The 68001-nt window shown below is 52.9% G+C and overlaps 5 protein-coding genes and 2 long non-coding RNA genes across 13 annotated transcripts in view; 5 read left to right on the top strand and 2 right to left on the bottom strand.

Annotated features, from left to right (window-relative positions):
- The first annotated feature begins 16494 nt into the window (after positions 1 to 16494).
- ATP4A (ATPase H+/K+ transporting subunit alpha) lies at positions 16495 to 29438 on the top strand. 2 transcript variants are annotated; one of them, XM_086351815.1, is made up of 22 exons: positions 16495 to 16540; positions 16633 to 16773; positions 16869 to 16928; positions 17310 to 17513; positions 18824 to 18937; positions 19142 to 19394; positions 19688 to 19956; positions 20616 to 20814; positions 21187 to 21296; positions 21400 to 21534; positions 22004 to 22196; positions 23217 to 23392; positions 23875 to 24011; positions 24099 to 24249; positions 24345 to 24513; positions 24605 to 24759; positions 25958 to 26081; positions 26515 to 26660; positions 28002 to 28135; positions 28546 to 28647; positions 28739 to 28830; positions 29025 to 29438. In XM_086351815.1, the coding sequence occupies exons 1-22, from the start codon at positions 16529 to 16531 to the stop codon at positions 29051 to 29053; spliced, it is 3105 nt and encodes a 1034-aa protein (XP_086207941.1). In that variant the 5' UTR covers positions 16495 to 16528; the 3' UTR covers positions 29054 to 29438. The 2 variants fall into 2 exon arrangements, with proteins under 2 accessions (XP_086207941.1, XP_086207942.1); XM_086351816.1 differs by lacking the exon at positions 28002 to 28135.
- Positions 29439 to 31976: 2538 nt separating this feature from the next.
- Positions 31977 to 34272, bottom strand: TMEM147 (transmembrane protein 147). 4 transcript variants are annotated; one of them, XM_086352165.1, is made up of 7 exons: positions 33677 to 33868; positions 33529 to 33598; positions 32918 to 32977; positions 32695 to 32831; positions 32470 to 32554; positions 32258 to 32379; positions 31977 to 32175 (listed from the first exon to the last, which is right to left on the bottom strand). In XM_086352165.1, exons 1-7 carry the CDS (start codon positions 33751 to 33753, stop codon positions 32052 to 32054), a joined length of 675 nt encoding a protein of 224 aa, XP_086208291.1. In that variant the 5' UTR covers positions 33754 to 33868; the 3' UTR covers positions 31977 to 32051. The 4 variants fall into 4 exon arrangements, with proteins under 4 accessions (XP_086208291.1, XP_086208290.1, XP_086208292.1 ...); XM_086352164.1 differs by lacking the exon at positions 32695 to 32831 and having other exon boundaries at positions 32918 to 32985; positions 33530 to 33598; positions 33677 to 34272; XM_086352166.1 differs by lacking the exon at positions 32918 to 32977.
- Positions 34086 to 42982, bottom strand: GAPDHS (glyceraldehyde-3-phosphate dehydrogenase, spermatogenic). The gene is given in 10 exon segments (XM_086352259.1): positions 34086 to 34311; positions 34402 to 34499; positions 35514 to 35676; positions 35838 to 36359; positions 36732 to 36897; positions 36900 to 37021; positions 39177 to 39283; positions 39468 to 39564; positions 40587 to 40749; positions 42859 to 42982. Coding segments are annotated over 10 exon segments (1578 nt in total). The 5' UTR covers positions 42926 to 42982; the 3' UTR covers positions 34086 to 34238.
- Positions 35122 to 40286, top strand: LOC147353661 (uncharacterized). Its single transcript, XR_015145888.1, has 3 exons — positions 35122 to 35255; positions 39152 to 39578; positions 40153 to 40286. It is a non-coding gene; the product is annotated as an uncharacterized LOC147353661 (long non-coding RNA).
- Positions 36258 to 38305, top strand: LOC147353662 (uncharacterized). The gene is made up of 2 exons (XR_015145887.1): positions 36258 to 36392; positions 38029 to 38305. It is a non-coding gene; the product is annotated as an uncharacterized LOC147353662 (long non-coding RNA).
- A 4512-nt stretch (positions 42983 to 47494) lies between the features above and the next one.
- SBSN (suprabasin) lies at positions 47495 to 52545 on the top strand. Its single transcript, XM_086352006.1, has 4 exons — positions 47495 to 49451; positions 51252 to 51317; positions 51435 to 51479; positions 52339 to 52545. The coding sequence occupies exons 1-4, from the start codon at positions 47805 to 47807 to the stop codon at positions 52360 to 52362; spliced, it is 1782 nt and encodes a 593-aa protein (XP_086208132.1). The 5' UTR covers positions 47495 to 47804; the 3' UTR covers positions 52363 to 52545.
- Positions 52546 to 60212: 7667 nt separating this feature from the next.
- Positions 60213 to 68001, top strand: part of DMKN (dermokine) — a 12911-nt gene continuing 5122 nt past the window's right edge. For 2 of the 3 annotated variants that reach the window (XM_086352060.1, XM_086352059.1), the window contains exons 1-11: positions 60213 to 60792; positions 61061 to 61252; positions 61364 to 61417; positions 61689 to 61733; positions 62107 to 62382; positions 63059 to 63094; positions 63232 to 63294; positions 63487 to 63525; positions 65495 to 65545; positions 65698 to 65745; positions 66019 to 66066. In XM_086352060.1, coding sequence (XP_086208186.1) covers positions 60391 to 60792; positions 61061 to 61252; positions 61364 to 61417; positions 61689 to 61733; positions 62107 to 62382; positions 63059 to 63094; positions 63232 to 63294; positions 63487 to 63525; positions 65495 to 65545; positions 65698 to 65745; positions 66019 to 66066 — 1254 coding nt within the window. In that variant the 5' untranslated portion in view covers positions 60213 to 60390. Of the gene's footprint in view, positions 60793 to 61060; positions 61253 to 61363; positions 61418 to 61688; positions 61734 to 62106; positions 62383 to 63058; positions 63095 to 63231; positions 63295 to 63486; positions 63526 to 65494; positions 65546 to 65697; positions 65746 to 66018; positions 66067 to 67652; positions 67798 to 68001 lie in introns of those variants that run through there. The other variant, XM_086352061.1, reaches the window with a different exon arrangement.

Raw genomic sequence — 68001 nt, 5'->3', positions numbered from 1 at the left:
GAAGTTTACCCCACCAAGGCTGAAAAAGCAAAAAGGAAGTGGCCTGATTCTTGCCGAGAGACATTATTCCTAGGTTTGGGTTCCCTCTGAGTATGGAATCAGATAATGGGCCTGCATTTGTGGCTGAATTACTCCAACTGCTCTGCAAAGCAGTCAATGTTAAATGGAAACTACATACAATGTGTAGGTCACAAAGCTCAAGAATGGCTGAGAGAATGAACTGGACCCTCAGGGTGACTTTGGCAAAATGGGTGCAGGAAACTGGTGCTCCCTCCCGGATGGACGTGATGCCGTTAGTGTTAATGAGGATCAGAATGACCCCCCGGGCATGGGTATTCCCTCTATGAATAATGTTCAGGAGGCCTCCCCCACTTATTAGGGAAGTAAAGGGAAATTTATTACAAAGAGGAGGGAGGGAGGTGTTGCAGCAACTGGAACAGTTGGAAAAGGTGATCCATGACGTCACCTCTTATGTTCAAAAAAAATTCCATTTTCTCTAGACACTATTGTACACCATACTCACCAGGAGATTTAGTATGGGTAAAGGATTGGAAGTAACTGGTGCTGTCCACCCCCTACTCCCCTGAAAGGGCCATATACAATTGTACTAACCACTCCCACTGCAGTTAAAGTTGCAGGTATTACTCCCTAGATTCACCACACACCAGCAGCAGAGGAAAAGGGAAGGGACCTTGGACTGCCCATCCTAACCTGGAGGAACCATTAAAGACCCGACTTATCTTCCATCAGCAACCACAGATTCAGTTTGGAGCCGCTGCAAATAATTCTGCTGTTCCTGATCAGCATGATAACCCTACCGGGACTGCAAATTCAGGATAGTGTGTTCCTGTCTTGGGCCCACTCGGATACAAACTTCCAAAATACTTCTAACTGTTAGGTGTGTGGCCATACCTTTGTCAGTGCTGCACGGACCTCCTTGGTGGGTGTCTCCGCTATGCAGAGGGGACTTTAGCTCCCTCTGCTCATTTTTGAGACAGCAACAAGAGGCATTTGCTTCCTTGGTAACTCACAACCTGTCGTTTCTTCCTTGGTGTAACCTGGACTTTAACCAAATTGGTCAAGGCCATGGGGTGACACTTGAGGTAAATACAAGCCTTACAAAAGGGACCAAAGCCTATACCTTTTACTTAAAAAGTAAAAAGAATGAGAACTCAATAGCCAGTGAGAAGGGCCAATCCATTGGGTGATTTGAACAGTTTTAACAGATATGGGATGAATATTTTTGGATTACCCCAGAAAAAGGCCAACCTATTGTCCCTGCCCCTATCTGTTGGGGACACAGGGAACAAGAAGTTGGGTTTGGTGACCATCCCATAGATCCAAAAGAATTAAAATATGTGGGATACTTGTCCTCTGAGCAGTGTGAACAAATATTAGAGGTCACTTATGGCCCAGATTTACCAGCTCGTGGGCCTGGCTCAGATTGGAAGTATAACCCTGGAATCTGATGGGTGGCCCCTAATGGCACCCAATGGCCGTGTGGATCGAATTTATGGCCTTGGCTTCCAGTCGGTTGGGTTGGCTACTGAACATTAGGATTTGCCCTTGCTCATGGAAGTATTAAGCCATCCTTACAACAAGCCCTGGTAAATTTGCCTTATTTACATGCACGGTGAGCAAGGTCTGTGATGATTAAAATAAAAGCTCTAACTAACTTCACGAAACGGCCCTCCTGGACAATGCAAAGGCAATCCAAGACAACGAGAATGGCAATGATTCAAAATCGGATGGCTTTAGACTGACTTACAGCCACCCAAGGAGGGACCTGTGCTATAATTAAAATTGAATGTTGTATATATATCCTTGATTTATCTGGCAATATATCAGCTACTCTAGATGACATGAAAAACCAGGTAAAAGCTGTGTCTAATGATAATCCTCCTTTTTAGACGTCGGTATTTTCTTGGATCAAAGGTGATTGGTGGAAAATCTTTTTGTAACTATTTTGTTAATCATGTTATTAATTTTGGGGCTTTGTATTCTCCAGTGTATAACTCGATGTGTAACACAGTCCCCGTGTGCAGTTTTACCCATGACTGATGCCCATCATTAAAGATAAGATGAGCATCAAGAGGGGGGAATATTGGGGCCAATGTGAGGAAAACAAGAGAGATTCCATCTTGAAATCTGTCATCCGTTTTAAAGACAGGATGTAAACTGGGCCTGAACCCTGCCCAAGAGTGAGGAAACCATTGCTAGTGAAAACCACTTCTCCTGGAGACTTCCCTCCCTACAGATGGCAAACGGAGATTATAGTTGAGGTCAGGCTGCCCCTGGTAGATTAACCATGGAGCCATCCTCCCTTGATGTATAATCTTTGTTTCCCCCCTCTAACCTTAATTGTTTGTTCTCCTAGCACCTACTTGTTGTAAAACTCAATCATGTACAACAAGGAGGTTGCTAACATGTAACCAGTCATGTAGTGGGGGGTATAAACCTGGGCCTCTCAGAAACATCAGGGGCCTTGTTGGGAAATGATTCCCCTTGGACCCGCTGGCATAATAAACTGTACTCCACTGTCTTGAGTGTCCTCCGAAGTATGTTTCGTAACTCTGGATTCCACAACACCATGAATCCCGGTTACTCAGCATTTGCTGACCCTTCTCAGTCCCTCTGTACATCCCATCCCCTCTCCTGGAGTCCATGGCTGAGACCGGGCCCCAGAGTTCAAGTGAAACGGAGCAGGACCCCATTGTCCTTGCCCCCCACCGTGTCCTCTGCCTGCCTTTTGTCCGTGGAAAGCTTTAGTCAAAGAATAAGCTTAATCAGAGAAGTGAGAAATGCAGATACAAAGGAAAACAGCCAAAGGACACTAAATAATAGTGATGTAGTCATTAAGCATAGTCAAGGACATTTGGTTCCTTCTCAAGGGCTATAGAGAATATTCTGAGCCACATCCTATGAGTTGTCTTATAGATACCAAAACACCAGGTGGAAAAGTTAACTATATGATGACCAGACTGTACCCAGGACATGAGCTGCCACAATTCTGAGAACTGGCCTCAGAGAAATGGGAACAAATGGACCCTGGAACTGAAGATGAACTACCTAAAACAACCAAGACCAAGATGCTGCTGCTCAGACCACTGGTGACCAATCTGAAGATGACTGTCGGAGCTGACTGTGCTGTTTCTACATGTAGCAGCTCCCCACCCCCACCCTGTCTCTAAAAGCTCTTGTCCCCTCCTTGTCGAGGGGTGGGGTGGGGTGGGGGAGTCGGCCTTTGGACAGATGTATGCCATCCTCCCCACCAAGAAGCCAGCATCTGAAGTGAAGCAAACTTTCCTTTCCACCAGCCTGGCCTGTTTATTGGCTTTTGAGTGGCCAGCAGCCAGACCCCACACATATTCTTTCGGTGACACAGGGTCACTGGGATGCAGTCAGTCTACAAGACAGCCTTCCCCATTCCTGTGAAGAACTATGTACTGCTGTCCATGTTTTCAGTTTTCTGCTTCTTCCCACTAGGGGATACCTGCAAATGTTCTGCTTGGTGGGTGGAGACCAGCTATAGCCCTGCCTCTGCAGAACACCCCCACGTGTTCCCTGTCCAGAGGAGTTGACCCCTGCCCAGCTCCCCCTCTTCTCTAGTTACTAACCTCAGCCCCCTCTCCACCCAACCCTCCCGGCTACCCTGGGGCTTGTCCCCACCCTGTTCACCACCTTGCTTCTTCCCACAGATCCCTGTGGCCCCCCTCTACCTAGTCCCGCCCAGACCTCACTCCATGGCTTCCAGCTCACTCCATGGCTTCCTCCTCCCATCCACCTAACTCCCTCTCCCCTCATCCTAATCACGGCTTTCAGGTTCTCTCCAGGGGCCCCTTCCTCCATTTTGCTCCTTTTCAGAAAAACATCAGCCTGTCTTCACCTCTGCAGGTGTGGAAAGCAAACAGTTTGGACACCGAAAAATTTTTTAGAGCAAAGAAAAATTCTAAGCTGCCCTTGGGCTTCAGCAATGTGACCATCATTCTTGGCCTGTTGGTGCTCCTGTCCATCTTTATGCCCCAAGACAGCTCAGAAGACCTAGCAGAACCGGGAGCCAGAGATCTCTTTGGCATGCCCTGTGCCTCTCATGGTACCAGGGACTGTAAGGCCTTTTTGCTCCCTGGGAATCTTTTTTTTTAAATAATTAATTATTGTTTGGTGCACTGGGTTTCATTGCTGCACATGGATTTTCTCTAGTTGCAGTGCACAGGCTTCTCATGCTTCGTAGCATGGGCTCTAGGGTGCTGACTCAGTAGCTGTGGCCCACGGGCTGTGTTGCTCCTCAGCATGTGGCACCTTCCTGCACCAGGGATTGAACTTGTATCCTCTGGATTGGTAGGTAGATTCTTAACCACTGGACCACCAGGGAAGACCCCCCTGCGGATCTCTGAACTTGGTTTGGATATTAGCGCCCTGCTCCTGCCCCATGGAAGAAGTCGCTCTCCCAGCACTTCTAGGAGCAGCCCATATGATGCCTCTGAGCAACTGTGTATGTGCGTTTGTGTGGCTGGGATATGCCCTTACACAGCCCTGTGTACTAACAGCTCCTGGAAGTATCCTGGAGGTTTCATTCAACAGATTATTGCATACTTCCTGTGTGCCTGGGCTAGGGTATAAGAGTCAGTGTTGAATGGGACAGATTAGGCCGTGGCTTCACAGAATATATGTTATCTTGAGGGAGGCTAGAACAGAAATAAGAAAATGTAAATTAACAAGATTACCTCAGATCATCATAAATAATTTAAAAGAGGCTGGAAAATGGGAGGGAGACAGGTATAGTAATGTGTTCAGGCAAAGCCTGTCTTTTGGGGGTGGGTTGTGAGTTTGTTGAAGTGTAGTTGATTCACAATGTAGTTTTTGCTGTACAGCAGAGTGATTCAGTTATACATATATATATTATTTTTCATATTCTTTCTTATTATGGTTTATTATAAGATATTGAATATGGTTTCCTGTGCTATACAGTAGGACCTTGTTTTTTATCCATGGTATATATATCCAATAGTTTGCAATCTGCTAACCCCAAAACTCCCATTTCATTCCCCCCCAAGCCCCTCCTCCTTGGAAACTGTAAGTCTGTTCTCTACGTCTGTGAGTCTATTTCTGTTTTGCGGATAAGTTCATTTGCGTCATATTTTTTATTGCACATATAAGTGATACTGTATATGTGTCTTTCTGTCTGACTCTACTTCATATGATAATCTCTAGGTCCAACTACATAGTTGCAGATGGCATTCTCCCATTCTTTTTTATGGCCGAGTAGTATTCCATTGTCTATATGCACCACATCTTCTTTATCCAGGCACCTGTAGATGGAAATTTAGGTTGTTTCCATGTCTTGTCTATTGTAAATAGTGCTGCAAGAACATCACTTTGCCAACAAAGGTCTGTCTAGTCAAAGCTATGGTTTTTCCAGTAGTCATGTATGGATGTGAGAGTTGGACCATCAAGAAGGCTGAGCATGAAGAATTGATGCTTTTGAACTGTGGTGTTGGAAAAGACTCTTGAGAGTCCCTTGGGTAGTAAGGAGATCCAACCAGTCCCTCCTAAAGGAAATCATGCTGAAGCTGAAGCTACATACTTTGGTCACCTGATGCAAAGAGCCAACTCAGTGGAAAAGATACTGATGCTAGGAAAGATTGAGGGCTGGTGGAGAAGGGGATGACAGAGGATGGTTGGATGGCATCACTGACTTAATGGACACGAGTTCGAGCAATTCCTGGGAGATAGTGAAGGACAGGAAAGCCTAGTCTGCTGGAGTCCATGGGGTTGCAAAGAATCAGCCACTACTGAGAGACTGAACAACAATGAACATAGGGATGCGTGTATCTAGGAAAAGCCTCTCTTAGGAGGCAATATTTGAGCTGTGGCCTGTCTGAAGCATGAGAAGGTGAGGGCTATAGAATTACCAGGAGAAGAGAGAATCAATTAGATAGAATACCAAGTATAATATCCCTGAGGTAAGAAAGTGTAGGAAAAGGGAAAGAGCCAGTAAGCCTGGAGGAGAGCCTTGGGAATATGTAACGAAGTCAGTGTGAGGGCTCCCCTGGTGGCTCACCAGTAAAGAATCTGCTTGCCAGTGCAGGAGACACGAGTTTGATCCCTGGACAGGGAAGATCCGACGTGCCGTGGAGCAGCTAAACCTGAGAACAGCAACTGCTGAGCCTGCACGCTTGCAGCTACTGAAGCCCATGAGCCTAGAGCCTGTGCTCCACAGCAAGAGAAACCACTGCGGTGAGAAGCCCTTGCACTGCAACTGGAGAGTAGCCCCCACTCGCCACCACTAGAGAAAGCTAGTGCAGCAATGTAGACCCAGCACAGCCAAAAATAAATACACAAAACTATTTTTTTAATTAAAAAAAGAAGTCAGCGTGGCATCATGAGCAGGGAACAGATCACCCAGAGTCACAGAGTCGTGGTAGTCGTGTCCATGGTGTGGAGTTTGGATCCGAAGTGAAGGGAAGCCATCGGACATATTAAATAGGAAAGCATGAGATCTGATTTCTATCTTTAAAGCCAAAATTCCACTCCTGGAAGATGTAGAAGGTCATGGAAGACTATTTTACTTCTGTAACAATGATAGAGGAATAAACTAAAAATTCATAGCTTAAAGTCATCAAAGATCTATGGTATAAAGAGCAAAATCTCAAAAAAAAAAAAAAAGGTAAAATCTCAAGAAACTAAATTCCAGTGAATGAAGGGTCCATCTTAAGTAACCTTGCTAAATTTTGGCACAGGTGGCTAAAGGGGTGGGCCTGTGACAGAGGGACTGTTCTGGGGGAAGAGAAACTTACCAAGCCTTTAAAGGCCAAATGGGCTGGTGTGGCAGAATAAAAGCTGGAGTGCAGAGTGAAATGCACAGCTGAAAAATACAGGTTCTGAAATTAAGAAGTAGTTTGCTGGGCTTCACAACATCCTGGATGCAGTAGAAAAGATCAATAAATTCAAAACCAACTTATTTATTTTGTGAGGGTAAGATTTTATTTTATTGTTTTAATTTTTGGCTGCACCGGATCTTCACTGAGGGACGTGGGCTTCTCTGGCTGCAACTCGCAAGCTTAGTTGCCCCAAGGCATGTGGGATCTTAGTTTCCCAACCAGGGATTGAACCTGCATCCCCTACACTGGAAGGTGGATCTTAACCACTGGACCACCAGGGAAGCCCTTGGAAACCAGTTTAATAGAAATCACCCAAAGTGAAACACAGAGAAGAAAAGGAAGGAAAAAGCATCACTCTGTCTGAATGCTACCAGACACTATCTAATTATGTAACATGGTTGTAATTGGAGTCCTATACGTAGAGGAGCTCTGGTACACAGCAGATTCAATATGCGATGAGATAATGGCTGATAATTTTCTCTAAATCATGAGAAAACATTAACCCATTGATTCTCAAAGCTCAGAAAGGTCTTTAAAGTAGCTTATCCATCAGGATTCTCCAGAGAAACAGAACACACTAGTGGGAAAGCAGCACTAGTGGAAAAGAACTCACCTGCCAATGCAGGAGACGTAAGAGAGGCAGGTTCGATCCCTGGGTTGGGAAGATCCCCTGGAGGAGGGCACGGCAACCCACTCCAGTATCTTTACCTGGAGAGTCCCGTGGACAGAGGAGCCTGGCAGACTACAGTCGGATAGGACCAAAGCAGCTTAGCATGCACACATGAGATATTGATAAAAAGAGAGATGGGCGTGGGGATTGAGATTTATTTTAAGAGATTGGCTTATGTGATTGTGAAGAAAAGTGAAAGTGTTAGTCGCTCAGTTGTGTCTGACTTTTTGCAATCCCATGGACTGTAGCCCGCTAAGCTCCTCTGTCCATGGGATTCCCCAGGCAAAAATACTGGAATGGATAACCATTCCATTCTCCAGGAAATCTTCCTGACCCAGGGATCGAACCTGGGTCTCCTATACTGCAGGAGGATTCTTTACCATCTGAGCCACCAGGGAAGCCCTTATGTGATTGTGGGCACTGGCAAATCTGAAATTTGTAGGGCAGGCTGGCAGCCTGGAAATTCAAATAAGAATCAATGTTGCCATTGTTAGTCCAAAATTTACAGGGCAGGCCAACAGGTTGAAACTCAGGTAGGATTTCTATGATACAGTCTTGAGGCAGAATTTCTAATTTTCCAGGAAACCTTCGTTGTCCCTCTTAAGGCTTTAACTGATTGGAAGAGACTCACCCACGTTATGAATGGTAATCTATTTTACTTAAAGTCAGCTGATTGTAAATGTAAACCACATCTGTAAGCCACTGTCACAGTAACATCAAACAACTGGGCACTATAGCTTAGCCAAGTCGATACATAAAATTAGCCATCACAGTGACCACAGAGAAAAGACACCTGAACTTTCTCCTTTTTTATGGCTGTGCCTTGTCGCTAGTTGGATCTTAGTTCCCTGACCAGGGATGGAACCCGTGCCCCTTGCAGTGGAAGCACAGAGTCCTAACCACTGAATCACCAGAGAATTCCGAAAAGACACCTGAACTTCAAGGAACAGAAAAACCTAAAACTGTTCTCTTTATTTTTCCAGTATTATTTGAGGTGTAGCTGACAAAAGGTATTTAAAGTGTACAACGTGATTATTTGATATACATATATATCATGAAAGGATTTCCCCCATCCATCATGTCACATATCAATATTTATTTACTTTTGTGTGTGTGACAACACTTTTGTTTGGCCCTCTTAACAAATTTAACACATTTCAGTTATACAGCATAGTGTTAGCAACCAAGGACTATCTTCTAATCAGAGATAATTGAAACCAGGAGACAGTAGTATGACATTTTCAAAGTACTGAAAGAAAAAAAAAAAAGGTGTTCCCCTGCTTCCACTCCCGATTGGCTGGAAAGCCAAGAAGGTGTACAGAGCCTAGGAATCCGTATCAGCCAGCTGCTGGTCCAGCCCCGTTATCGTTTTTTTTGTCCTCCTCTCATGATTGGCTGACGTGTGCAAGGGGCATGTCCTGGACATCCACCATCCTGATGCCACGGCCCCCAGCCCCCATGTTTCTCTTTACCTATTGGCTGACAGTCGGTATGGACAGGTTTGCTTACCTGATGACGCTGGTCCAGTCCCACTTGTTGATTTTCCTCTTCTGATTGGTTAGAAGTTGGAAAAAGATGTCCAGGCTCCTTGCCCCTCCCCCTCCTTTCAGAATTAGACGATTAGGTCAAGAGAACTGTATGCCTCATTCTGGGCTTCTGAACCCCATTCTGAGATTTGCATACTTCTCTATCCGAGATTACCTTTTCTAACTCTAATTTTCTCAAGCTTCCCTGCCAGGCAAAAGGAAGGGGAGTCGGCATGCCCTAGTCACAAAACGCAGTCTTTGGTTTCTCACGGTTTCTATCAAACATCTGTGAGTTTTGCCTTCGACTCCTCCAGCCATGCCTTTATTCAGCAAACAGTGAGCCACCTGCTGTGTGCCAGGCTCTGTGCTGGGCACTGGGGGCTCTTACAAACACAAGACACTGCTGAACATACCCTCCTTCAAAAGGCTCCTTTTCCCTTTGCTTCCTGAGCACCGCCTCCATCCCACCCTCGCCCCTGGTTCTCACACCTCTCAGACTGTGTGTTCATCTTTAATAGCGTGGCTCCCAGAGGCTGCGTCCTGGCCCTGCCCTCCCCTCTGCACCTTGCTGTTCCCCAACCCTTGCCAGAGGTTGTCCCATCTCCTGTAGCCTCACTTTAAGTTTCCCCATGGGAACTTCCCTGGTAGTCTGGTGCTAAGACTCTGCTTTCAGTGCAGAGGGCCTGGGTTCAATCCCTGGGTCAGGGGATTAGTTCCCCATGCCACAATGAAAATAGAAGATCCCTCATGCCACAACTAAGACCTGGGGCAGCCAAATAAATAAATATATTTTTAAAAAGTTTCTACACTGACAACACCCTCATCTCAGTCCCCAGTTCCAGACTCTCCTGTAAGCTCCAAGACTTGGTTGTTCTGAAGCCGCCTGGTCATCTCCCCTGTATGTCCCTGGCTCCTACAATGTCTGAGCACTTCCTCAAGTCTGCCTCTCCTCCCAGGCCTCATCTCCGGGGCGGCCTCATCACCCTCAGGCCAGAGCCCTGGGCCTCACCTGGACACTGCCTTCTCCAGTCCCTATCCCCACAGGGGACCTCCTGAGCACCCCTCCTCCTGGCTTCCCCCTTGTCCTTTCCCCCAGGCTCCTTCCTCAGCCTTCTCCCTTGGCTTCTAATCTTAGTCTCCTCTGATTCACTCTATGTAGCAGCCAGGGGCAGCTTCCTAAAACTCAGTGCTGATGGAGCCCCTCTCTTGATCAAACCTCAGATGCCTCCAAAATCCTAGCCCCTCAGGGACTTCCCTGGTGGTCCTGTGGTTAAGAATCCACCTTCCAATGCAGGGGACTTAGGTTTGATCCCTGGTGGGAAAGCTAGGATCCCACATGCCTCGCAGCAGCTAACCTGTGAGCTGCGACTACTGAGCTCACATGCTCCAGAGCCCACGCGCTACAACTAGAGAATATGTGCACCACAACCAAAGACCGAACACCACAAACACAATAAACATGACACAACGAAGATCCAACACAGCCAAGAATAAATAAATACTGAAAAAGAGAGAAAGATCCAGTGGAGGGAGAGAGGGAGCCATGCAGGATCTGGGAGAAAATCATTCCAGGACATGCATGGTACATGCTAAGTTGCTCAGTCATGTCCAACTCTTTGCAACCCCATGGACTGCACCCCGGTAGACACCTCTGTCCATGGGATTCTCCAGGCAAGAATACTGGAGTGGGTTGCCATGCCTTCCTCCAATTCCAGGATGAGGAAACAGCAAATACAAAGGCCAGGAGGCAGGACTCTGCTCATTGTGCTTGAGGTACCGTGTGGCTGCGGTCAGGAGAGTGGTGTGGGGAGTGGGGCGGAGGAGAAGAGATGAGCACAGGGAGGCAACAGGACAGCTCACCAGGACCTCAGGCCCCAGCGTGAGGACTTTGCTTTCAGCTGGAGTGAGGTAGAGCCCCGGGAGGGCTCTGAGCCAGGAGGGCCCTGCTCTGACTCAGGGGTTCACCGGCTCCCTCTGGCTGCATGTATGGGGACAGGGATGGGAGCAGGGGGATGAAAGCAGGGAGACAGAGGCTGAGAACCCAGGCAGGAAGGGATAGAGGTTGAACCCGAGAGGGAGCAGAGATGGGAGAGATGGCTGGATTCGAGGATATCTGACCTTCACACATCTGTACAAAGGTGGGAGGGGAGCAGAACCCAGGAGACCAGGCTGGTGGCTCAGCTGGGCTGGGGTGACCTTGTCCTTCCCTCGCTGACCTACTGCATACTCCTCTGCCAGCTGCAAGAAGAAGGGGAAGCCAGGCCCCTGCCTGCTGGGCCCCTAACATCCAGCTGGAGGCGGAGGTGCAGGTGGGGGAAGGGTGACCTGCCCAGGAAGCAAAGGGCATTGCTGAGTCCACTATCTTATCGGAGACCAAACACAGAAAACCAAGGTCACAATGAACTTTTTCACTCCACAAACACTCTCTGAGGCCAGCCGGGGTGACTCTGGGCTGGGTGGTGCAGGCATACAGTGGTGACCGAGACATCTGGGACTCTATCCTCTGGAGGAGGAGGGGAGAGGAAATGTCACCAGACAGGGACAGCCCAGGGTGGTCAGGCTTGTGAAGAAGGAATTAAGCATCAGATTGGTCTTGGGCTAGTATAGGGAAACCTAGAGGTCTGTGGGAGCCCAGGGTGGATACCTGATCCAGCCTGGCGGGAGGTCCCAGAAGACTTCCTGGAGGAAGGGGCATCTGTGCTGGAGCAGGATAGATGAGGGGTAGTTGAATGTGGGTAGGATGAAAGGTGAGTGTCTCGGGCAGAGAAAACTGTATGTTTCAAGGTCTTGAAATGATATTTTTTTCTTTTGGCTTGCAGGACCTTAGTTCTCTGACCAGGGATCGAATCTGCTGTGAAAGTGTGGAGTCCTAACCACTGGACTGCCAGGGAATTCCCTTGAAATAACAAATTTGATAAGCAGACATCTTAAAACATGAAGCAGAAGTGGCACATGGGACGAAGAAGGGACAGCCAGAGGTCTGCTCCCAGCAGGTCTTGTAGGATGCAGAGTCCCTAAGAGTGTGTGCGGTCACAGTTCTAGGAGACTCTTGTTCAAATTCCCCTGAAAGTGAAAGCTGCACAGTCATGTCCACTCTTTGCAACCCCGTGGACTGTTGCCCACCAGGCTCCTCTGTTCATGACGTTCTCCAGGCAAGAATATGTAGTGGCTGCCATGCCCTCCTCCAGCATACCTTCCCAACCCAGGGATCTAACTCAGGTCTCCTGCTTTGCAGACGGTTTCTTTACCATCAGAACCACCATGGAAGCCCATAAAAACCCATTCAAATGTCTGCCATTCATTTAGCAGTCTGTCTTCTCTGATAGATAGCAAAAAATGTTCAATTCTGAACGTCAATCATTCTCAAAAAGTCTCTATTGCCCCGTGTGCCCCAGGTTCAGGGAAATCTTGCTCCCTGTGCTAGATGGATTGTCACGCTTTGTGACATTCTTGAGAGAAGTCTTTGCCCCTGAGTGGTGCTGGGAGTTGCCTGTCCCCTCCCCACATGGCACAATCTGCCTGGGCGCTGCTCCAGGTGCCAACGTTGGTACACTTCCCACTTTATCCAGATCCTGCCTGGGGCACCCGCCTGTCCACCCTGGAGATAGGGTTAGGATTGCTTGAACACACAAGGAAAGAATAAACGCACAGATGCAGAACTTGAGTACCAGCTGAAGACTGTATAAGCAGGGAGCTTGTGGGGAAAAAAAATTTAACGCGGCACTGACTAGTCAGAATGCACAAAGCCATGGGGCTGGAGCAAGGTCAGGCTGGGATGGGTGTGGGAGGTCTGGGGGCTCAGAGAGTGGCTGTTTCCATTACTTGAGTCACTGGTCCAGCTGAGTGCCAGCCCGCGACTGCCACAGTGTTTTAAAGAGAAAATAAAAAGACCATAGAACAGCCCTCTGGTCATTCCCTAAGCCTCTGATATCCCCCACATGTCTGACTTGTTCCAGGCTGCTTGAAAACTCCAAAAATAAAGCCCGCCCTAACATGATACTCAGAGAACACAAACGCAGCTGCGGTGCTCCTGCCAACCACGAGGAACCATCGGCCGACCCAAACCAAGGGAAATTCTGCAGAATAACAGAGTTGCTCTTCCAAAATGTGAAGGTCACGAAAGGCAGGGAAAGACTGGGGGAATGTCACAGACTGAAGGAGAGTGGGGAGCCAGGACTGCTAAATGCAAAGCCTGATTCTGGATTGGGTCCTAGACCAAGAAAGAGACATCAGCAGGAAAACTGAGGAAATTCAAATAAATTCTCTAAATCGGTTAATAATGTTATATCCATATTAGTTTCTGAATATGACTGGGGACTGTGGTTACGTAAGAAAGTGCCCTTGTTCATAGAAGACGCATGCCCAAGTATTTATAGATAAACAAGCATCCTGTTTCCAACTTACTCTCAAATGAGTCAGTGATTCAGCCAAAACTTAAAAAAAAAACCTATCATCTATCTTGTTGTTCAGTTGCTCAGTCGTGTCCGACTCTTTGCGATCCCATGGCCTGAAGCATGCCAGGCTTCCCTGTCCTTCACCATCTCCAGGAGCTTGTTCAAACTCATGTCCATTGAGTCAGTGATGCTATCCAACCATCTCGTCCTCTGTTGTCCCCTTCTCCTCCTGCCTTCAATCTATCCCAGCATCAAGGTCTTTTCTAATGAGTTAGTTCTTCGCATGAGGTGGCTATCTATTTATTAATATCTATGGTTTGGAAAGACCAAAGCAAAAGGAGAAAAGGGCAGCAGAGGATGAAATGGTTAGATAGCATCACCGACTCAGTGGACATGAATTTGAGCAAACTCTGGGAGATGGTGAAGGACAGGGAAGCCTGTTGTGCTGGAGTCCATGGGGTTGTGGAGAGTCAGACATAACTTAGCAACTGAACAGCAATAACAAATCTATCTATCTATCTATCTATCTATCTATATCATCTGTCTAGTGCAGATATGGTCAAGTCATTAAATTTAGGGGAAATGTAAGAAATTCATTTTACTATCCCTGTGACTTGTTAAGTCTAAAATATTTAAAATCATTGAAAATGAACATAATACAACTAAGAAATGAGAAATACAAATGAGGTAGGGACCAGAGAAAGGCAGTCCCTGAGTTTTGATGGGGGTCTGCACTGTATCTCGGCTCAGCCCTCTGCTGCCAGTGATGGCGCCTTGTCTCTTCACCTGTGACTTAGGTTGTGGGCTTCCCTAATCTATACAGACGAGCCTGCCTACCTGCTCCCAGCCCTGCACACAGCGAGGGGACACCAGAGGAGTTCCCAATGACGAGACTTCCTGAGAGCCTGGCTGGTGCTCCAGGTTTGTTAGTGAATGTTCCCAACCACTCAAAGAGAGAAATCCTGTTCAATATCCAACAGTGTCTATTGAGCATCTACATGGTGTCTGAGATCACCTTTCTGGGTGCTGTGCATACAGCAGCAAACACGGCCAAGTCCCAGTCTTCCTTCCACTGGGACACTAATGACACCAAACAAATAAGATACAAGGTCAGGTTGGGTTAAATGTGTGAGTAAACAGGGTAAGGAGGTGGAGTCTGGTGGGGATGCCGTGTTAACATGTGAGGACTCTCTGAAGAGGAGACATATGATTTGAGACCTGGAGGGGAAAAAAAGCCAACTGATACCTGAGGAAAAGGAGGGCTTCTCTGGTGGCTCAGATGGTAAAGAATCTGCCTGCAATGCAGGAGACCCAGGTTTGATCCCTGGGTCGGGAAGATCCCCTGGAGAAGGAACAGCTACTCACTCCAGCATTCTTGCCTGGAGAATCCCATGGACAGAGAAGCCTGGTGGGCTACAGTCCATGCAATTGCAAAGAGTCAGACATGACTGACTGACTGACTGATTGAAAGAGAGTACCAGGGAGAAGGAACTGCAAGTGCAAAGGCCCGGGGGCAGAAATGACCTTGGCCTGTACAAAGCACAGCAAGGCCAGTGTCAACGGCTCAGCAGTAGAGACTGAACTGGGAGAGGTGATCTGGGGCTAGGTATTACAGGAATGATTTCAGAGTTTAGTCTGAGTGTGAAGGGAAGCCCATGGCAGGTTGTAAGCAGGGGAGTAGTAACATAAGCCATTTTACACGTGTGACTCAGAGAGAAAAGTACCCGGTTAGTGAGTGTGACTTTGGCCTTGCCTCCTCTCTTGGGGTTTCCTGCAGCCAGGTGGGGGGAGTGGCGGTGAGGGGCTCCTACTGCTCCCAGGTGACCCGCCCCAGAAGAGAAGGACATCACCAAGGCAGTTATCAGATATACCCACACATGCCCCTGGAGACACTGTGAGGCTCAAGCAGGAGAATATCAAGGACCCGCCACCCTACCAGGGCAGCCCTCATGGCTTCCCATGGAAGTCCCTGCCCAGGGAGGTTTCGATGGGGGTCTCCAAACCTCACACCTGGTACCAAGCACCAAGTTCAGAAAATCCCTTCCCCACTTTGCACTGTGGTGCCCACCTGGGCAGCTTGGGGTGGAGACAGGGCAATGATTGAGGGCTGTGATGGCTGTAGCTGGAGGGTGGCATGCCTCTGGGGTCCTCTGAGCCTCAGTTTCCCCCTCTGTATGATGGGAATAATACTATCGCTTTCACAGGAATTTCTCGCAGGGACCCATGTGCTCAATACTGGCCCATGCTTAGCACTGCTGCTGTGAAGTTGGGGTGTTTTCACTGGTGAGCGCTTATGAGAGCCAGGCTCCAGGGTCAAGCTTGGGCTGGAATCCGGTTCCTGTTACTCAGTCATTGCAACCTCAGGCAAAGTCCTTGATCTCTCTGTGGCTCAGTTTCCCCACCGGTACAATGAGGGCTAATAAGAGAACATAGCTTCATGGGGCAGTTGTGAGTAGTTAAGGAAACATTCGATATACACAGGATAAGTGCTCCCTGAATGACAGCCATTACAGCCACTGTTGTGACCCCCACACACCCAGGGGTCCAGCGCCTGCTATTCGGTTTCAAATAGGACAGACACTCTGCAGTCAAGCTGCCTGCTTCTGAGTCCTATGTCTCACATCCTGTGGGATGTGGGGACATGTGACTTCACCTCCCGTGCCTGTCTCCCCATCTGTAAAGGGGGGTGGGGGCAGGTGAGAATGGCACTCACCTCAAAGGGTAGTTGTGAGGTTAAACAAGCTAATATGTGAAAGCCCTTAGCACAGTGCTGGGCACATAATGAGCACCTTATGTTCTTACTATTCCTCTTGTTGTCAGGACGGCTTTTCCCAGTGGGCCCCTGATCTCAGGAACAGGTTGCAATGGGGTCTGGGCTGGTAGGGCAGCCTAGTAGGAAAGGCCCGAGCTGCCCGGGCCTGGAGGTCACTCCAAGGAGCCCCGTAATCAGCTGTAATCAAGCCTGTCCTGCTCCACCCTCCTACCTCCCTGGGTATATCAGGGCTGGTCCAGACCCTGGGCTCGGTCTCAACAAAGGAGGGCACTGCACTGGGCACCATGGGGAAGGCAGTGAGTGCGGTCAGGGATTGGGGAGGGGGGTGGAGGTTGGAGGCAGGGGCTCTAGTGGGATCTGATGCCTTCTCTGTCCCCCCCGCCCCCAGGAGAATTATGAGCTGCACCAGGTAGAGCTGGGTCCTGGCCCTGGTGGGGACATGGTGGCCAAGATGAGCAAGAAGAAGGCGGCCAGTGGAGGGGGCAAGAGGAAGGAAAAGCTGGAGAACATGAAGAAGGAGATGGAGATTGTGAGCAGGGGCTGGGCGGGCCTGGGCGGGGCTGGGCGAGGGCAAGGGTAGGGGCCCAGGAGACAGAGAGTGAGTGTGGTGCTCCATCCATGCAGAATGACCACCAGCTGTCAGTGCCGGAGCTGGAACAGAAATACCAAACCAGTGCGACCAAGGTGAGCTGGGGCAGACAGAGAGGTGGGTGCAGGGAAGGAGAGGGGGAGAGAGATAAAAACATTAGAAAGGGCCAAACAGGGGCTTCCCTGGCAATCCAGTGGCTAAGACTCTGTTTTCCCAATGCAGGAGGCATGGGTTTGATCCCTGGTCGAGGAACTAAGATCCCACATGCTACAAAGTGCAGACAAAAGAAGAAAAGAAAAGGCCAAACAGAAAGGGACAAGTAAGAGAGGCAGATAAAAAGAAACAGAGAGACAGAGACAGCAAGAAGAGACAGAGAGGGGGCAGGAGGCAGGTGAAAGAGACAGAGGCAGAAGAGCTCTTGTTAATGAGAGGAGAGCCCTTGGTGACCACCACGACCCCACCCCGCCCATCCCCAGGGCCTGTCTGCCAGCCTGGCTGCTGAGCTGCTGTTGAGGGATGGGCCCAATGCTCTGAGGCCGCCGAGGGGCACCCCCGAGTACGTCAAATTCGCGCGGCAGCTGGCGGGTGGTCTGCAGTGCCTCATGTGGGTGGCCGCTGCCATCTGCCTCATCGCCTTTGCCATCCAGGCCAGCGAGGGCGACCTCACCACAGACGACAATGTGAGTGACGGGTGCTGGGAGCCAGATCTGGGACACAGAGACCTGGGGGACAGAGGACATTAAGCATGCAACTCTGGATATGAGTGATGTAGGATGGAGATCTACAGACGTGGAAAAACAGCTTTAAGACGTGGGTCATGTGGGCTGAAGGACACTGGGCTAAGAGACAGACCCAAGATCACAGCGGGTGCAGGGGAGTCTGTGTCGCAGAGATGGAGGACATAGGGAGGAAGACATAGACATGCAACACTTAAGATATGGTCCTGGGAAGGGACTTCCCTGACAGTCCAGTGGTTAAGACTTCACCTTCTAATTCCGGGGGTGCAGGTTCGATTGCTGGTTGGGGAGCTAAGATCCCACATGCCTCAGGGCCAAAAATCGCAAACATAAAACAGAAGCAATATTGTAACAAATTCAATGAAGACTTTAAAATGAAAAACAAAACAAAACACAGTCCTTGGAAAACAGAGGTCATGAGGACATGAGACAGACCAAGGACAGAGGGCACAGGGGACACTGGGACTCAGACATGGGGACACAAGGGCATGAGGACACAAGACTCAGGACACGGCGCATGGAGGCACGCAAGCTATTAGCCACGGAGCACCCAAACATGAAGGATATTGAGATGCAGGACAAGAGAACACTGGATACATGACAGGGTCAGGACAAGGGACATGGGGGCCCTGGGACATGTGATATTGGACAGAGGATTGAAAGTCATAGGGCATGTGACACAGGATGGGGACTCAAGGGTACATAGATGTGTGGAGGGACCTGGAATTTGGGACCTGGGACACTGTGGGCGACACAGAACATGGAGCATGAGATCGACAGCACACGTGGAAGTGGCGACAGGAGGGCATAAGACTGTTGGGCACAGGGGACAAGGAGGAGCACACAGATTTTGAAAATACGGACTATGAGCCTTGGAACACAGAGAACATAGGACATGGAAACATGGGGCAGAGGACAGTGCAGAACACAAGACTTGGGGGGCATAGGAAAAGGGGACACGTGCCACCAAGCTGCACAGTGATGTGCGGCACGGTCCCAGGGCATGGGGCCACAGGGCCAGGGAAGTGGGTCTGTGCCCACAGCGAGCACAGGCAGTTGGATGTGGGATGTGACGCTCATGGGGACAGGGACACAGGTCACAGGACATAGTGCCTGAGGCTTCCTAGTAGAGTGGGGAAAACCACGGAGGTGACCCTGGAGGAAATCACCAGGGGGACCAGAAAGCAGGCAGTGGCCTCAGGCAGGGAGCTTCCAGCCCCTGGTCATTCCCCACCCCTCTCTGCCTCCCCTAGCTGTACCTGGCGCTGGCCCTCATTGCCGTGGTCGTGGTCACCGGCTGCTTTGGCTACTACCAGGAGTTTAAGAGCACCAACATCATTGCCAGCTTTAAGAACCTCGTCCCCCAGGTGGGTCACCAGCCCCCAGCCCCCAGCCACTGGCATTTTCTGTGGCTCCTCCCATCAGGCCCAGCCAGCCCTTCATCCCCTGGCCCCAGCTCTCCCCACAGGTCCTCACCTCTCCCTGCTTTCACCTCCCCACCTTCCCACTGCACGCGGCAACTTCCACCCCTGCTCCCTGCCCCCCTCAACTCTAGTGCTCTGGTTCCACAGCAAGCAACTGTCATCCGAGACGGGGACAAGTTCCAGATCAACGCAGATCAGCTGGTGGTGGGCGACCTGGTGGAGATGAAAGGCGGGGATCGAGTGCCGGCCGACATCCGCATCCTCCAGGCCCAGGGCTGCAAGGTGGACAACTCCTCGCTGACTGGAGAGTCTGAGCCGCAGACCCGCTCACCCGAGTGCACCCATGAGAGCCCCTTGGAGACCCGCAACATCGCCTTCTTCTCCACCATGTGCCTCGAGGGTCTGTGAGGTCCCCACCCACACGTCCAGATGACTACGCTGCCTCCGCACTGCTCTTTGCTGCCTCTACTGCCCCCTTCTGCTTCATTCTGAGACCCACTGACTCCCCCACTTGAGGTGATCGCTGCCTCTCTGGGTCACGCCGCCTCTCTAGCTCCCCCTACTGCCTCCAGTGCCTTCCATGACTGTCCCTCCTCTGGTTCACGCTGCTGCTGTGCAAGCCGCCCGCCACCCCCACCGCCCCCGCCAGTGCCGCTCACCTGATGCTGAGTTACCCTCTTGGTCCCACTGCAGGCACCGCCCAGGGCCTGGTGGTGAACACGGGCGACCGCACCATCATCGGACGAATCGCATCACTGGCCTCAGGAGTAGAAAATGAGAAGACGCCGATCGCCATCGAAATTGAACATTTTGTGGACATCATCGCAGGCCTGGCCATCCTCTTTGGTGCCACATTTTTCATAGTGGCCATGTGCATCGGCTACACCTTCCTGCGGGCCATGGTCTTCTTCATGGCCATCGTGGTAGCCTATGTACCTGAAGGGCTGCTGGCCACTGTCACGGTGAGCTGGGGACACAGAAGAACCGTGCAGTGAGCTGAGAGGCCTGTCCATCCGTCTTTCCGATCATCCAGGCTTCCCTGTATCCTCTCCCTATCTGTCATCCATCCTCCATCACCTTTTCTCCTCCTCCCCACCCCCATCTCTCCACCTATCCCATCCATTCAGCAAACACCCACTGGGGCTGCTCTGGGCTGGGTCCTGTGCCACACATCCAACACTCAGAGATGAACAGGGAAGGGCTTTGGCAGGAGGAGGCTGAGGCTGGGTGTTGAAGGCTGCTGTGGGCAGCCTTCCACAGTGAGCACCCAGTCCTGGGCCAGTCCAAGAGGAGACTTAGGGAATGTTAGTTTTCTTACTTTGATTGTGCTGATAAGAAATTACAGAATCTCAGCTAGGACAGCTTAGAGAGGGGCCTGACTACATTTATCTGGACAGATTGGGGAGGCATCCCAAGTGGAAAGCAGAGTGGACTAGAGTTTGGAGGCAAGAAAAAGCCTAGTCTTTGCAGGGGGGTGCTGTGCACGCAGTTCTGTGGCAGCTTAATGCTGCATATTGTGGCTGGGGTAAAGGATCCCCAGTGCTGAGAAAGGAGGGAGGTGGGGGTGGGGGTGGGGAGCAAGGCTTGATCCCCATGCCTACATTCCCCACCCTTCCACCAGGTGTGCCTGTCCCTGACAGCCAAGCGGCTGGCCAGCAAGAACTGTGTAGTCAAGAACCTGGAAGCAGTGGAGACACTAGGCTCCACCTCGGTGATCTGCTCTGACAAGACGGGGACCCTCACTCAGAACCGCATGACTGTGTCCCATCTGTGGTTCGACAACCACATCCACTCAGCGGACACTACAGAAGACCAGTCAGGTGTGGGGTTGGGGGTGGGGGACAGTGGCTGGGCGGAATCTGGTAGATGGTGGAGATCTAGAAGGGAGCTCTGAAGTTAATGAATGAAGTCTGGGGAAGGCTTTGCATTAATGGAGAAGGGGCTCCAGCAGTCATCAGGCAAAGGCTAGGTCCTGGGTGGCTAAGCTCCGGGTCTGTGAAGGGGTTTGATATTTACTGGGTCTCCGAAGAGACTTGATACTGGGTCTGGAGAGAAAGCTCTGCCCCGGGGTATGTGGAGGTGTGTGGGTCCCACCCAGGCCGGGATTCAGTCTTGAATCTAGGGGGCTGGGGGACTCGATTCTGGTACCGGAGAGCCCCTTCGCAGCCCCAGCCTGGATGCCTGGCCTCCAGGGCAGACATTTGACCAATCCTCGGAGACGTGGCGGGCGTTGTGCCGCGTGCTCACCCTGTGTAACCGTGCTGCCTTCAAGTCGGGCCAGGACGCAGTGCCGGTGCCCAAGGTGAGAGCAGCGGGCGTTCAGGGGAGTCGGGGGACGAAGCCTGGGGATCCCGGGAGCCTGGTGGTGCAGCCCAGCTCGCCCCTGACACCTCCCGCGTTCCCAGCGCATCGTGATCGGGGACGCGTCGGAGACAGCGCTGCTCAAGTTCTCCGAACTGACGCTGGGCAATGCCATGGGCTACCGCGAGCGCTTCCCCAAAGTCTGCGAGATCCCCTTCAACTCTACAAACAAGTTCCAGGTGCGCACCCGCCGCGGCCGGCCCCGCCCACGGTCCAGTCCCGCCCACCACAAGTCCCGCCCACCGAAGGCCCCACCCACATTCCGGGCTGGCTTGCGGCCGGCCTTCACTCTCAGGCCCCTCCCTCCACACAGCCAAAGCCCAGCGTGGGCCCGGGCACTCCGCCCGCTCTCAGCTGTCAGGCCCTCGGTGGGGAGAAGCTGTCAATCCAAATCCCGCCCCAGTCCAACTCCGACCTAAATTCTTCCCGTTCCCCACGCCCAGGCCCTTATCCAGGCCGATAGGTCCTCCCCAACCCTCAGCCTCTACCAAGGACCTGCCCAGTAAGCAAGCCCCTCACGCTCAGTCCCTCCCTGACCCACTCAAGGCTGCTCCCGCAGCGCCTGGGCGCTGTCAGCCCCTCAGTTCCCCAAGCCCCGCCTCTCCCCCTTGATCTCGCTCACAACCCCGCCTCTTCCTCGGCCCACAGCTGTCCATCCACACTCTGGAGGACCCTCGAGACCCGAGACACGTGCTTGTCATGAAGGGCGCCCCCGAGCGCGTGCTGGAGCGCTGTAGCTCCATCCTCATCAAGGGCCAGGAGCTGCCACTGGATGAGCAATGGCGGGAGGCCTTCCAGACTGCCTACCTCAGCCTGGGAGGCCTGGGCGAACGCGTCTTGGGTGAGACCCCATACCCTGCCCAACCTTCTGGGCCAGCCCCAACCCTGACCTTTCCCATCCTTGTTCGACAGTTGACCTGCCCCAATCTACACACTCAACTTTGACTTTCCCTATCTCAGTCCTGATCCCTGTCGTCAATGCCTACCTCCACCCAACCTGTCGTTACCTGGATCTTACCTCACCTGACTCAACCTGTGATCCCTTGATTTTCCCCAACTCTTGCCCCCCCCCCCCACCCCAATGCCCAGTCCTTGTTTTCTTCCTCGTCTGCCTTTCAGCATCCTCCTCCAGACCTTTCGACTTCCTCCAGTCTCTGCCTCAACTCAAGGTTTTCCCCAATCCTTGTTCTGACCTCTGACCCCCTCCCAAGTGTTGTCTTGCTTCCTTAAACTTCCATAACCCTTGCCTCGATCTTCCACTTTGCTTGGTGTGTGACCTCTGGCAAGAAGTGTCCCTTCTCCAAACCTGTTTCCTCATTTGGAATATGAGGATGCTAGTAACTCCCAGAGTGGTTGTGGGGATAAATTCCAACACAGTCGTCTTTCAGTGTCCATAGGGGACGGCTTCCAAGACACCCACCACATTCCCCCCACACCCTTATTACCCTACAGATACCAAAATCTGCAGGCGTTCAAATCCCTCATGTAAAATGGTGTAGTATTTGCATATAACCTGTGCACTTCCTTTTGTATACTTAAAATCATCTCCAGATTACTTGGCGTGCCTAATGCACTAGGTAAGATGTACCTATGCAGGTAGTTGTCATTGTGTGGCAAACTCAGGTGTTTCTGGAATTTTCTGGAGATTTTTTGGGAATATGTTTGATCTGCAGTTGGTTAAATCTGTGGATGTGGAAGTTGTGGATACAGAGGGCTAAGTGTAATGAGAATGAAGGATTCAGCACAGGGTCAGGCATTCACGGATTCTTGGTGCAAGATGTGGTTATTTTACTCATCATTTGGTTTTGCTATGGAAGGGTTCACCCAGGACTCCTGTTTGACTTCCTTGTTTTTTGGTCAGGCTTCTGCCAGCTCTACCTGAGTGAGAAGGACTACCCACATGGCTACGCCTTCGATGTAGAGGCCATGAACTTTCCAACCAGTGGCCTGTGCTTTGCGGGACTCGTATCCATGATAGACCCACCCCGGGCCACCGTTCCTGATGCTGTGCTCAAGTGCCGCACAGCAGGCATCCGGGTATGCCCCTGGGGAGAGTATCAGGCAGGGGTGAGAACAGAGGATGACAGTATTTGAGGATGAGCCACCCTGTGACAGAAACTCACCTGAAAACAGCTTGAACCACAAAGGAACACATTGGTTCAAGAACTGAAAAGTTCTGGGGAATGAAGGTTTGGGTATAGCTGGATCCAGGAGTTCAGTGTCTTTAGGAATTTGCCTTTCTCCACGTCTCAGCTCTACTTTTCTCTCTGCTGGCTTTATTCTCAAGCAGTCCTCCATTTTGGTGGACAAAGATGACCACCACCCAGCAGCTCCAACTAAATAACATCCCACCTGTTTAGCCATCACACCAAAAAAAGAATGCATCTTTGGCGTTATTCCACATTCGGTTACATGTTCATCCTTAAACTGATCACTGTGGCTGAGGAATGTCCACTGGGGCAGACAGGGACAGGTGGGTTAATCTGAAGGAGTCAGGGGTCTGCTGGTTCCTCCTTCAGGTGATCATGGTGACAGGTGACCACCCCATCACAGCCAAGGCCATTGCAGCCAGCGTGGGCATCATTTCAGAAGGCAGTGAGACAGTGGAGGACATCGCTGCCCGCCTCCGTGTGCCCGTGGACCAGGTTAACCGGAAGTAAGTCCCCTTATGTCCTCCTTGTAGTTCTTCCCACACCCCACATGGACTGAGGCCCCAGTGATGTCCTCCCACGTCCCTTTCTAGGGATGCCCGTGCCTGTGTGATTAATGGCATGCAGCTAAAGGACATGGACCCATCAGATCTGGTCGAGGCACTGCGGACCCACCCTGAGATGGTGTTTGCTCGTACCAGTCCCCAGCAGAAGCTGGTGATTGTGGAGAGCTGCCAGCGACTGGTGCGACCCTGATGATGCTGGCGGGCAGATGGGCTGGGCTGGCCCTGGGCTGCCCTGTCACTGACCACCCTCTCACCTGTACTCACTGCCTGCAGGGCGCCATCGTGGCCGTGACAGGTGATGGTGTGAATGACTCCCCAGCCCTGAAGAAGGCAGACATCGGCGTGGCCATGGGCATTGCTGGCTCGGATGCTGCCAAAAATGCAGCGGATATGATCCTGCTTGATGACAACTTCGCCTCCATTGTGACAGGCGTGGAGCAGGGTCCGGGCCAGATCTGAGATGGGGGCCAGCAGTGTGGGTGGGGGAGGAAATGTGCTAGGGGAACACTGAGGTGCCTGCTGTCCCCCCACAGGCCGACTGATCTTTGACAATCTGAAGAAGTCCATCGCCTATACGCTGACCAAGAACATCCCTGAGCTGACACCGTATCTCATTTATATCACTGTCAGTGTGCCCCTGCCTCTCGGATGCATCACTATCCTCTTCATAGAGCTCTGTACTGACATCGTGAGTCTACGGCCCCAGTGCCCCCGCCCATATAGTGCCCAGAGACATATGCCCACAGGCAGGCATGATAGACAGAAACCATCACGGACAGTCTTAGACTCAGAGTGATACAGATGTGTGCACAACAGACAGCCAGATTTGGACACACAGGCAGGCTGGAAGCTAGCCACGGACAGAATTACAGACATGGACACACAGGTGGACACTCAGGTAGGCACAGTTAGACTCGAGGATATGCAGGGACTCAGATATGGACACTCAGACAAACAGATTTTAACAGACACAGCTATCTGGCTAAGCTTGGATTGCAGACATTCTCCAACAGACATGGACAGATAAACAGAGTCAGATAGGCCTCAATGCAGACAGACAGAAAAGAGCCTCAGATACAGCCAACGAATACAGCCAGATGCATGGTCATGTCACAGATTTAGTCAACAGCACTTACACAATGTCTGCTCTGGGCCAGGTATATGTTAATTACTTCATTTTGTCCTCATAACTACTCTGTGAGATGAGTTTTATTTCATCACCCCCATTTTACCGATGAGCTAATTGCAGCTTAGACAACTTGACTGGCTTGCCCCAGGTCACAGAGCTAATTCAAGCCCAGGCAGGCTGGTGCCCAGAACCTCTGTCCTCGGTCAGTACACTCTGCCGCCACAAACAGACGGGTAGGGGACAGGGCGGAGACCACAGGTACCCAGAGAGACAGAAGAGATGCAGAGATAGTGACAAAGAGAGATAAAGAGACAGGAACACAGAGATGCAACAGTAGAGACATAATCACAGCATGAGACAAGAGACAGGAACAACAACAATAAGAAAGAAACAAAGAAAGTAAGGGGCAGAGAGAGACAGAACATGCAACAGGGAAAGCTGTCAAGACCAGAGGAGCCCAGAGGAGAAACAGAGAGGAAGAGTAAGGGAGAAAGACAGAGGCCGAGAGAACACACAATAGCAGAGATAAACACAGACGTTCCCATGGAGATGGACACCGGCACAGATGTGGACACACACGTGGAAAGGGCCAGCTGGCCTCAGGCTGTCCAGGCAGGTGTGACTGTGTGACCATTGTGGGTCTCACCTCCTTACCTCAGTTCTGTCCCCGTCCACTGCAGAGGGGGAGGGGGGCCAAAGAGTCAGGGACAGGGGCCCGGGCCAACTGCCAACCCTGGTTCCTTCCACTCCTGGCCAGTTCCCGTCGGTGTCCCTGGCATACGAGAAGGCTGAGAGTGACATCATGCACTTGCGCCCACGGAACCCAAAGCGGGACCGACTGGTCAACGAGCCCCTGGCTGCCTACTCCTACTTCCAGATCGGTGCGCGCCTGTGGGCGCGGGGTGGGGCGGTGCAGGGCTGTCCTGCAGGACTGCTCGCCCACCGTGGGGTCTCTCCCTGGGACTTTGCCTTGTTCTGGATCTTGGTGTCTGCCTTTGATCCTGGGTGTCTGTTGTTCTCTGAGTCTGTCTGCACACGATGGCCTCTGTGGGCCCCTGGGTCCCTCCTCTGTCTCTGGCCTCTTTCTCCTTGACCCTGCCTCTGGGTCATTGCCTCTTGTCTTTTTTGGGTCCTCTGGGTGTGTGTCTGTCCCTGCCTCTCCCTGTGTCCTGTCTCGTGTCACTGTCGATCTCTCTTGGAGTCTTTTCTCTGTCTGTCCACTGTTTGTGTTCCTGTCTGTCTCCATGCTACTATTTCTGTGTGTTCCTGACTCTCTCTGTCTGTCCATCTCTGTCTCCCTGTCTTCACACCCAGGTGCCATCCAGTCATTTGCTGGCTTCACTGACTACTTCACAGCCATGGCCCAGGAGGGCTGGTTCCCTTTGCTGTGTGTGGGACTGCGGCCGCAGTGGGAGGACCACCACCTACAAGATCTGCAGGACAGCTATGGCCAGGAGTGGGTGAGCCCCTGCCCCCATCCCTTGAGTTTCCAGCGCCACCTTCCTTGAGTGTGGCCCACACTCACTCCTCCATGCATGACTGAGCTGAGCCAGAGCCTCCTGGACACCTAAGCTCTCTGCCAGTTCTGTGGTAAGGGGTCTTTCCCACCACAGTCTCGAGCTCCAAAGTCTCGTTTCTGATGACCCTAGCTATAGATGGGTCCTCTCTCCACCTTGACAGCAAGACATCATCTCAGGTGTGGAATCAGGATCCTGCCCCGCTCCCCAGTATCCTGTTATTTTCCCTGCAGCAGCATGACTTACACGGAGTATTTGCATGTGTGTCTGACTCAGGTGAAAGCTGGTGCACAGAGAGGCTAGATCTGGCTGGCAGGTGTGTTTAGTTTGCCCTGTGGAGTGACAGATCGGGACATTCCCCTTGAACATTTACTGTTGTGTTAAGAAAATAGATCTTGGAACCAGACTGCTTGGGTTCATTGTCTGCCACTGCTCCTCACAGCTGTGTGATACTGGGTGAAGTCATTTGCCTCTCTGTGCCTCAGTTTTCCCACCTCTAAAGTGGATAGCATACTCATGTCTTGTCTTGGTGACTTTCACCTTATTGATTTTTACAGTGTGGTCCCTAGACCAGCAGCTTCGGCAACACCTGGGAACTTGTTTGAAAATCTGAGTTTTCCCCTCAGACCTCTGGGGTCAGAAACTCTAGGGGTGGGACCTGCATTTTAACCAATTCTTCTGGGGATTCTGATGTATGTCAAAGTTTGAATACCACCAATCTACCTCATAGGATTATTGGGAGGATTTAATGAGAGAATACATGCAAAACACTTGGTACCTGGAGCATAGTGTTCCTTACACAATTAATGGTATGTATAGAAATAGTTATACTGCAGACACAGATTGAACAGTGGCTGCCCCCTCTAAATGTGGTTTGTGCCGCATTCCTCAAAGGCCCATCTGGCTCATGTTTGCCATCTTCTCGGGTCCTGGAGTCACCGAACTTTGTATACCCTGCCTCAGGATTCGAATTCCCTTTGCCCAGGTGCTCCCTTTAGGGTGCCCAGGAAATCCTGCATCCCTCCTTTCATTATGAAGGCAATTGACCTGACCTACTGATTGGCCAGGCACTGACATCTAAGCTCACTGGACTAGGTTTCTAGGCCCTGCACTCTGGGGTCCTGCAAACCTGGCAGACCGTGCAACTCCCTTTGTCCCCACCTCGGCGTCTGACACAAGGGATAGAGTATTGAGGGGCTCGTGGCCCCAGGCCCTGTGTGCCCAGCTGGCTGCAGAGGCTCTCCGCCTGGGCTCAGGCTGCTTTTGTTCCCTCTGGGTCCACAGACGTTTGGGCAGCGCCTGTACCAGCAGTACACCTGCTACACTGTGTTCTTCATCAGCATCGAGATGTGCCAGATTGCCGACGTGCTCATCCGCAAGACACGCCGCCTCTCTGCCTTCCAGCAGGGCTTCTTCAGGTGTCCCCAGCCGGCCGCAGCCCCACCCCTACCCTGCCCTCCGAGCCCCAGCAGGTCTTGACCAGGGCTTACTGCAGCCAGCAGACCCCAACACTGGATGTGCCAGGGCCAGGTGCTAATGTTCCTGATCAATAGCTGGCCAAGAGCTCCTACCCCGTGCATCTCAATTGGCCCCTCCATGTTTCATCAGCTAAAGGGGTGATACTGACCACTCCTGGTGTAGGGCCAGCGTCCATTGGGGGAGAGGTGTGAGCTACGCCAGGGTTCGGTGTTTAGAACATCTCCCTTCAGCTTCTATCTGATGCACTCTGACCCAGCACCCTGATGTCCATCCAGTCCCCATCTCCTCCTGGCCTGTCTTTGTCCCGAGTCCACCCGTCTGAGTCTGTCCCACCCCACCCCACCCGCAGGAACAGGATCCTGGTGATTGCCATCGTGTTCCAGGTCTGCATTGGCTGCTTCCTGTGCTACTGCCCTGGCATGCCCAACATCTTCAACTTCATGCCCATTCGGTGAGGGGCTGTGAGCTGTGGGCATCAGGTGGGCCTGTGGGACACAGACCTGGGGGTAGCCTTGACCTTGCCATCTCACCTGTGCCTTCAGGTACCAGTGGTGGCTGGTCCCCATGCCCTTTGGCCTCCTCATTTTTGTCTATGATGAGATCCGGAAACTTGGAGTTCGCTGTTGCCCAGGAAGTGAGTGTGGAGCCTGGAAGCCGGGGGATGGAAGGCTGAAACTTTCTTAGAGCTGCTGCCTTGATGTTTGATTTCCAGTACTTGACCTCTAAGCCCTTGACCTGCCGTATGAAACCACCACTGAGCCCCTGGCTCCCACATACTCACCCGAAACCCCCAGCACTGAGTCTCCTTTCTCTCTCTCTCTCCCCTAGGCTGGTGGGACCAGGAACTCTATTATTAGAAGGACCACTGCCTTCAAGTCATCCTTGCACCTGCTGCAACAGGGGTGGAGGTGGGGGACACTGGGGACCCTCTGAACAGCCGCCAAAACATCTGCACAGTTGAGTTCCAGCCCCATCTGTGTCTGTTCTTGTAGCCTGCAACAACTCAACCTCGGAGAGGCCTTCCCCACTCCCCTTCCCCACTCACCCTCCCTAGGCCCAGTTCTCTGAGCTGGCCTCAGGGAAGCCCCCACCTGAAGGGTAGGGGGCGCTTTGAAGGGGAGTGGGAGTTCACAGCTCCTATGAGGTGGGTCTCTCCTTAGGACTCCAGGCCAACAAGAGTCTTCTTTAAAAACACTTGTGTCTGCATGAGAGTAATAAACCAGCTGACACTGACTGCTTTTATTCGGTGCTGGGCATTGTCATCTTGTTTTTTTTTTTTTTATGAGTCCCTTTGTTGCCTACAACTCAGGGGCTGTTTGTTCCAGGATATTATCTCCAGTTTCTAGAACACAGCCTGGCACATAGTAGGTACTCAGTAAACGTTGCCTGGGAGAAGGAATTCCCAGTTCTTTGCCGAGAGTGACAGCATTTCTGGGCAAGCTGGTGTGACTGTGGGCACGCTCCAGAGTAGTGCCTTTTAACTGTACCACTAGCTAACCACCACCTCTGGGTTCTCCTTTCTCAGTACCCCTTTCCATCTCTGGAGGCTCCTCAACAGGTGTCAGAATCGTTTCTGCCTGAAGCAGCCCCTCCCAGTTCACAGGAGTTTCCTGATCGCACTTACACCTTTGCAGCTGCAATGGGCACCCTATGGCTGGTTAGTCCCAACCGACTCCTGGAGGCTAAAAGTCACAGGTCCCCTTCTCACACCCCTATCACCTGAAAAGTGAATCCTCCAACTGCTGGAAACTCCCTTGTCCACAGTCTGCCCCCCTACTTTTGCCACTCCTTTCCCCAGTCCTCTCCTGCCTCTCTTCCCTGTTCTTTGACAAGTCCCTCTGGCTGGACCCCAGGCTTCTCCTTCCTCATCGGCAGTCCCCACACCCCTACCGGCCTCAGCTGTCTCTGCAGTGATGCCCACATCTGCCCCCAGCCTCCCCTGGCATGTTCAAGGGGCCTACACTGGCCTCTGCATCATCCTCCAAACCTGCTCCCATCATTCTGGCTCCTTCTCCCTGGAAATGTCGTGAGCCCTCAGGGGTGCTCACAAACACCACACTTCTATTACCCTGGACTCCTTCCTTTCTCATGGGTCATCTCCCTACTCCCCACCCCCAGCCCACCTGGCAAGATAAACACACACAGCTCCCTGAACTCATTCCAACCAGTTCTTGTTTCACTGGAAAGGCCAGGTGCTCTCTCTTAACTTCAAGGACTTTGCTCCTTGAAAAGCAGGGCCTTGACACCTACTTTCTCCTCTTTGCCCCATGAAATCATCCTCTTAAGTCTCAGCTCACACACCTTCTCCTCCAGGAGACAGATAGCCACCTTTTCCCTTCCCAACCCTTATCACTGTAGTCTAGCCCACCAGGGCCACCATCCCGGCCAGGGTTCACCATCAGTCCTGATCCGTCTGGCTTGAGTGCCCCTATTCAGTCCCTGAACCCCATGAAAGCTGGGACTACTTCACAGACAGATGGCCACCAGTAGGAGGCCTGGACCAGATCCCTGCTCAGCAGATAGGTTGAATAGTCATTTCTGCAACCTTCCCTCTATGTGCTCAGGGCCAGGTGGGGCATGGGAGGGGGATACGGGAGAAAGCAATGCCCTTATATATCCATGCATGTGGGCTTGGGGAGCCCCCCATCCACTCCCTTTTCATATCAAACTCATGGTGACCTCTCACTCACCTCCCCACCCCATCCCAAGGCCCCGGGGAACCCTGTCTTGACTATGAGCAATGAGGAGGAGGTGGGCTACATGGTGGTTGCCCCATCTGAAGGCAAATGCTGCCTCTGGAAACACCAAGACTCAGAGTAGAGCTGAACAGATCTGTGTTTGGTGCTTTTCTAGGCCCTGGGTCAAGTAACATTATGGCAGGACTTGGAGAGCCTAGTGGAGGGAGGGAGGCAGGAAGGGAGGGAGGGAAGGGGCACGTGCTCTATCTCATGCCCTGGGGGATCCCACTGATAACAGCAGGGCTGGGGTGCACCTTCCCACGTGGTCAGGGTTTGCAGCTGGGTGGATCTTGCGGAAGCCATTCAACGCCTTGCTTCTCATCAATCCCCCTTAGGGAAGGGAGAGAAAGCGGCAGAAAGCTGGCCTCACTAGACCAGGGAAGGACTGGGATGAGCAGGGTGGTATTCAGGGTAACAGCCACATTGGTGGGCTCTGCTCCTGGGCTGCAGCTGTCTCTGTTCTCCACCCTAAGAAGACTCAGGCCAGGGTTTAATCTGAGGGCCAGAGAAACGAGTCAGCGCACTGAGAACCTCAGAATCACAAAACAGATGCTCAAAGACAAAACCAAGGGTCCAGTGGACTGCTCCAGTGTGAGGAGCCCTAGATGGTTGTAAGCAGAGAAAGGCAAACTGTAAGACGGGGGTTTCAGATAGATTCCCTTAGTTCCCATACAAAAGGTGGATGGGGGGATGGTTTGGGACCAGGAGCTGAGGAGGTGACGAGCCAGGGAAGGGCCACGTGGGAGAGGGCCAGGTTATGGCAGTGAGGAGAAGCCCTCAAGAACCACCTCTTGGATTCTAGCTCCCCTCTGTCACCTGTTCCCTGAGGGCCCAGGCTATGCCACTGCTCAAAGACTGTCTACAAGCCCTCAGCCAACTCAGGGAAACAATGAGCAGAGGAGCTGGTCCAGGAACATAGGACAAATCAATGCTGCCTAGTCTCCCGGCTTGTCTACCTGGCTCCGAAACCAAAACGAGGGCCGCTGGGACCCAGGTGAGCACAGTATTAGTAGACAGTTCCAGAGAGAAATGGAGGCAGAAACAACTTTCCAAATACTGTTTACTTCACTGAACCTGGGGATGGGGAGAAGGTATGTGAGAGTCTGGGATGCCAAGCCTAGGAGTGCACGTTGACAACGGCGACATACAGGGCCAAGGTGCTGAGGGCCAGCAGCCCCGTCACCAGCGCTCGGGCCAGCAGTGCTGTCCAGCTGCCCAGGGAACAGAGGTGGACGAAGGTCCTGTGAGGAAACAGCACAGTGAGGGAGGGAGAAGAGAAAACCTGGCCCATCTGGACCCGGCCTCCTACCCCACCCCGCTCACTCCATGACAAAGGCCTTGTAGACGCTAAGGAACATCAGGAGGAGGACTGCTGGCCGGTAAGTGTGGTACAGGTCGTAGCGAGTTATCATCCACACCTGGGCAGAGGCGACGATGTAATGGACCTGGAGGGAAGCGGGCAGTCAGGGCTGGGCCTCAAGAGGAGTAGAGCCACCAGCAAAGGAGATGTGCGTGGGGTAAGCAGGACTGCGTACCAGGCTGATGTTGGAGTCGATGCTCATCTGGATGTATTTCCAGTCAAACTCAATGCCCCGAGCGCCAACCCAAAGGGGGATGCAGCTGAGGAAGGCAAAGGGAGGGATTCTCTAGTGCCCAGACACCCTCAGCACCCAGAATCTGAGTGAGCCCCCGCCCTCCAGCACCCCCTGGAACCCAGGTGTCCCTTCTCAGGAGTCTGGGCTCCAGGCTGCTGCACACACCGGGACATAATGAGCTCGGCGGTGGCCCAGCCCAGGGCAGCAACCATGATCTTGTATTCCCCCTTGCCGGCGTTCCGGGACATGACAAGGTTTAGGCCTATCAGGTCTGCCACGTCCACGCTGGCCTTCATGAACTCCTGTGGGTCAGGTTGAGGCTTGAGTAAGCACAGGTGCCAGGGGCCCCCACTCCTGTACTCCCTCCCCCTCCCTTGCCCCCACTCACCCCAATGAAGTCATAGATGCCGCCTTCCCAGGTGGGAAAGAAAGTGGCCAAGAACAGCATCTGAGACCAGAACACAGAGAGGTCACCTCAAGGTGAGGGAAAGCAACCACGTGGATTGGGTGGGAAGTTAGTACGCGGAGGGGAGTACATTGGGGTTCTGGTGGCGGGGGTGGGGGGGGGGGTCCATGTGGAAGAAGGATCACCAGAGAGCAGCAAGAAGGCAGAAGCTGGGGTGACTGAGGGCAGGGACTTGGAAGTCTGGGTTTTGTGGTGATCAGAAGGGATCGAGGTCAGGTCTGAGGCGCCGCGGCTGGTTACCCACCAGGGCAGTGGTAGCAGTGTTGGTGGGAGTTGGGGTTAGTCAGCGGCTCTTAGTAGTTAGTATCCAAAACCCTCTTGGCCATGTAATCGAATGTTCTCAGTTTTACTAAAAGTGCTATACAAAAGTTGCTCGGGGACCTCTCCTCGGGTTCCAGCCTTTCCAAGCCCGGCTTCCCCAGGCATTCTGGAGCAACCAGTTGGGGTGCCGGAGTGGCCCCACCTCGGGGGTCCGGGCGGGGGCAGAGACGCGGGTCCTCCGAACCCTAGCGCGGCACCGCTGGCGCCCTCACCTTGCACAGCTGCACGAACAGGTAGGTGACCCCGGCCTGGACGCACTTCCAGAAGGCGTTGTACTCCGACCTGCGAGAGTGGGCGTTGAGGGGTCGGCTCGACCCGCGGCACCCCCTTCCCACCGCCCCGCGGCCTCCCCGCACTCACAGGCCGCTGCACTTGTAGGTGATGAAGTAGGGGAAGTAGGCCAGGGCGAAGCAGTTCCCGAAGTGGAAGAGCGTCATGACGCCGGCCGCCCGGCCCGCCGGAGCGCGCCTCTCTGCCTCGGCGGCCTGGCGCCAGAGCCCGGGCCTGGCGCCCACCTGCCTCCGCCGCGGCCCGCGCGGCCTTCTGGGAGCCGGAGTCCGTGGCGCGGCGCGCTGACGTCATCCGGCTCCGCCGCCGCGCCCGGGGGCGACGAGCAAGGAGCCCAGTCCGGAGCTGGACCCCGCGCCGTCCCGGCCTCTCGGGAGCGGCTCTCGGGGTCCGGTCGCCCGGATCGAGCGAGCGCGTGCGGCGCGGCTCTGGATCTCGGACCCGATCCCGTCGTGACCGGCGCAGAGACATGGCGCGCAGCTGTGAGCACTCTGGGTTTTTATTTTACCACTGGCCCAGCGGCACAGGCCCCTCGCGCGGGGACCCCCACCTTTCCCCGTGGGGCCGAGGACGGGGATAGGAGAAACAGGTTCCGGCCCGGGAGCACTGGGAAGCAGAGGGGGGTCAGCCTGCTTCACTTGTCTCTGCTGAACATGTAGCGGACGAGGTCCACCACTCGGTTACTGTAGCCATATTCATTGTCGTACCTGGGGAGGGAGGGATGGAGGGGGTTCAGGGGATCCTTTCCGGCCACTCCCACTCTGCCCACCACGGTCTCTGACACCTTCCCCCTTTACCAGGAAATGAGCTTCACGAAATTGTCGTTGAGCGCGATGCCGGCCTTAGCATCGAAGATAGACGAGTGGGTATCGCTAAGGAAGTCCGTGGACACGACCTGAAGATCAGAATTTCAAAGATAAGCGTGGGTCGCAGAAGAAGGACCTTCAGGAGCTCAGTCTCTTGGGCGCACAGTATTTGATGGAGCCCCACTTTGTCCAGGTTCTGGGGACAGGGTATGAGGGAGACTCATGGGGGCATTGCATAGGGGCCTCATAGGGGCCAGGCTAAAGGATATAGACTGCAAACAGCCTTTGATGCTGCACCAATAGACATCTCTTCCTGGGAATCCTGCAAGGGGGATGAGTCGCCAGAGGCCCTTGAGGGAAGGTGGTGAGCCTGGCTCTGGACGACTAGGAGGATCTGGTCAGTTCCACCCCTCAGTAGGGTCTGAGGTGGAAGGAACTGGAGCAGGAGGGCCCTTGGGGGTTTGACCCTAGCACGGTGGAAGGCTACAGGAAGGTTTCCAGCTCTGAGGATGATGTGATCTATTTCTTTAAGAGATCCCGGCAGCTTTGGGAGGGTGGACTTGAAGGAGCTAAAGCAGGGAGACAGCACCAAAGTGGACTGATGGAGCAGAGGGAGGTGATACCCATTCCTCACAGGGAAGGCCATGGGCTGTGGCCGGCCCAAAGCAAGTGTTGAAAAATGGGAATCCTTGTCTTGTTCACTAAGCATGTGTTGAGCACCTGCTGTATGCCAGGCCCTGGAAGATGGCTGGAGCTATGAAAGTGAAAAAGGAGTCCCAAGGTCACTACTGTCTTGGAGTGTTCATGCTAGCAGAGCCAACAGTGACCATGAAATGACATTTCAGGTAAGGACAAGGGCCACAAAAAGAGGTGAGAGGTTTAAGTAGTGACTTGGAGAAGGTGAAGGCACCCTGTGTGGCTACTTGAGGGAAAAGCAGTCCAGACCAAAGGGGAGCGAGTACAGAGACCTGATTTGGTGGGGAGAGCTGACCTTCCCAGCCCTGCAGGTCCTGTCTTAATACGCTGCAAACAACTCCTTGGTGAATGGAAAACCATGCTCCCTCCCCAGAGGGCTCTTCCCAGGGTCCCTTCTCAGCTCCTACCTCATCTTCCGTGTAGGCAAGGATGCCAGCCATGGGCCCCTTGGCTGCTGCTTTGATGGCGTCCTTGATGGCTGAGTATGGGGTAGGCTGGGCCAGGCGGCAGGTCAGGTCCACCACAGACACATCTGGGGTTGGCACTCGGAATGCCATTCCTGTCAGCTTCCTGAAGAATCCCACAGCAGGGGCAGGAGTCAGAACCCAGGGGCCTCGCCACCATTCCCCCTTGTCTCTGCTTTCCCCACACTGGACACCTCCAGGGTCGGGGGCCAGTCCAGTCCTCCTGGGGTGGGCCCCCGCCCCAGTTGCAGCCTCATGCTCTCATACCCTTTGAGGTCTGGGATGACTTTGCCCACAGCCTTAGCAGCCCCCGTGGAGGCTGGGATGATGTTCTGGTGGGCGCCCCGTCCGTCTCGCCAGGCTTTCTTCGATGGCCCATCCACTGTCTTCTGGGTGGCCGTGTAGGAATGGACTGTGGTCTTGGGGAGGAAGAGGGCCAAGGTGAGGCCTTCCCGGCTCCTAGGCTTCTTCTTCCCAGGCCCAAGGTTAGTGGTCCAAGTGTGGAGGTTGGCAGGGCCACAACCACCCATCCACAGGAGGAGCACATGCAGGCAGGACCAGAGTTCAAAGGATGTCACCACTGGTGGGCTTCTCCCCTCCCAGAAAACCAGCCTCTCCCTGTTAACTCCACACATGAAGCAAGTACGGGAGGAAGAGGTACAGGTTCCCAGCTGTGTCTCCTGCCCCATCCCCTTTCCCCAGCTTACCATCAGCCCTTCCAGAATCCCAAATCGTTCATGGATGACCTTGGCGAGGGGGGCCAGGCAGTTGGTGGTGCAGGATGCATTGCTGAAACAGCCAGGAGTGCCAGGGCACCATGAGGTGAGCCGCAGAGCCGCCCCTCCCCCCTTACCTGACCTTCAGGGTTTGCACACAGACTTGGTTTGCTGAAAACGGGCTGGGGATGAGGGAGCAGTGGGGAGCGGAAGCTCCCCAAACATGTTCTGAGAACATTTCTAACTGATGGCTTTAGGGTAACATGAACAAGAGGGCTGCTAAGACCTTGGGAAGGAGAAGTGGAGTGAAGTGAAGACAGCACCAGGGGGCGAGGGGGAGTGCTGAGGGTGAGACGGATTCCTGTCTCCCCCACCCCCCACCCCCCACCCCCAGGCTTGTCCTTCAGGCACACCCTGCAGAATATTGCTGCCCATACGTTGTTACCTGACGATTTTCATGGAGCTGGGGTTATATTCCTTTTCATTCACCCCCATGACAAACATGGGTGCATCTGGAGAGGGTGCACAGATGACCACACGCTGGGCACCTGCCTCGATGTGGGCCTAGAGAAGAAGCAGAGAGTCATGAGACACTTCGAGTGCCACCCCACCCAGGCAGCCCCGGGTGTCTCCTCCCAACTTACCTTAGTTTCCTCTAAGGACAGGTACACACCGGTGGCCTCCACCACAAAGGGGCTCCCGACAGACTTCCAGGGGATTTCTTTGGGCTGCTTGCTGTGGAGGGGCGACAGCGCCATCAGTCAGTCTCTCCGCTGCCTGACCTCCCCTTCATAGTCCCTGGCCTTCACCATTTGAGAAAGGCTGACCCGAGGCCTTCCTGCCAGGCCATCTGGCAGGAATGAGTGTCTTCCTCATCTCCCTGGGCACCACGCATGGCTCTCACTCTGTGGTCGTCTGGCAGGTCCCCCTTTTCATCATCTGACCCAAGCAGCTCTTCTCTTATATCCCCCTCCCCTTTTTCTGCCTTCCAAGTTGGGGAAAGGGCCCTTCAACAGATTTCCTCTGCAGCAGTTGGGAAGCTGGCATGCGGCAGTCAGTGACTCTGGAGACCCCAGCCCCCTCCCCTAGCTTGTCATGGGCCCTGCCCTCCTGCCCAGGGGCCTGTTTTGAGGATTCTATTCATTCGTTCTTCAAGAAGCACTGAGTCAACCCAGGGGGCCAGGGCCTGTGCCCACAGGTGCCAGAGCAACAGTGGTACTGCAGACTGACAGGGCCCTCCCTGCGGGAGCGCTGCATGAGGCTTTGTGGGAGCAGGACCTTCCTGGTGCTCCCCGCACACCTCTGGCCCTTCTCCCTGCTCCGTCTGCGGTGGGTATGATCAGCATCCCCATCAGATATACGAGGAAACCAAGCTTCATGCCCTTGCCCAGGGTCATGCAACAGGAAGTGGGGGAGCAGGATAAAGTACACACATAAGCCACACTGCTTGTGCAGACATGCCAGAGGGCATCCATGATGCTGTGATGCAGAGCAGTGGGGAAGGGAGAAAAAGGACTGCAGTCACCAGAGAAGGCGGCCCCCAAGTGGGGCACACACGGGGTGGCTGTGTGGGGGCGGAGCAGCACTGGGAGGGTGCCCTAGGGGACAGGGATCATGGTGCCCGGGCCCAGGAAGGAAAGGACTCTGTGTCTGAGCAACAACTGCTCTGCTGGAATCGAATTGTTTTTGTTGTCATGACTTCAAATTGGGGTCGGACAGCCTCTCTCATTCTGACTTTCCAGTCCTCACCTCCACCCATACCTGACCACCGACGGACAGCGGGGCTGAGAGTGGACCTGCTGGGAAGAGCGCTGGGAAGGCCGTGGACCTTGCCTGCGGCTGGAGAGGGCTTGCAAGTGTGCATGTGTGAAAAATGGAAGGCAGCCATAGGGCCAGCAGTGGCTAATTTACCTTAGATAAAGTAGATTTACTGATTCCCATTTTATAAATTTTAATTTTTTTTTTTTTTGGTATTTTGAAAATGTATTTGAAGCTTAGTAAACATCTAGTTGTTACTGATTTTGACTTACTAGATTCTAAACATTATCTTTAAGGGACTTCCCTGGTGGTCCAGTGGTTAAGAATCCACTTTGCAATGCAGGGGACATGGGTTTGAGTCCTAAGGTAGGGAACTAAGATCCCACATGCAGCAGGGCAACTAAGCCCGCGTATGGCAACCACTGAGCCCATGGGCCGCAACCAAGACCTGAGGTAACCGAATAAATATTTAAAAAACCACAAATACATCTTTAGATGAAGGATGAGTGTTTGTATCAGTGAGAACTGGGTGAAGTGGGTTCTAAGAGGTGCTGGAGCAGGGTTCCAAGAGGTCGATCGCCAGTGTGTCTTTGGTGACATGGGGCTGGGGCATGGGGCACATAGTTGGTGGGGAACCCTGTCAGCAGCTGGGATTTTGTTTGTGGGGTGACGGGAAAGCCACTGGAGGATTTAAGTGGGGATGGGGGGTAACCAGTCCAGCTGTTTAAGAAGGCTTCTGTGGCTGCTGTGTAGGAACTGAATGGAAGTAGTTGGCTAGATGGTGATGCCGTTTCCTGGGCAGGGGGATAAATAGATTGAAGGGTTGAAGGATAATCAAGAGTTGAATTTTAGACAGGTTGAGCTGATACGCCTCAGAGAAAACATGCACATGTGTATTAAATAAAAGTATTTTGAGTACAGTCGGACATGTTTCTAGATTACTGCTTCCCCATTCTAGGGGTCAGGGGCTTCTCCAAGATCGCCTCTCCAAACCAGTACCTGGAAGCATATGCACATGTAGTTTGGGGGGTTACAAATTGAACCCTACATGAGAAGCTGGAATCCCCTTCTAATCACCTCTACAACCCCTGCATTAATATGTTGCAGGTTGGCATCAGACAGCTGCCCTTACCACTGGAAGACACTGATCTCATTGTTATCGACGACCAGTTGTCCATTCTTGTGTTCCACGTTCCCCTTGTATCGACCATGGGTGGAGTCATACTTAAACATATACACCTGCAGGAGACAGAAGGACTTCTAGTCCTGGGGTGGATGGGGAGTGAGCATCTCTCGGGACCAGCGCCCCCCGCCCCCCGTGAGGGGTCCACAGGGCAGCTGGGAGCCTTCCACAGAGCTCCCCCGAACCCCTTCGCCACTCCGGTCCCACTGTCTCCCACCCTGCCTTTTGTCTGCTGCTCACCATATATTCCAGGTCAATGAATGGGTCGTTCACTGCTACCACCTTAACGCCCTTCTCCATGCAGGCACGCAGCACTAGACGACCGATGCGTCCGAATCTGCCAGGGAGAAGGTTAGGGGTCTGTCCTCAGAGTCCCCAGTTAGCAGGCAGGGGCGGGGGGCGGGAGGGAGGGGTTAAAGAGGCCTGCTCGGGGACTGGGTGGGATGTCTCAGTCTGGGGAAGACAGTCCCATCCCTGTGCGGGCCAGTGTCATTTTGCTCACACGATCTCGCCCGTTTCCACCGCTTTATGTGTTTCTCTGCCCCTCTGTCCTCTCACCCCTATTCCTCACTTCATAGCTGGATGCATCCTGTAGAACTTCAGGTCAGATTATCGAGCTGAAAAATGAAAACCTCTATCCCCATCTATCAGTAAAACCAGATCCAAACGCCTCACCATGGTCCTTCAGGCCCCTGTGTGGCTTTCCACCATCCTCCGTCCTCTTCTCCCTTGCTTGTGCCACCCCCCACTAGCTGTCCTGAATTCCTGCCTGTCCTTAGAACACTGAGCTGCCCCCTACACCCCTTAGCCATTGCTTGCTGCCCCATTGTCACTCAGAGCATGGTCGGACTCCAGTGTCACTTCCCAGAGGCCTTCCTTGAGTCCCTGGCTAACATAGCCCTCTTCAGTTTTACTCTTCCCCCAGGTTCCACACTGTTCACCACTGAGCTGCCGTGTTCCGTATTCATTGACTTTCTACCCAAATGTGAGCTCTCTGAAGGTGGAGCCCTCTTGACTTTATCCCTGTGTTTCTCCAGGATGGGCAGGATGAAAGCATTGGTAAGATGTGAGGAAATGCCCCCTTTAGTAATAGAGTGTCGTTGTTTAGTCGCTATGTCATGTCCGACTCTGTGGCCCCATGGACTGTAGCCCACCAGGCTCCTCTGTCCATGTCCATGGGATTTCCCAGGCAAGAATACTGGAATAGGTTGCCATTTCCTTCTCCACGGGATCTTCCCAACCCAGGGATCAAACCCAGGTCTCCTGTATTGCAGGCAGATGAGCCACCAGGGAAGCCCAACGGGGTAGAGCTTTAGGGGTAGGCCCTAAAGCTTTGGGAACCGCTCAGGGGTGACTCACCCATTGATGCCAACTATCAGCTCCCGAACCTTCTTAGGTGCAGGAGGGGGCGGTGGAGGTGGTGGGACTTCCTCCTTGATTGGCTCCGGCTGGGGCTGGGGCTGGGCCGGGGGCTCAGGCTCTGCTTCAACCCTGGGCTCTGGTGGGGGCGGTGCTCTGGTTACTGTTGGGAGCAGGGGAGAGGGACAATGAGCTAATGAGCTGTACCATCACTGCGACAGAACAAGCCATCTTTGCCACTCAGGATCTGCTGCTGGCTTCTGTCGAGCCCAGTGTTCCCCAAACTACCCAATCCACAGAGAGGATAGGGGGTGGGCTTGCTTTAAAATAACAGTGCCAGGGCCTCTTCCCTGGGGATTCTAACTCAGTGGATGTGTATTTTTAACAACTGCTTGGGGTGATGGTCTGTGTGCCTCGTGTTCCTCCTCTGTAAAATGGAGATGATAATGGTACTTCTCTCAGAGGATCGCTGTAAGGATTAAATGAGGTGACACAGTAGTGCTTACAAGAGAGTCTAGGAAACATGCCACACACAATATTTTGAAGATTGTTTCCCAAACTTATCTGATAACTGATCTAGTCCAGTGGTCCCCAAACTGTTTTGGTAAGGATCATGGGAAGACCTCTTCCTAGGGAAATCTGACTCAGCGGGTCTGCACTGAGCCCCAGGAATCCTGTTTCCAAGGTGATTCTTATCCTCGGAAACATAAGTCCATCATAACATATGAAGCGAATGGGAACCCCTATCAGCTTCTGCTTCTCCAAACATGCATGTCCACATCCATACTGTGTTTAAAACATGCTTGAAGCTGTGTTGTCTGAGCTACAGTTTGAGGGTTTGATGTGGGGAGGAGGGACCTGGTGGAGACAGCAGTCAAGGGGGCCTGGCTGGCAGAGGGTTCCAAGCTGGAGGTCAGGCCTGGATGTCAGCCCTGGCTCAGCCACCTGCCAGCTGAGTTGTCTTGAGCAAGGTAATGAAACTAGCCTGTTTCCTGGTGTCACACCTGACCCTTCGCCTGGGGGCTACTGTGAGGACTCAGCGAGATCTCAAGGCACAATCGGTGCTGGTTTTAATAGAGGGGAGAACGTCTGACACTAAGTGTATTCGTGAGGGAAGGGAAGGGAAGGGATTGGAGAGAGCCTGGAGGATGAAGGTTGGAGTTGTGTTTGGCACCAGAATCAAAGGGACTTTGGAGGGGGTGGGATTAGGAGCTGGGGGTCAGCTGACCTCTCTTCTAATCTCTCCAGTCTGCCAAAGAGCTTGTGACCTGAGGCTGGGCTGTGTGTGTTTCCAGTACCGCTACAAGTTCATAAAACTATTGGTCAGTGTTTATTGGTGACCTTAAGAATGTTGGTATTCCTGGGGGTTCTGTTTCTGCTCTCGTGAAAAGGGGGCATTTCTTCATATGGTGAAGAGTAGGGATCTGAGCCTACTCTGTGACCTTTCAGGAGAAACCCTAGCTGGTCCTTTTGCAACTTGCCCCAGGCTTGCCTTCCTCCCTCTGCTCCTGGATCGGGTACATGGGCTGGGAAGGAAGAGCCTGGGGCAGCTTCGGTGATGAAGCTTCACCCCGTAGGTGAAACACGGTACTGGGCGCGCTATCAATTATTTACAATGACGCTCCCATTTCCTGGTGCCACCAAGGCTAGGTGCTGTGCTGAGCTCTTCACGTGCATCAGCTCACTGAATCCTGTGAGGTATGCGCTGTACACCCACTTTGCCGAGGGGAAACCCACGACTGAGATCACTGAGTGAGTGATAAGCAGGGAGGGGGGTTCAAGGCCTACAGGCGCGTTCCAGGGTCTCCAGGACTCTGGAGCCCCGCCCAAGCCCCACCCACCGCGGCCCTGCCCACCCCTCAGGTGCGGAGGCTGCGGGCGGCCTAGCCTTCAGTCGGTAAGGGGGCGGGGCGGGAAGGGGGTGAAGATCCCGGGTGCCCCCTCGTAGACCCGGCTCCTGCCTTCACCCAGGACGGTTTCTACCCTTCCATGGCGCTATTGGCGCAAAGCCCAGCCTGGAGGCGGGGGTCCCCTTTCCCTCCACCACCGTCATAGAACGCACTTTGCCCGCAAAGTAGGTGGTGAGGAGGGTGGGGCTGTGGGGAGCTAGGGCAGCGGCTCCGGATGGAAGAGCCCCGACCGGCAAGTGGTCCCTCACTCCGCACCCCCTGTCCGGCTCCTGGTGGACGCTACCAGGGCGCCTCCCGCCGGCAGGGGCTCGGACCCACCGCCCTTTCTTCCCTCCCGGGGGTCGCTCCGCCGCCTCCCTCACCAGGGCACGGCTGTCGCAGCAGCTGGACAACGGTGACATTGGTGAGGACGATGTCGCGTTTCGACATGGCCTTCTAAGGTTTCATGGCCCAGCCAGCCGCCCTGGCACTCGCCGCGGTGTTACTGCTTGACGGGGCTCAGGGCTGGAGGGACCGGAACTTCTTTCCGTGACGTCCTGTGACGTCACAGAGGAGCCGGTGCGAAGGCCCAGTCCCAGTTGAGGCACGTGGCTGCGGCCATGTACCACCCTTCCAAGACCATCCCTGGCGTCTCGAATGGAATCCAACATTTTGCACTGATCTTCAAAGCCCTTTCTCTGTTCTTTCTTCTCCTTGGGCACACAGGCTGTATGCTCTTCTGGACCCTCCTCTGGATAGTTATCCTCGCTATTTCTTTTTGCCTGGAAGTCCTGTATTTATTCATTCGTTCTGGTACTCATTCAAGTTCTTCCCTTGGCAGCCTCTTGGTTTCCCTTAGGTGCTACGCTCTAAGAGAGTTCCTCCTAACTCCACATCTAAAGTTCTCTCCTTTCTCAGTCACTACCTGCCATGACCATTAATTACTCCTGTCATCCAGGAATCTTTGTTTGACTTCCCATCCCGGGTTACATATGAAAATGTGCCAATCTGCTCTAGGGTTATTCTCTATAATTTTCTTTTCCTCCCGGCATATGTCTCTCTCTAAAGATCATTTTATTTATCCTTTTTTTTTCTTGCAAATTGTCTCTGCCCATTAGAGGGCTTGTCTGCCTTTGTAACTTTTATATCCCATTGACTAGAAGAATGGTACTTAAAAGGTGCTTGCTCAAAAAATAATTCCAGGATGAATGAATAAATGTAACCTCCTGAGGTTTCTTCTGATGCCCAATCTTGAGTCCTGTCCTGTCACACATGCTCTTCTTTTCCTGATGGCTTTTCATGTATTTAGTTTCCCATGATGCAGTTACTCCTTTACTTGTTCACTGTCTCCCTGTTGGGCCCATTGTTTTCTGTTTTGTTCATCACTGGTCCTCCAGCTCCTGTGCCTGACACAAAGCAGGCTTTCATTAAACATTCTGGGAAGAACACATGGACTGATGGCTCCCTTCCCCCAAAGCATGGGGTGTGGGGGCTTGCTTGCTCATCTGTGACTCACAGGCAGGCACCTTCACCTGTAGGGCCAGTTGACACACAGTTGTGACCACGATTTCGGGGGGATTTGGGCCAGGAGGGAGTCATCGTCCCAGAGAGAGGTGTGGAAGCAAGAAAGGGCAGAATGACATAACCTCTTCCTTCCCCTAACCTCCATAAGGACTCAGTTTGCTAAGCATCTGCCATGAGACAGAGCAAGGGTGAGGCCCTCCTGCTTGGATGAGAAAGGTGAAACTGAAAATAAGTTGAGTGAACAGTTGGGGAGATGTCAACAAACCCAGACCAAAAAAGAGAACAGAGGTGGGGGGTACCAAATTTAACATGTATAGTCAAGGTGGAGGAAGTGTGCACAAATAAAACCAGGACTGAAAAGGGACCGATTTTGTATGCCTTTACAATAATATGAAAAACTAGATGCAGTTAAAATGTTCTTAGAAAATACGAGGAATCAAAACTGGTACAAAAAGAAATGACGGGACTTCTGTGGTCTGGGAAGATCCTACAAGCCTCGGGACAATTAAGCCCATGCAATGCAACTACTGTGCACAGTAACTTGAAGCCTACGAGCCCTGGATATTGAGCTCCACAACAAGAGAAGCCACCGCAATGAGAAGCCTGCACACTGCAACTTGAGAAAACACATGCCCAGCAACACAGACCCAGTGCCACCAAAAAAAAAAAAAGGAAATGGCAAATCTGCGGAGGCCAATAACAAGAGAAGAAACAAGGAGTTAAGATCTGTCCTCCCAAAGGGTGACTCAGATCCCAATGATTTTATGGGCAAGATGTGCTGAGGCCCTGGGAACAAATATTCGCCATTCTACAGGCCCTAGTGCAGAGCCTAAGTGAAGCTGGGAAGCCTAGTGGCAGCTCCTGTGCTGAGGCACTCCGGGTAGGGCCTGGGCTCTGAGGCCCCATGGAGTGGCAGGCACACTGTGTGTACCCACATTGCACACTTCATGGGAGTGCTGTGGGGGTGCTGTGACAGCTCAGCTCCTGAAACCTCCACGACTCACTCTAGGAAACAGCAGAGAAAGGACAACTCCAGGTTAATCTCGTACATGGAGATAGATGCCAAAGTCCTGAGTTAAATAGTGCAAGTGAGAATGAATGATTTTTCCAGTAATCATGTATGGATGTGAGAGTTGGACCATAAAGAAGGTTGAGCATGAAGAATTGATGCTTTTGAACTGTGATGTTGGAGAAGACTCTTGAGAGTCCCTTGGGACGTAAGGAGATCAAACCAGTCAGTCCTAAAGGAAATCAACCCTGAATATTGATTGAAAAGACTGATGCTGAAGCTGAAGCTCCAATACTTTGGCCACCTGATGCAAAGAGTCGACTCATTGGAAAATACCCTGATGCTGGAGAAGATTGAGGGCAGGTGGAGAAGGGGGCGGCAGAGGACGAGATGGTTGGATGGCATCACCAACTCAATGGACATGAGTTTGAGCAAAGATAGTGAAGAACAGGGAAGCCTGATGTGTTGCAGTCCATGGGGTTGCAAAGAGTGGGACATGACTGAGTGACTGAACAACAACAATGAGAACTATACACTGAAGAGAAGGATGGAGACTGACAGAAGGTGGTAGGATGGGGGGTGGGGGAGAGAAACGGAGTACATTTCTGAAGGAGAAACCCCACCTCTCAATCTTGGGGCAGATTAAGATTCTGAAGCTCACCCTTCCCCACCTAGCAACCTCCCGGCCTGGGGAACTCCCTCATTCTGGTGCGGGACAAGGGCAGGAAAGCCACACCTGAAGTTGCCCAGAGATTTGACTTTATCCTTGGACTGTGAAACCAACTTGGTAAGCTCAAGCTTGGAGAGGTGGCACAATTAATCATGGTCTATGGGCAGAACCTAGAGAAGAGAAGGCAGAAACTCCTGGCTTTCTGGATCTGGATCCCTGGATCTGAGATGGAGCCCTGAGTCCTCCAGGGGAAGTGGATCTTGTCACCCTTGTTGAGCAAAGCCTGAAAACACGTGCAGATTCTCGCCACACCTGGGCACCCACACGCATAACTCCGCCGCCCCCACCTGCTCACACCCAGCACATTCCTTCGTGCCTGGCCTGCCCACCTGCAAACCCACCTTCACCCCCTCTCCCAGGCTCTCCCCTTGGCACCAAAACCCAAATATCTTTCACCCCGACACCCAACTGTACCCACCCACTGGCCATCATCCTTCTAGTCCCTCCAAACCAGCTCTACAGACCCACCAAGGACAGACCTACCACCGCCCCCTGCCCTTTGCTCGATGTCCCACTCCACACTGAGGCCAAACTCTCAGCTGTTTCTGTCTCCAGCTCTTGCCATTATGTCAACACTTGGGACTTCAGGTCGGGACTTAGGAGGCCTCAGGGGGAGGAGGGAGGAAGGGATGAGCTCCTGGCCCCCAGCCCAGGTTCTGGCTGACTGGCTCCTGCTGCCCTGGGTCTTCGGCTCCTCCCTGTGGCTGCCTCAACCGGCTTTTCAGGAGACACTACGTCCTGTCCCAGCTAGTGGCAATCAGTCCTCTGCCCTTGCCCAAGGGCTGGGAGGTAGGGCAAGAATGTTTCTGGTTCCAAAATCTTCCACCCTCACCAAGGGACCTGATGCTGCTCTGGGGACACATACAAACTTCCCTCCATCACGCTCTGAGACCCAGGCTCAGGCCTGGACTCTCTTCTAAGCCATCCATTGTTCAACCTACAAATGTTTACTGAATGTTCTCGAAGCTCAGGATATAGCATGACCAACACAGACAAAGGTCCTCTGGAAGTCTACAAACTGATAGGGATGTGTGTGTGTGTGTGCACGTGCTCAGTCATATTTGACTCTTTGTGATCCCATGGACTGTTGCCCCCCAGGCTTCTCTGTCTGTGGGGATCCTGCAGGCAAGAATCCAGTGAGTGGGTTGCCATGCCCTCCTCCAGGGGATCTTCCCAGCCCAGGGATCGAACTGAGATCTCCTGCATTGGTAGGTGGGTTCTTTACCACTGCGCCACCTGGGAAGCGTACAATCTGATAGGTGAGACAGACAATAAAAAATAATTTCAGATTGTGGTAAGAGCTTATAAAAAGTAAAGGATGACATTACAGAGTATAACTGGGGGAGGGCCAGGGAAGGGTGTTTTGAGAAGGTGACATCTGAGGCAAGAAGAGAGTGAGGAGGAACCTAACCTGTGAAAATCTGAGTTCTTCATTCTGGGCAGAGAGAAGAGCAAGTGCCAAGGGCATGAGGCAGGAATGAGCTCGGTGTGTTTGAGGACCAGAGAGAAGACCTGTGTGGCTGGAGCATAGTAAGTGTTGGGGTTGGGGGTCAACAACAACAATCAGAGCAAGGTCTAATGATTGCTTCCACTCCCTGGGGGGTGCTTCTGGCCCCTGCTCACCATCTTTTCAGACCCTTGTTTCTGGGGAAGCTGGATCCTTAGATCCCCTGAGAGGAGTGAAGATGCTAAAGAACCAGCCAGGGTCCTAGGGATGAAGGGTGACTGAAGATGGGGTTGGGAGAGATGAAGCCTGGATAGTGACTGAGGAATGAAAAAAGCAGGTGATTGAAAGGGCAGACATATGGGCTCAGGGGTGGAGGGTGAGAGCTGGGCAAGGAGCAAAGATGCCGTGTGAGTCTTCTCCATTCATGACTCACCCTCTCTTCCTCCTCTTCTCATTGCTCAACCCCAGATCTCCCTGGGAAATACCTCCCTGATCGGGGACTAAGCACCTCACAGGGTAATTGAGTCATGAGGGGTGGAGAAGAGCAAAGGAGGCAGAGGATAAATAGCAGCTTTGCCTCCCTGGCTCTTCTCTGCATCCTCCCCGCTTGACCAACAATATGCATCTTGCCAGTTTGCTCAGCTCCTGCTCCCTCCTGCTGCTACTGGGGGCTCTGCCTGGATGGGCGGCCAACAATGATCCCATTGAGAAGGTCATTGAAGGGATCAACCGAGGGCTGAGCAGTGCAGAGAGAGAAGTGGGCAAGGCCCTGGAAGGCATCAACAATGGAATCACTCAAGCTGGAAGGGAAGTGGAGAAAGTTTTTAATGGACTCAGCAGCATGGGGAACCAGGCCGGCAAGGAGCTGGAGAAGGGTGTCCAGGGGCTCAACCGTGGCTTGGACAAGGTAGCCCATGGAATCAACAATGGCGTCGGACATACAGGAAAGGAAGCAGAGAAGCTTGCCCATGGGGTCAACCACGCTGCCGGACAGGTTGGGAAGGAGGCAGACACAGTGATTCAGGGGGTCCCTCATGGGGTCAACCAGGCGGGAAGTGATGCAGGGAGGTTTGGCCAGGGGGCCCACCATGCCACTGGGCAGGCTGGGAAAGAGGCAGAGAAGTTTGGTCAGGGGGCCCACCATGCCGCTGGGCAGTTTGGGAACGAGGCAGAGAAGTTTGGTCAGGGGGCCCACCATGCCGCTGGGCAGTTTGGGAACGAGGCAGAGAAGTTTGGGCAGGGGGTCCATCATGCCGCTGGGCAGTTTGGGAATGAGGCAGAGAAGTTTGGGCAGGGGGTCCACCATGCTGCCGGGCAGGCTGGGAAAGAGGGAGAAAAAATAGTCCAGGGGGTCCACCATGGAGTGAATCAGGCTGGGAAGGAGGCAGAGAAGTTTGGGCAGGGGGTCCACCATGGTGCTGGGCAGTTTGGGAATGAGGCAGAGAAGTTTGGTCAAGGAGTCCACCATGCTGCCGGGCAGACTGGGAAAGAGGGAGAAAAAATAGTCCAGGGGGTCCACCATGGAGTGAATCAGGCTGGGAAGGAGGCAGAGAAGTTTGGCAAGGATGTTCATTATGCTGCCGGGCAGGCTGGGAAAGAGGGAGAAAAAATAGTCCAGGGGGTCCAACATGGAGTGAATCAGGCTGGGAAGGAGGCAGAGAAGTTTGGGCAGGGGGTCCACCATGCTGCCGGGCAGGCTGGGAAAGAGGGAGAAAAAATAGTCCAGGGGGTCCAACATGGAGTGAATCAGGCTGGGAAGGAGGCAGAGAAGTTTGGGCAGGGGGTCCACCATGGTGCTGGGCAGTTTGGGAATGAGGCAGAGAAGTTTGGTCAAGGAGTCCACCATGCTGCCGGGCAGGCTGGGAAAGAGGGAGAAAAAATAGTCCAGGGGGTCCAACATGGAGTGAATCAGGCTGGGAAGGAGGCAGAGAAGTTTGGGCAGGGGGTCCACCATGCCACTGGGCAGTTTGGGAAGGAGGCAGAGAAGTTTGGGCAGGGGGCCCACCACGCTGCTGAACAGGCCGGAAAGCAGGCGGGTAAAGTGGCTCAAGGGGTCCATGATGGGGTCAACCAGGCCGGCAAGGAGGCAGAGAAATTGGGCCATGGGGTCAACCACGCTGCTGGCCAGGCTGGAAAGGAAGCGGAGAAACTTGGCCAAGGTGTCCACCATGCTGCAGGCCAGGCCGGGAAGCAGGAGGACAGGTTGCAGCAGAATGTTCATAATGGGGTCAACCAAGCCGGCAAGGAGGCCAACCAGCTGCTGAATGTAGGTGAACAGGGGTGGGGAAGTGGGGAGAAGGGTGTTGGGGGAGGGAGAGGTTTAACCCTTGGGACATTTTGGGGAGCCCACGTCACCATCATTTGGTGAAAGAAGCTTGGGCAGCTAAGCTTGGGAGAAGCTTGGGCTTCCCACTCTCCATCTCCCTTACAAAGGAGCTGGTGGCCAACAGGTCAGACTGATTAAGCCATCTTATCTGCAAAGCCCTGTATGGACAGGACCCCAGCACCACCTCCAGGGAGCTGTCTTCCCAGTTAAGGCAATCGGTAGGGAGGAGCACTGCCTCCCCTGGGGAACAGGAAGCAGTTACTGAGGCCAAGATCTATTATGGAGCAAAGAGAATGAGTGTTGAGAAAACCCAGAACGTCAGCGTGAACTTTAGGACTAGCTCTGGGAGATAAGCCCACTCTGTTTAATTTTCATAGCAAGCCTCTGAGGTAGTCAGGGTAAGGATGCTGACTCCCTGATTCTCAGATAAGGAACCGGAAGCTCAGTGAGGTTTGAGGGACTTGCCAAGGTCACATGGCTAGCACACAGCTTTGGTGAATTGCAAGTTAGGCTTTTTTCTCTTCTTCCACACTGCCCTGTCAGAGGAGGCCTTCCAGAGGATCTTTCTTCCTTTCTTCCTTCCTTTGTTTGTTTCTTTCTCTCTCCGTGCCATGCAGCATGGGCTTCCCTGGTGGCTCAGATGGTAAAGAATTTGCCTGCAAGATCAAAGACCTGAGTTCGATCCCTGGGTTGGGAAGATTCCCTGGAGGAGGGCATGGCAACCCACTCCAGTATTCTTGCCTGGAGAATCCCCACAGACAGAGGAGCCTGGTGGGCTACAGTCCATGGGGTTGCAAAGAGTTGAACATGACAGAGCAACTAAGCATAGAGAGCATAGCCATGTGGAATATGGGATCTTAGTTCCCAACCGGGGATCCATGTCCCACCTCCTGCACTGGAAGTTCAGAGTCTTAACCACTGGATCACCAGGGAGACTTCCTGGGGGATTTCTGATCCCCACTTACATAGAGGGGAGAGATACTGGGAGGCAAGCTGCACCACACACGGCATTACGGGCACCAAGGAGGAGCAAGAGAAGGCTGACTCCTGCCTGCCCCAGTTCCCCACTCCCCACTCTCCATGCAGAGTCTTGGGACACCAGCTTGCAGACTGGCCCAGGCCTTGAAAGCTGCCAGCCACGGAGCCAGGGATGGGTGGGTGCGGAGAGAAGAACTATGTTGAAAGTGTGCAGGGTAAGGGAGAGGGCTGTGAGTCAGGTGCGAGGATTCACTGAATAGAGCCCAAGAGTGGGTGGTTTGTTTGGGGACTCAAGGCTAGCAGCATCAGTGCAGAGGCAGAGGCGCGGCTGAGAGTCTGGGGAGGGTTCAGGATGGGGATCAGCCCGAACTAGTGATCAGGATGGAGTGTGTGTAGAGGAGTGTATTAGATGTCAGGGCGGACGTTAAACTATGGTCTTGGTATTTGTGTGGCTCCTCTGGGCTCCCTTTCTAGTGAGGCCCCTTCTCAGTGACTAAGAACGTCTCATTAACCAGAACAAAAGGGAATTGAGGGAAGACTGACCAGCAAGGGCAGGCATGGTTCCTGGCTTCTCCTCTCATGGAATTCCCACAGCCACGTGGGCTTTGGGTTTTCTTCCTGGACAGTGCGGGTCGGCGAGTGAGCTTATGCCTCCCACCCCAGTCCCAGTCACCCTACGGAAAACGGGCCACTGGGAAAAAAGAAGTTGGGAGACCCTCAAGGTCTGGGGGGTTGTAACAACAGTCTGGGCTTCGTCCACAGGACGGTCATCCAGGCGGATCCACCACCCAGCACGGAGGGGCCGCAACCACAACCTTAACATCTGGAGTAAGTCTCGAGCACACAGCATGGACTCGGAGGGTGGTGGTGCGGGGAGCGGAGGCTTTCCTCGGGTGGTAGGTGGGACAGATGCTGGGGACTGAGCCTCTTGTCCTTGAATTTCAGGCTTCGGTCAACAAGCCCTTCATGGCCTTGTCAGTCCTGTGGAAGGTGAGTGCCTAGGTGGTTTCTGGAGATGTTCTCACACCCTCTTCCATCACCTGTTCATTGAGAGCTGTGCTTCGGACAGACACTCAGGCTCTGCAGATGCCAGCCAACCCGTTTCCCAGCTCTGGTCTGCCTTGCCTCCCTGCTCTCTGCCCTTCACATCCTGCGCTCACCTTTTGGGCTCTTTCTATTCCCATCCAAGCAGAAGAGACCTCCAGGGGTCCCTATGCATCTAGGAGCCAGGGAGGAAGGGGCTGCTGAAACCTTCCCACGTGTGCCTGTCACCACGCCCCTCGGCATCTCCTATCACACCCGCTCTCTTCACTGTGACTCCCTTGGCTGTTTCGTTCCTGCTGTCTTGTGGCAACATCCTGGGTGGCGGGAACCCCAGCTCTGTCCCTGGTGGACAGCAAGTCCCTCCCCACCCCCACCCCCCACCAGGCTAAAGGCTCCTCTGGGATCCTGGGCCTCCCTCTAGACCCAAAGAGAAGTCCTGGGTCTCGTCTGTGCTTAGTATATTCAGCGGCCTGAAACTGGATCCAATGGGTGAGGGTGTAGAACAGCCCTAAGACTACGCCAGAAACTCAGAGACACACCCGTGTTTATTCCCGGGCTCTGGAGGTGGTGGAGGATCCTCTCAGGCAAAGCAGACAAGGCTTCTCAGTCTCTACCGAGGCTCCTGGCACCTGTGTCTGGGTGGACCGGCTCCCTGTTCTTCCTGAGTCTAGGTGCCGCCTTCCTTAAGATAGTCCCTGGAACAGAAGCAACTCCTGGCCGGAGTAGCTAGTCTCCCTCTCATCTCTTTAGGGGGTGTGAGGGTGCAGAACTCTGTATCCACTCCCCCTCTCCTTCTCTCCTCCAGAGCGTCACCAGCATCATTCCCTAAGCTGATGAACTGGCCTGGTTGAAGACACTGACATTCCTATTGTCATATCCGCTGAAGTGACCTGAAGGAGCTGGGGCACGCAGGGCGGGGTTGGGGGGGCGTGGGGAAGGGAAGGGGGAGGATTTCTAGAGTCCCTTAGGGGTCAATACTGAGACTTGTGAATAAATACAATACACTATACAACATCATGGCCCATTGTTCTCCCTAAGCGGGGGATCCATGGGAGGAGGCTTGTCTTTCCTCCTCTTGCTGCTGGAGGAACCGGGAGTCTGATGCACAGGATGGGTGGAGCTGGAGATTTTGGGCTGATCTGATGGAGGAGTGTGGTTACAGGGACAGGTTATACTTCACTAGTGCAAAGTTCGTTCTTGGCACCGAGAGGAAATCCATGCAGGGAAAGCCCCGCCGGGCCAGTAGTGCGGGGAGGAGCACCCGGGGGAAAATGGCAGGAACCTTGGTGGAGCCCAGAAAGTTAGCATCCTCCTTCAGGGGTGTGGACCCAAAGGAATACCAATAGTAACCCGTGTGTATCGTGTAATTAAGGCATGCTAGGCTCCCCGGGCGTTACATGCATGACCTCGCTGAATCGCCTCAATTGACCAGTTAGGTAAGAGGTACTGCTATTGCCCCATTTTATAAAAAATCACATGGAGGTTCAGGCAAGTTAAGAAATACAACCAAAGTCACACAGCAAGTGGAGAGAGAAACAGCCACAAAGGATATTCTGAAAACCCAGAGGTCTTTTGCTGTTTATTTATTTATTTTTAACATTTAAAAAATATTTTTGGTTGTGCTGGGTCTTTGTTGCTGCGAGCAGGCTCTCTCTCGTCGTGGAGAGTGGAGGCTACTCGCTCATCATGGTGGGCGGGCTTCTCATCGCGGTGGCTTCTCTTGTTGCGGAGCACAGGCTCTAGGGTGTGCCAGCTTCCAGAGGTGCGGTTCATGGGTTCAGTAGTTGTGGCTCCCGGGCTCTAGGGCACCTTCTCAGTAGTTGTGGTGCTTGGCTGCTCTGCGGCTTGTGGGACCTTCTCGAGGACCAGGGATCGAACCTGTATCCCCTGCATTGGCAGGCAGATTCTTATCCACTGTACCACCAGGGAAGTCCTCTTTTGTTGTTTAGTATCAGTAGGGAGGGGACTCAGTGAATAAGGAGAGAGGAAGGAGGCACACGTGCGAGGTCTTCTCTTCGGTGGGACCACAAAGGGCTCAGGGGGAAGGACAGGAGGGAGGCCTCTTTATGAGAGGAATGGTGACACACGAGGCCCCGTTTTCAGATCTGTGGATGGCTCAAAGCCCAGAGCAACGATGCTAGCAACTACTATATACTGAGCATGCAGTAGCTTCCGGGTACCATATGAAAGATACTCTACAGCCCTTTAAGCTTCCTACAACCCAAAGGATGTGATCTACACTGTGTGGAGGAGGAAGGTGAGGCTCCAAGGGGCCAGGCCACTTGCCTGGGGTAACCTGTGAGAAAGTAGCAGGCCTGTCTATTTCCAGAACCTGACCTTGCCCAGTTACCTATAAAGTCTGTAGACTACTCACCTAGCATGGGTGGAGTGCTGGGAGATCAGGTGCCTGTGGGCCATGTCCTTCCCCTCCAGGGGCCACCACTTCCTCTCAAATAAAGGAGGGCGGGGATCTGCAAGAGAGGACTACAAACATGGCTGCCAGCTCCAAAATTCTATCAACTGTGGGACCAGAAATAGAGACAGTGTTTTTGCCCTTGGGGAATTTAAAGGCTTCCTGGGAAGGCTTCCCCAGTGGCTCAGCAGGTAAAGAATCTGCCTGCAAAGCAGGAGACACGGGAGATGTGGGTTCGATCCCTGGGTCGGGAAGATCTCCTGGAGGAGGAAATGGCAACCCACTCCAGTACTCTTGCCTGGAGAATCCCATGGATGGAGGAGCCTGGCGGGCTGCAGTCCATGGGGTCGCAAAGAGCTGGACACCACTGAGTGACTAAGCACAAACAGAATTTGAAAACAAACACGAAGTGATGTATCAATAAAGATTAAATTTAGGACACACCAGGGAAGGGAGGGGCCTGATATGCACAGTAAAGGCAATGTTCTGGGCACTTCATATTCTCTGTGTTTTTCCTTGTTTGTAGAACACCACGATTTTATTTTATTATTTATTTATTTTTTGCCTCACTGCCTCCGCAACCCCAGATAGAACCCAGGCCCCCAGCAGTGGAAGCTCAGAGTCCCAACCACCGGACCACTAGGGAAGTCCCTACTTAAACAATATCTGCTCCTTTTTCCTGGCAGTATCTTATCGCAAAAATGAAAGAATTTTACAGTGGACACCTGCATACTCACCACTTGGATTCCACCATGAACATATGCCTGTGCTTGCTTTATCACATTTCCACTCAACACACGCCAAACCGTCTAGCCATGTACTGATACTTTTTCTTTTATTGCTATACAGTAGGTCCTTGCTGGTTATACATTTTAAATATAGCAGTGTGTACATGTCCATCCCAAACTCCCTAACCGTCCCCTCCCCTGATCCTTCTGCTTGGGTATACTGATACATTTTCAATGCTTTTCAAAGTAAATCCCAGAGCTTTGTTTCTGGCATTTCAATAAACAGAAGCATTCATTCCTATTGGGTTGGCCAAAAAGTTCGTTTGGTTTTAAGTAACAATAAAACACATATTTTCCATTTTCACAAGAACTTTATTGAACAACTGTTCACTAACCAAATGAACTTTTTGCCCAACTCAATGCCGCGTGTTTCCTACACATGTGGGAACAGAGAGTCTACTCTGTGTTGAACGTCCTTTCATTTGGTCTGGAAGAATCCCTTCCGAGTGGGGAATCATTCTTTCAGAAAGTAAAAGCTTTCATTGATTCTATTTGCCTCCATTTTCTTGCTAGGTTGGCTTGAATGGGGTTCCTGAAGGTGCCAAAGAGATATAGGATAATGCTGGGGGTCAGTCCTGGGAGGCTTCTGGAAGAGGAGGGTTGAGCCAGATCTGAAGGTTACAAGAGGCATGGCTCAGTCCTTCCTCGATGCCTGGCGAGCTCTGCTTCCTCTGCTAGGGACGTTTGCCCTGCCTATCTGTCCTTTCCTGACTCCCCGGTTTGAACAAAGGGCTATCTCTGCTCCCATAGTGCACTGATTCTGGTCTTCAAGGTGTTGTGACAAACTGTAATTATATACTTGTGTGTGTGTGTGCATGCTCAGTCACTTCAGTCGTGTCCAACGCTTTGTGACCAAATGGACTGTAGCCCGCCCGGTTCCTCTGTCCATGGGATTCTCCGGGCAAGAATACTGGAGTGGGTTGCCATGCCCTCCTTCAGGGGATCTTCCCAACCCAGGGATCGAACCCATGTTTTCTGCATTGCAGGCAGATTCTTTACCCACTGAGCCACCTGGGAAGCCTGCAATTATCTCCTTACCTGTTTCATATCCATTTCTCCTAGACTAAGAGTTTCTGGAAGAGGGGTTGAGGCCGGGCACAGGTGTCTGGCAACTAGTAGAGAGGAGGCTACCAGCTGGAGCAGACCTGGGATGTATAAGCAGGAAGCCCGAAGCTGGGCCAGACAGGCAGTCAGGCGAGGGAGTCAGAAAGAGAGGAGGCCAGTTGCCGAGGCTGTGGAAGAACAGGGAGAGGAGGCTGGGTGGGACCGTCACCACCAGCACTTATTGGGTGTTCACTTTAGACTAAGCACTTACAGACATGATTCAGTCACCCTCATAACCTCCCCTGAGGCGGGTCCCATGATCACCCCCTTAGAGATGATGAAGCCAAGGCTCAGAGAAGGGACAGAGTTGATGGAGGCCACCCAGCTAGTAGGCAGTGATGGCTGGCTCCTCAACCCGAGCACTTTCCTGCTGGGCATCTCTGCTCGAGGGGCAGCGGCGGGCTTCCTTGTGACCCTGGGTTGGGGGAGGGCTACTTCCAAATAAGTTCCCATATCAAGTTGTTTCTTGTCGGGGGTAGGGGAGTGGGAAGCACATTGCTTACGGATCTTAGTTCCCAGACCAGGGATTGAACCTGTCACCCCCGCAGTGGAAGTGGGGAGTCCTAACCACTGGACTGCTAGGGAATTCCCCAAATAAGTCCTCTTTAAAAATAAATTTCTGCCTTTGGCCCATTCAGGGGGTACTTGCGTGCCTGTGTATGTGTCTCAAAATTAAACAACTGCCAGGAAAGTATTCCAACCACAGTGATGTGTCTGACACTAGCAAGAACATATTTCGAGTGTTCTTATGTGCCAGGCACCGTGCTAAGCTCTTTGCTTTGTGTGTTACCTTGTGTCATCCTTGTATCTACACCTCTTGCAGTAAGTAATCAAGTCAGGATTTGAGCATGGGCTCTAGGAAAGGATGAGGTGAGCCAGCAGCTGCCAGTCTGAGGCCCAGGACCCCGGAGAGGGGAGCAGAGATGCCACCAAGCCCTGAGCCCCATGCCTGATCCATCCTTGATTTCGGCCTCCCCTGAAGCTTCCTCCCTGGCCTCTGTACACCTCAGGCCCACCCCCACCCCCGGCTGTTGTCAGTTAAACATCTGAATCAGGTCACAACCTTCTTTGGTTCCCGGCCCTTGGCTGGTTCTACCTCATTAGCACAACCCTCCTTGATTCCCAGCCCTTGGCTGGTTCTACCTCATTAGCAGTCAAAGTCCTCACCACAGTCCCCAAAGTTCCACAATCTGGCCTAGTTGTGTCTGACTTCAACTGCTCGCATTTCCCCTCTGCACAAGCCACAGTGGTCTTCAAACAGAATAAGCAGGCTCCCGTCTCAGGGCCTTTGCCCTGTTTCTCTGCTTGGAATCTCCGGGCTCCAGATATTCTCATGGCTCACTCTCACTTCTTTTCAGTCTTGGGTCATAGATCACATCTTACAGAGCCCTTTCCTGACCACGCTATTTAAAACACTATGAGGGGGTTCCCTGGTGGTCCAATGGTTAGGACTCTGCGCTTTCACTGCTGTGACCTGGGTTCAATCCCTGGTTGGGGAACTAAGATCCTGCCAGCCAGGAGGCACAGCCAAGAAAACAAAAAACCCAAAACTAAAGCAAACCCCAAACTCTGTCTTGTCTATTTCCTTACCCCCTTGTATCTTTCTTTTTAAGACTCTTCATTACCTGATATGTTCATTGTCCAATCTCCCCTTAGTGAATGTGAGCTCCCCAAGGAGGGAGATTTTCATGATCTTGTTCCATGTTGTACTCCATGCCTAGAATAGGCATGACACAGAGTAAGCACTCAATAAACACTTGTTGAATGAATGAAGTAGTGAATTAGAGAGAAAAGCTGAAATCAGAGGGTCTGGGCATATCAGATTTGTGCATAAAAGAAGAGAAGAGGCACAGAGCTGTAGGAGAAAAGGCTGTTTGGAGTCAGACAGATTTAGGTGATTCTGACAGCTCCATTTTGCCATGATCTTGTATATGATTTTGTATGTGTGTTAAACAGCTCACAACCTCAGTTACCTCATCTGTAAAATGGGAATAATATCTATCTCTCGAGATTATAGTGAGGACTAAATGAGATCATTCATGTGAAAGCACTTAGTCTTCTGTTTATTAAATACACAACAGGTATTTAATAAACATGCCTTCAGACTGATTTGAAGTGACCCCTCAGGTCCACAGATGTCTGAGGGCAGTATTTTTCCAGAAGGTATAAATGGTGGCATGGGAGAATTTAGATGGCTTGTGAACATGGCTTTGAATAAGTCTGAATCAAAAAGTGAGAAACTTAACTGTTTTCTTAAAATGTTTAAGAAACTTTTGATTAGGTGAAGAAGGAGATTCCATTTCTGTGCTTGTGTGCTCAGAACACCTCTCTCAGATGTGCTAATCTTTATTTTTTAAAACAAAAATGATACAGGAACTGCCGCCAGCTATAATGTGATACAATTGCTTGCTTCTCACTTTGCTTTTTTGTACTTTTTGTTTATGGGCCAGTGATCCTGGCTTTCTACTTAGTGATATAAAGTATTCTCTTAAAATATACTTAAGAAGGTAAGCTGGCTCCAAGAAGGAGAGAGAAAGAAGAAAGAAGGAACAGGGCAGCTCTATGCCATGGTGAGGATGTCCCATGAGGGAAGTGTGGGAAGGAGTCTTGGAGTTGCCGAGCATGTGTGCCACCTCCTTCCCTGAGGTCCTGTGTGGGTGGGGAGCAGCGAGTCCCGGGGGGTGTGGGGTGTCCATCACTAACCCCGGAGGCCTCAGATTTATGCTCTCTGCCCCTCACATGGCCCCGGAGCAAAACGCAAACTAATTCTACCCAGAGAAGAATGAAGGTTCTGAAAACCAGGAGAGGGTCTCAGGCACCAAGAAGACAGAGTGCGCTGGGAACCAGGCTCAGGAGCGAGCCAGCCTGGGCTGGGCTTTGCCACTGCTGCTGCTGCTGCTGCTGCTAAGTTGCTTCAGTCGTGTCCGACTCTGTGCGACCCCATAGACGGCAGCCCACCACTATATCCTCTCTGAGCACCAAGTTCTCTGTCCCTAAATGGGGGTAATAATAAGACCGATTCTTCCAGGGCTGTCTGAGCCTTAAAATGCTTAGTCCAGTGTCGGGCACATAGAAAGCTGTAGATCAACTGCAGCTACAAAGATGATGACGATTACTATTGTATTACCATTGCCACTATTATTATCATTAAAGAGTCAGCGATGGAAAAATAGGGAAGTAGGAAGGAGCAGCGGAGGACAGGCAGTGTTTACATTGTGAGAGGTGATGGATGTTACAAGTTGGGGTGCGGGTGCTGGGGTGGAGAGAGACTGATTGAGAGACATTGAGAAAGGCAGATGGAAACTGGCCCCTCCTAACTGGGTGATGAGTCCCAGCAATACAGGCAGTGCCAAATGGGAGGACCTGGGGTTCATGGGAGTGGGAGAAGCGGGCACACTTGCTGAGCAGCGAGCCATGAGCCCTCTGGAGGATGCTCGAGTTCTGCATCCTGAGCTGGGCCCAGGGGAGAGGACCACTGTGCTGACCCCTCCTCCCTCGCCAGTGCTGTTCTGGCTTGTTGGGGAGCAGCTAGGGGCGGGGTGGGGTGAGCTGGTGTAGTCCCAGCCCTCACAGCAGGCTGTGAGCTCACACACATGCCCCCTCCAGGCCTGGCAAACAGGATAGGTGCCTGGGTCAGGCCTGGTAAACAGGATAGGTGCCTGGGTCAGCTGCACCCTCCCTAGGTCTTTCCCTCCCACTCGTTCCCTGGGGGTGGCCGGCCCGCCCAGCTCCTCTGCTCCACACCCAGCTTTCTCAGCCCAGATGCTAACTGACACGCCCTGATGACCACTCTGAGGGTCACGGCCACTTCCTTCCCTGACTGATACCTGGGGTCCCAGGCTCTCTGTGGCTGGAAGGCATGGCAGTGTCAGGCTCTCACCTGTAGGTGGCAGTATGGGAGGTGAGAGAGATGGGAGAGATGAAGGCTGGCGAAGGTCATCTGCACCCATCGTGGTGCCCTGGATCCAGGCTGGCTTACACCTAGGATGGGTCTGTTCCACTGGGCTCCTTACCCTCGCTCCCTCTTTTGACATCCTGTCTGATTCCTCCCTCCTAAGTCCCCTCCACCCCACCACCTTTAGGAGGCACCACCAGCCTAGCTCCCCAGATGCCTCCACCCCCACCCCGCACCCCAAATTCCTGGGGTTGGGAAATCAGAACACTTTGGCACCGAACTCATCCCATTTCTTCCTCCCTCCCTGATGCACAGACTCCCTCTCTGTTTCAACACAGACACTCAGACTCACAATTACAGCTCATTACCCTATCGGGTAGTTGGATCTGAGTCACTGTGGGGAGGGACCCTGAACCGCCCAGCCCTGCCACCTTCTCCCAAGCTACACTATAAGGAGTAGCGGCGTGGAGGAGGACTTTGGGAAGACAAGGGCATTTGGGGAGGGACAGAGCAGGCTGCAGACCCAGAGGGAGGGCGAACAAGAAGCCAGAAGGAAGGAGAGAAGGGAGGAGGGCTGGCAGACATCAGGGAAGCGACAGGGCCTGAAAGGGAACCTGGGTGGAAAGAAGACACTCAGGGAGAGGAAGTGAGGCAGAGATGAAGCTAAAGGGGTCTCTGGCCTGCCTCCTGCTGTTCCTGCTCCTGGGCAGTGGGGAGGCTAGCCCGCTGCAGAGTGGAGAGGAGAACACCAGAGAAGAAGTTGGGGAAGCCATTGGACACGGGGTGGGAGAGGCCTTGGGACACGTGCTGGGAGAAGCTGCCATCCACGGAATCGAGAAGGCCATTGGCCAAGGTACTGGAAAGACGGAGGGCTTGGGAATCAGGGAGGCCAGGGACCCCCACTTGGGGGATGCTCTTGCCCACAAGCTTAAGGAAGCGAGCCACGCTCTTAAAAACACTGGGAGTGAGGCCGGCAGACAGGCTGAGAATATCATCGGACACGGAGTGGACCCTGCCCACAGGTCCTGGCAGGGAACGCCCGGCAGCAACGGAGCTTGGGTGAGTGGCTGGAAGGCCGCTGCGGAAATGGGAGGCTATGGGCAGTTGGGCTGAGGATCCCGGGAAGCAGCTGAAAGGAGGGATGCCTCCTCATCGATGGCAATCCTTCCACGTCAGGCCTCCCTCCTCCACTGCCCTGGGTCTCTCTCCACCTGCCTGCCCCTGTGTCCTGCTCCGGTTCCTCTCTCTCTGAGTTGCTCTGTCCGCTCTCCTCCACCCCAGAGTGAGGAGGTCACACACACTCAGTACAGCCATGTCGTTCTTTCAGGGAACCAATGGGCAGCCTCCATCCGGAGGCTATGGCATTCCTGGCTCTCAGGGCAGCTCTGGAGGCCCAGGGGACACCCAAGACCACGTGTTCTCTGGAGGCTCAGGTGGAAGCTTTGGAGCTAATGCTCAGGGAGGCTCCTGGGGCCAGGGAGGCCACAGAGGGGCATTCAACTCGGGGGCCAACTCTCAGGTAAAGTAACCATCAACCCTGATGCTTGCCCCCTCCGTGCCCTCAAGCCCACACTCTTGGCACCTCCCCCGTGTCCTTCCTGATCCCAAGCTCATCTCACCCTTCCTGCAGGGAACCGTGCCCAAACCTGGTTCAGTGAGAAGCAACAACAACAGAAATACAGAAGTAAGAGGAATAGCCTGGAGAGGCAGAGGTGTCTGGATGCATGTGATAGAAACTGGGAGAGACACAGCAGAGAGAAAGATGGGCAGGGGAGGGATGGAAGGAAGAAACAGACTAGTTGGGGAGAGACGGGTGTGGGGACTAGGATGAGAAGAGTGAGCTAGGCTTGGAGGGAGAGAGGCACCCGGACAGGAAGCCAAGCTGAGGATGCAGGAGAGGCTGGCCCCGGGGAACAGCTTCGGCTGGAACCCCACCCGTCCCCTTCCCTCCACAGTGCACCACCCCCCCTGGCTCAGGTGGAAGCTCTGGCAACCCTGGGGTAAGAGGACGGGGCAACCTGAAGCATTTTTGCACGGGGAGGAGACAGAGAAACTCTACTCAGCTCACACTGGGCGGGAAATATTCCTGAGGGAGGAGGGAGAGGGAGGAAAGCCTTCTCCCTTGGTGTTCTCATCTTTAGACCTCACTCTGGTCTCTTGGCTCAGACGGTAAAGAATCTGCCTGCAATGAAGGAGATCAGGGTTGGATCCCTGGGTGGGGAAGATCCCCTGGAGAAGGCAATGGCTATTCACTCCAGTCTTCTTGCCTGGAGAATCCCATGGACAGAGGAGCTTGGCGGGCTGCAGTCCTTGGGGTCGCACCGAGTCGGACAGGACTGAAGTGACTGACGCTGGTCTCTTCCTGCTCCTCAGGGAAGCAGCAGCAGTGGCGCCAGCACTAATGGTGGCGGCAGCAGTGGCGGCAGCAATGGCGGCAGCAATGGAAGCACCAGCAGTAACAGTGGAGGCAGCAATGGCGGCGGCGGCAATGGCGGCGGCGGCAATGGCGGCGGCGGCAATGGCGGCGGCGGCAATGGCGGCGGCGGCAATGGAAGCACCAGCAGTAACAGTGGAGGCAGCAATGGCGGCGGCAGCAGTAACGGTGGAGGCAGCAATGCAGGCAGCAGCGGCAGCTCCGGGTCCAGCTCGGTATGTTCTACTCTTTTGTTGAAGGCAGAGATGGGGCCCCTGATGGTCCCTGCTGAGGACACTCACTCCAGGGTCTTCCTGAAAACTGCCCGCCCCAGGGTAGCTGGCGTCAATGGAGTTGTCATCCCAGGCCCCCCAGCTCATGTTGCCCACCTTCAAGCCCCACCAGGCGGTGCCACTGACACGTGCCCTCTAATTCCAGAAGAATTTACTGGAATTAGTTTACTGCGTTTACCCTAGCCCCTTGCCATCCACTTGGTGATGGGGGATGCTGTCTCCTGTCTAACCTCTGCTCCTGCAGGCATGTCTACTTGATGAATCTGACCAGAGCTGGGGTGGTGGATGGAGCCAGAGAGGTGGGCCCAGGGAAACATGACACTTATTTGGGAAGCTCCCAGGAGGACAGGGACAGGACCACATGTGGAGACTTAAGGACACTTACAGAACTTCAGTGTAGATGCTAATAATAATGTCCCCACAGGAGGGATGAGAGGGTCAGTCGGGGACCATGACCTGGGAGCTGGATGAGGGTCGAGCTCCAACCAGGGGGCCTGCAGAGAGGGGGCACAGCTGGCTTTTTTGGGGTTCTGGGAAAGGTCTCAGGCAAGAACAAGCCAGGTGCTGTAAGCTGCCATAACTTACTGCTCTCTGTACCACCCGCTTTCCCTCCATCTAGGACACTAGAAATTCTGATGATGGTGGCTCCTCCCAGGTAAGGATTCTAGGGGTCCCTTCTCCTCTCTAGGTTCCAGGAGAGGGTGAGGGGATGGGGACAATCCCTACTTCGGGAACTCTGGGCCCTTCCAAGTCCTTTGAAGCCCCCACATGGACTCTTGCTCTCCCTTGTAGGGATACAATCCCAGCCCCTCCTCGGGGAGCAGAGTTGGAAGTGGTGGCAGAAACAAACCCGAGGTGAGTGTGAAGAGGCATGGAAGGTGGGCAATGGTGGGAGAGGACAGCTCCCTCAGTCCCCACAGGGAACGAGGGCGGATGCTGACAGGGTGATGGACCCAGGCCAGCCTTGGGGTGCGAAGGCTGCAGTCTGCAGGGCTGGACTAGGTGTCTGGGTGGGAACCAAGAGTCTTCTCTTTGTCTCTCCCACAGTGTGACAACCCGCACGTGTCCGGGGGATCTGGGGGTCAGGTGAGAACTGAACCCGCAGCAACTGCAGTTCATCCTTGCAGTGGTGCTCCCTCCTCACTGCAGCTCCTCTCACCCCTCTCCTAATGCGAGCCTCTGTCTCGACCCTGTCTGTGGGGAATTTACAATCCAGGGGGAGGAAACCATGGGCGTGCTCCTCAAAAGACTAATTAGCTCCCAAGTAATAATTAATTGTAGGTCCTTACATGATCTATCTCACGTTAGACCACAGACTGGGGCTGTGAACAATGGAACGAAAACCAGTCCTTTTAGAAACAGGATTGTTTCAAATGTCCTATACCTGACCAGTGAACAGAATTCGGTGATGAGTTTTGAAACTCATTTTGAAAGCGTACCTTTCCCTCCTAGTTATCCTGGAAATCTGGCTCTCTGTCAGCACCTGCTGAGCTGACAGAGGAGGTGTTGCGCTAAGGTCCACAGGCAGCGCCCAGAGGTCTTGTGAAAATGCAGATTCTGATTCAGCAGGACTGGGGTGCGGCTGAGACTCTGGTTTCCAACAAGCGTCCTGCCGAGGCTGCTAGCCTATGTGAGAGGACGAGGAGCATGCCCAGTGGGGAGGAGGGCACTACAGCGAGAAGGCTCTGTGAAGAGCTCCTCACATGTCAGGGACACTAACCTTTTATGGGTAGGCAGGTTTTAAGAAACCTCCCAGTTTGTAATTCTATTTTTAGTTTTCTTTTTGCACACCAAAATCTTAAATACGTAGTGAGGTGGAAAAACAGACAAAAATAACAGAATAATCAGTCAGTTCAGTTCAGTCGCTCAGTTGTGTCCAACTCTTTGTGACCCCATGGACTGCAGCACGCCAGGCCTCCTGTCCACCAACTCCCGGAGTCCACTCAAACTCATGTCTATCGAGTCGGTGATGCCATCCAACCATCGCATCCTCTGTCATCAAGGGGATATTTATTTTCTTTTCTTTATTTACTTTTTGGACTTGCCCCACAGTGGGATCTTAGTTCCCCGTGCATGCATGTTAAGTTGCTTTAGTCGTGTCCAACTCTTTTCGGTTCTATGGACTGTAGCCCACCAGGCTCCTCTGCCCATGGGGATTCTCCAGGCAAGAGTACTGGAGTGGGTTGCCATACCCTCCTCCAGGGGATCTTCCTGACCCAGGAGTTGAACCCATGTCCTTTATGTCTCCTGCATTGGCAAGCGGGTTCTTTACCACTAGCGCCACCTGGGAAACCCCTTAGTTCCCTGACCAGGGATCAAACCTGCACCCCCTGCATTGCAAGGAGGAGTCTTTTGGGCCGCAGGGGAAGTCCCAAGGGGATATTTTTTAAAACCAAATGTAAGAAGACAGAATTGACAAGTGGAAAGGCAGTGAATTTTGAGTTAAAAGATGGAGGTTTGAACACCAGCAGTATCTCCTGTCATCTGTGTGTCTCCAGGCAAGTCAGTTGACCTCGCTGAGCCTGGGCTTCCTCTTGTGTCAAACAGGGACAGCGAAGCTAACTTGTTGACCCCCATCAGTTACTGCAGAGCTTTCTGCATCGTAATCACACCAAGGTGGTTCAGAGTCCTGGCACTGGAGTCTAACACGGAGACAGGAGCTGAGAAAAGCTGCTGGACAGCTCTCTGCTTCAGTTTCCTTCTGTAAAGCAAAGCTGTTTCCACATGGGAAAGTGGTGGAAAGAGGCACAGTGCCCCGTGCACAGTGGGACTACATGTTGGCTACTAGTGGTGTTTGGAGAGCAAGGAATGGGGGGAAGAAAGAATATGGATTTGATTCAAGGGACTGGGTAGGGTTAGTCTGGAGAGCAAGCAGCAAGTCAGTCCAGGAAGGCTTTCTGGAGGTGGCGGCTCTTAAGTGCTGTGGAAAGAAGTGGGGTGGATGGCTTGACAGAGAGTACACAGTACAAAGGCTGAGAAGAGAGAGGTGATAGGCGCCATGCATGACAGGATGCATGGAGCCTTGAACATCATCAGTCCCCTTTTCCCCACCCAGGGGCAGGGCTCCAGTGGAGAAGGCGAAGCTGTCAGTGGAATCAACACCTTGGTGAGTGAGAACATCACTCCTCTTGGGTCGGGACCGTGGTGTCAAGCACCCCTGCCTGCCCTCCCCACCCCCCAACACCCGTGCCTCCCACCCCTGCCTCCAGCCCACAGAGTGGGTTCTTACTCTCCTTCTGTTTCTCATTGGTCCCTTAGAACTCTCAGACATCTTCTGAGCCCTTCAACTTCGACACTTTCTGGAAGGTGAGTTCAGCACGAGTGCTCTGCTCACTCTTTTTTGGAAACCAAACCTGTGTCTCTTGGTCCCACAGGCTGAAGTCTTTGGGCTATTGGGTTGGCCAAAATGTTCGTTCCAGTTTTTCCATACCGTCTTTGGGAAAACCCGAACAAACTTCTGGCCAACCCAATAAAATGATTGTCAGCAGTGGCCCTTGACCTCTCTTGTCCTGAGGCCCTGAGTCAATCACACTATGTCCAATTTGGCCATTCTTCTTCTTCTTTTTTTTTTTCCTGCAGAATTTTAAATCCAAGCTGGGCTTCATTAACTGGGATGCCTTAAACAAGGTAAGGGCTGGAAGGCCACGTCATTCTGATCTTTTTAAGAGAGGGATGTAGAGAAGAAAGCTAAACTCTAGCTAGGTGAGCCAGGGAACAGTGATGATGGTCATTAAGAAGCCATTTCCACCATTTAAAAAGAAAAGATAAAAACAAGGAGGAAGGACAGCAGAGACCTGAAAAGAGAGGGAGAATTTCAAAACAGCTGGGAGTGGGGGATAAGGAGGGAGCAGGTTTCTTTCACCTCTCAACATGCAGACCTGAACAGTCCTGAACCTCAGTTTCCCCAGAGAGTAAGTAGGCCTAATCCCCAGAAACCAGGGAGGGAGCAGAGGCAGAGAGAGGCAGGGCATGGACTGAATCATCACGGGAAGCTAAAGTTCACCTGAGGATTGATGTCAAGAGAGAAAGGAAAAGGGAATGAACACACCAGGCGTCAATCTGGGCCCTGCACATACGTAATCTTAGGGGATGCTCGGAGCCCAGAACCCCCTTGTCCTTCTTCCCTGCCTACTCCTTGCTCTCGCAGGGGAAGCCCTGGTCGGGCTGGTCTGACACCAGAATAGCAGATGTATCTCCAGAGCAGAGGGGGTGGACTGGAATGGGGGGTGAAGCACAAATAAATGATTCAAATACCAAAGGCAGAAGCTGCAATCGGTGGTCCACTGATCCTTTTGTTTGATTCATTTTCAAAGAACAATACGGCAACACTGGGCTCCTCTTTCTATGGCCTGTGAGAGCCCAGAGCTGAGAAGCAGCTGCCTCTTGCCACTGGGGCTTGCTCTCCAGCGGTCAGACGCCCCCTGCCCATCCCAGTCCTACTAGCCACCAGATTGGAGAAACTAGAGTTCCTGACCCTTCAAGTAAAAGAATGCAGACTAGGATTCTTGCCCTCCAAAACTCATGGGGGAGGGAGATGGTCTGTGGGGAGACAGAGAGGCAGTCCCCATCTCAGGAACGTCACCCTCTGGAAATAAGATGGGGACTGAAAGATGGAAGTTGCAGAAGCTCCCGGCTACAGCAGAGTCCTGGCTTGGAGGGACGAAATGAACAAAACAGACTTTTCTATTTCATAGAGAATGGTCTCTGATAAGGGCAAGACTCCTTGCCGTGGACCATGCTCAGGCCTGTGAGCATGGGCACTTAAGAATTTAATGGGAGAACCAGGGCATGCACAGATACTTCCCAGGGGGTCAAACGTTTTTGCACATCTAGGGGGGCAGTAAAGGGAGTGCTCGCTGCCAGGCAGGATTCACTGGGGGTGGCTCCCCCAGGAGCAGATCTCCCAGGAAAGGGACAGGACACAAGAGATGGGCAGAGAAGAGGAGGGAGAGATCCACCTCCTTCATGGTAGGGGGAGGGGCAATGAGGGAGCCAGGACTCGGCCAAATGAGGAGTGAGGACAGGGGACCACACGTTCCTGGCAGGTATGGGGGTTTCCAAGCCCAAGAGCTGGACTTGACTGGATGACAGCCATGGGCGCAAAGGTCCCTGTAGATTTCTGATGCGGAGGTCCCATCTACCCCTGCCTTAGTCCACTGCTCACCGAATCCCTAGTCCTTGAGCTCCCCCTTGGAACTTCTTTCTTTGCCCAGGACCAGAGGAGCTTTCGCACCCCATGACTTCCAGACACGGAGCTACCAGATGGAGGGGAGCCCCCACCCTGACCCATTCTTTAAACACCACTATCTCCCTACTAACCTCAACGCTTGCTCCAAAATAAATCTCAGCTATCCCACATTCCTGGTCTCTGCTCCTTTCTTAACGTCTCCACTGTTGTTCTGGGGGATGGGGAGGGGGCGGGGTGGTTGGAAGGGGCTACTTCGGCTCCACATCTCTGGGAGGTGGGCAGGTAGTAAGGTGGAAAGGTCCAGGGGGCAGGACCTGAGGTTGTGTTCTCCCTGAGGCTGGGGGTGGAGGGGGTGGAACTTGGCTAGAGAAGAA

Source organism: Bos grunniens, chromosome 18 (assembly GCF_055505025.1).
Source record: "Bos grunniens cultivar Pamir isolate PY7600 chromosome 18, Bosgru_T2T1.0, whole genome shotgun sequence".
Taxonomy (NCBI): Eukaryota; Metazoa; Chordata; class Mammalia; order Artiodactyla; family Bovidae; genus Bos; species Bos grunniens.
This window is presented reverse-complemented; position numbering and strand designations above follow the sequence as displayed.

Bases quoted from the DNA above. Each gene is read 5' to 3' on its own strand.
- TMEM147 (XM_086352164.1), bottom strand. From the start codon at position 34,075: ATGTCTCTGCGCCGGTCACGACGGGATCGGGTCCGAGATCCAGAGCCG. The intron at 32,555-32,917 runs GTGAGTGGGGGC...TGCCTTCCTCAG, and splicing joins GCATCTATGACTTCATTGGG to CTGCATCCCCCTTTGGGTTG. The intron at 32,176-32,257 runs GTGAGCGGGGTG...GTTTCCTCACAG, and splicing joins TACAAGGCCTTTGTCATGGA to GACCTTCGTCCACCTCTGTT.
- ATP4A (XM_086351815.1), top strand. The intron at 24,250-24,344 runs GTGCGACCCTGA...CACTGCCTGCAG, and splicing joins TGGAGAGCTGCCAGCGACTG to GGCGCCATCGTGGCCGTGAC. The intron at 28,136-28,545 runs GTGTCCCCAGCC...CCCCACCCGCAG, and splicing joins TTCCAGCAGGGCTTCTTCAG to GAACAGGATCCTGGTGATTG.
- SBSN (XM_086352006.1), top strand. From the start codon at position 47,805: ATGCATCTTGCCAGTTTGCTCAGCTCCTGCTCCCTCCTGCTGCTACTG. The intron at 49,452-51,251 runs GTAGGTGAACAG...CTTCGTCCACAG, and splicing joins AGGCCAACCAGCTGCTGAAT to GACGGTCATCCAGGCGGATC. The intron at 51,480-52,338 runs GTGAGTGCCTAG...TCTCTCCTCCAG, and splicing joins CCTTGTCAGTCCTGTGGAAG to AGCGTCACCAGCATCATTCC.